Source organism: Microplitis demolitor, chromosome 4 (genome assembly GCF_026212275.2).
Source record: "Microplitis demolitor isolate Queensland-Clemson2020A chromosome 4, iyMicDemo2.1a, whole genome shotgun sequence".
Classification (NCBI taxonomy): Eukaryota; Metazoa; Arthropoda; class Insecta; order Hymenoptera; family Braconidae; genus Microplitis; species Microplitis demolitor.
Window position 1 is genome coordinate 15,032,560 of NC_068548.1, and position 72,089 is coordinate 15,104,648.

General features: G+C 32.0%; 3 protein-coding genes across 3 annotated transcripts; 2 read left to right on the forward strand and 1 right to left on the reverse strand.

Moving 5' to 3' along the window:
• The first annotated feature begins 13,508 nt into the window (after positions 1-13,508).
• On the forward strand, positions 13,509-37,041 carry LOC103571377 (phospholipid-transporting ATPase ABCA1). Its single transcript, XM_014441506.2, has 10 exons — positions 13,509-13,727; positions 16,071-16,486; positions 23,553-23,851; positions 23,931-24,089; positions 25,579-25,819; positions 25,894-26,061; positions 26,150-26,337; positions 27,774-29,700; positions 31,180-31,305; positions 31,374-37,041. Exons 2-10 carry the CDS (start codon positions 16,171-16,173, stop codon positions 32,915-32,917), a joined length of 4,968 nt encoding a protein of 1,655 aa, XP_014296992.1. The 5' UTR covers positions 13,509-13,727; positions 16,071-16,170; the 3' UTR covers positions 32,918-37,041.
• A 7,896-nt stretch (positions 37,042-44,937) lies between these two features.
• LOC103571378 (DNA primase large subunit) lies at positions 44,938-53,040 on the reverse strand. Its single transcript, XM_008549521.3, has 7 exons — positions 52,577-53,040; positions 49,622-49,959; positions 49,098-49,325; positions 48,023-48,160; positions 47,574-47,952; positions 45,865-46,032; positions 44,938-45,786 (listed from the first exon to the last, which is right to left on the reverse strand). The coding sequence occupies exons 1-7, from the start codon at positions 52,737-52,739 to the stop codon at positions 45,620-45,622; spliced, it is 1,581 nt and encodes a 526-aa protein (XP_008547743.1). The 5' UTR covers positions 52,740-53,040; the 3' UTR covers positions 44,938-45,619.
• A 7,018-nt stretch (positions 53,041-60,058) lies between these two features.
• LOC103571379 (poly [ADP-ribose] polymerase) lies at positions 60,059-67,401 on the forward strand. Its single transcript, XM_008549522.3, has 3 exons — positions 60,059-60,394; positions 60,550-60,697; positions 64,322-67,401. Exons 1-3 carry the CDS (start codon positions 60,284-60,286, stop codon positions 67,042-67,044), a joined length of 2,982 nt encoding a protein of 993 aa, XP_008547744.1. The 5' UTR covers positions 60,059-60,283; the 3' UTR covers positions 67,045-67,401.
• The last annotated feature ends 4,688 nt before the right edge of the window (positions 67,402-72,089 follow it).

The following is a 72,089-nucleotide window of genomic DNA, read 5'->3' on the forward strand; positions in this document are numbered from 1 at the left end:
TCCCACGGGAGTCCGAAACAAGTTCAAAGCCCGCCGAAAAATCCTTTCGAGGTCGCGCACCAGTCAACGTCGCGACAGTCGTAATTAATTTAAGGAAAACCGAGGTACCGGCAATTTTGGTCAAAAGCGATGATATAAAAAATTATGTAACGATCATGCTTGATTCGGGTTCGGAGGTAAATATTATAAAAATTGGCGCGTTAAATAAACCGCAAGGCATCGACGAAGAACATAAATTAGCGCTATTGGGCATAAATAAAGACCCAGTATATACGGTTGGTAGAATCCACGTAGAATTATTCGGCTACAGTATTGAATTCAATGTGGTGGAAGACGACTTTCCCACAGTTCATCCCGCTATTTTGGGTGCGAAATTCTTTAACGAATATGGCGCTAGATTCTTCTTCGATCGCAAATTATTTACGTTTTACGATGTCGAAATCCCGTTCTTTGAAACGGAAATAGAAAAATTGCCTCCAAGGTCTGTTACCGTGATTGAAATTAAAACCACTCCCGATTCATCTGACTATGGCTATGTACCTCGAATATACTGTGCATCCGAACTCGAAATCGGAGGCACATTTGAAACTAATAATAACGGTAGTACGCTCTTACGGGCTTACAATAATTCTGATACTGAAATTTCGATTCCCAGGCCTGTGATCGATTTACAATCTTCTTTGTGGCGGAATGAAAGCGATATTTCAATGAATTTAAAATCAGTAAATGTAATTGATGATTTTTCATGCGAACCTCAATCAACTGCTATTGATGCAGACTATGTGGAGCCTATCAGGGCTATTCGTAACTCACGATTATCCAAAGACATTGGGTCGGGAATCGGGGAGGAATTAAGAGGTTCAGGGGTCGTAGAGTCAAGGGTATTTACGATCTTTGAAAATAATAAAACGCCGGAGCGGGCACAAGAAGTGACCAACTCCGTGCACGTTACCGAAGATTTATCGGATCGGCAGCGCATGGAAATCAAAAATCTGATTTTTGAGAATCAAGATTTATTTTATTTATCTGGAGAGAATCTCGGATCTACAAACGAGATTTTACATCGTATAATAACTACGGATGACCATCCAGTATTTAAGAAACAATATCGCTTTCCTCCCATACATAAAGAGGAGATCTCGAGACAGGTCAGAGAATTAGAAGAAAAGGGTATTATTAGACCCTCAGAATCGGGTTATTGTTCCCCGATTTGGATCGTTCCTAAAAAGGAAGATTCTTTCGGTAATAAGAAATGGCGTATGGTAATCGACTTTCGTGATTTAAACGAAAAAACTTTTACAGTTGTTTACCCTACTCCAAATATTGTTGAAATAATCGACCAGATAGGCGATGCAGAGTACTTTTCAACCTTTGATCTAGCGAGTGGTTTCCACCAAATCAAAATTCACCCGGACGATATACATAAGACAGCTTTCTCTACGCCAAACCAGCATTATGAATTTGTTAGAATGCCGTTTGGGCTGAAAAATGCCCCTCCGACATTTCAAAGATTAATGAACAAGGTTTTGGTGGGACTGCTTGGCAGAGGTGTCTTTGTGTATATGGATGACATTGTCGTCTACTCTAAAACATTTGAGGACCACGTCGCAAAAATTAAAGAGTTGTTTATTTGTCTACGTAAAGCGAGTTTGCAATTGCAACCCGATAAATGTAATTTATTTTTAAAAGAAATTAATTATTTGGGACATATAATATCGGGAAATGGCGTTAAACCGGACCCTAAGAAAACCGACGCGGTCGAAAAATTCGCGATACCTACGAATGTTAAAAAGGTTCGGGAATTTTTGGGTCTGACCGGGTATTATAGAAGATTCATTGACAACTACGCGAAAATAAGCAAGCCACTAACCTCCCTGCTACAAAAAGACGTAGTATTCAAATGGGGTCAGGGTCAATCGGAAGCGTTCGAGACGCTGAAAAAGAAACTTGTAGAGACGCCGATTTTACAATTTCCGGATTTCTCGCGAGAGTTTATCATCACAACTGATGCTTGCGATTACGGAATCGGGGCGTGTTTAAGCCAAGGAGAAATAAATAAAGATAAACCTGTGTCTTACGCGTCTCGCTTGTTAAATTCAGCCGAACGTAACTATTCGACCATTGAAAAAGAAATGCTCGCGATAGTCTACGCGGTGAATAAATTCCGGCCGTACATCTACGGAAGTCAATTCACGTTAGTTACTGACCATATACCCCTCACATGGGTTAATTCGGTATCATCACCAAACTCGCGAATAGTGAGGTGGCGATTAAGCATGGAAGACTACATGTATAAGGTAGTTTACAAGCCGGGTCGCGTAAATTCAAACGTGGATTCTCTCTCTCGAAATCCGGTTGATGAACCAGAGGTAGTTATTCCTGAAACACGGGTCGGCCCGATACGGAAATTTGATCCAGATAAAACGGCAACGACGCCCGACGAAACGAGCGAAGATGACTCTACCCCCGGGGTAAAACGGACGAGGAAGCAGTACGATCTTAGACGCAAAGTACGCGTTCTTAACGATCCGGAAAACAATGATACCGAGCCTGAGCAGGTGACCCCTCCAGTCCGATTCGTATTTAGACCCCGCGAATGGCCCTCAGCCCCACCTGTGCCAGAACCAGATCAATCGCTCGCAAATGATCATCAATCTGCGAACGATTCTAGCGACGATGATGAGGTGGTGGTTTCGGATAACGAAGATCGAAGTCGTCACCAGATTATTTCCGAGTCGGACGACGAACCAATGATGAAAGACGTGGACGCGAACGACGAAGCTAACGGTAGTGAAGATGATATCGGAGAGGAGCGTCTCCAAACCGATGGAGAAACGTCGGAATCGGAAGACGATAACGTCCAAGGTCGCAAAGACGTGGATCAAGAAGACAGCGATGAAGGGGAGTATGCCCCGGTTCGTCCACGAGCCAGGCGAAAGCATACTACTCCCATGACGCGAGAAATAGCTCCGAACGTTCGCGAAACGCGTGATCGGTTGTCAATGCAATCAGATAATGTACTAATATTCACTAATGTAAAAGGGAAACCTCGTGACGAAGGAAGCAAGGAACTTGCTGACGTCTTAGAAATTCCCGCACAACTAACTTTCTGTCGAGCTACTGTAATAACCTACAAGGGAAATAAACGCTGTATAGTAGCAGCGCCTAAATACAGAGATACTGACCTCGTATCGGTCGAGGATATCCGAGAGACATTGGCTTCTGTATATAATATAGTAATGGAACTAGATCTAGAGTCATTTAGTGTGGCAAAAACTAGTAAAATAGATGATATAAATTGGCTGACAATCCAGGAGGAATTAATTGATGCATTTACGGATACCGAGGTTAAAATAACTATTTGTCTTAACCTCGTGCGTATCCCAAATGAGGATGAAAAATTAGAAATTTTGGAGGAATACCACGGTTCAGCCGTGGGAGGTCACAAGGGAATGACCAAAACGTATAAAAGAATACGACAAAATTTTTTCTGGCCTAAAATTAAACAAGATGTTATCAATTATATTCAAAAATGCTTGGATTGTCAACTGAAAAAGTTAATTAGAGTTAAGACAAAGCAGCCAATGGTCCTCACGGATACCCCTGATGCTGGGTTCGACAAAATCGGCTTAGACATTATGTACCCAACGCATACTTCTGCGTCTGGAAATAAGTACATATTAACCATACAGGATCTCCTGACTAAGTTCTCGATGACAATCGCTTTAGAGCAAGCAACAGCCGTAGACGTAGCACAAGCCTTAGTAAATCGTTGGTTTTGCTACTTCGGGCCTCCCAAGGCCATACTTACTGATCAAGGAACAAACTTCCTTTCGAGTCTACTTAAAAATATTGCAAAAAAATATAAAATCAAACAGTATCATACATCTGCATATAGACCTCAGAGTAATGGGTCGGTGGAACGATCTCACCACGTATTACAAGAATACTTGAAAAATTATATAGGCGAGAATGAAGACTGGGACGAATGCCTAGACATAGCCTCATTTTCATATAATGTAAGTGAACATGAGGGTACAGGATTCACTCCATATCAACTAGTATTCGGGAAATTACCCCGTCTTCCTTCTCGCATACAAACTATTGAAGAACCTAATGAGACGTATGCAGGTTATTTAGAGCAATTGTTTAGACGGATAAGACAAGCAGAAGTGATTGCCAATGAGAACTTACATCAGGCTAAAGCTAGATCAAAATTTTATTATGATAGGAAGATAAACCCACACCAGTTTAAACCTGGAACTAGGGTATTTGTACTACGGGAACCAAGGAAAAGTAAAGGAGACCCGCAGTACACCGGTCCTCATGATGTAATCGCGATCGGTCGAAACGAGACGGCCGAAGTAGATATAGGTGGGGTGGTGAAAATGGTTCACCTCAACAAGCTAAGAATATCTCGTATATAATTTTCAGATGACCGGATTGGTGATACTGCTGGGACTCCTTCCCTTTTCCTTGGGCCTGGTTGGATATGACTGCAGCGGGTCGTCAATGAATATGACTACGCTATCACTGTTAGATGTAGGGGAGTGCAATTTCCCCGCAAAGAAAGCTGAAACTGAAAAGGTAATCGTAAGCCTATTACAACCGGTTGAAATAATTCACGTTCACGTGATCGAGTGTAAGATATTGATAAATAGAGTAGTGCAGCGTTGCGGAATGCACTCCCATACATCCTCCGTGTTAAACGGACGTAGGGAATACTATTTAGATATGGATTATACTAGATGTAAGAAAATGCATGAAACAGGTGCAATCTGGCTTTACGATCGAGTCCACATGATCGACTTGAAAATGAACACTACAAACTTTAGACAGGCGATATTAGCCGGCGATCATCATATGGACGGTACGTGTGCGGAAGGTGTCTTTAGTGATTCGTGGGGTACTTGGGAAAAAGTCGTAGCCGATGGGTTATTTGAAATATCTCTTTCCGATTATGAAACAACGCTGAACACTAAAACTAATCAAGTGATTTTAAGATCGGGAACGCGATGTGACGCGCAGAAACTTTCTTGCGTTACCAGTGAAGGTATGACAGCGTTCTGGAGGGAAACTCCAAAAGACTCGTGCCTTATGAAATACGCGTTGCTCTACCACGGATCGGCTACGAGAATCATCGGGGAAGAGGGACATCCAGATGTCTACTCACTCACCACAGAAGATATCACCTTCGCGCTGGCTCAGCGAGGTGAGGTAGAAGTGTGCGGGCATAACGTTATCAAAACGGAGCACCCGAAGCTTTTCATAGTGGTCCTTAAAACCACGGACTACACCATGCAGATAGAAGCGATTAAGACCGAGGATATGGATATTTTCGCGTATGTGAATAGCAAGTTTATATACGTCGAGAAATTTATAAGGCAGCAAATACAAAACCTCTACCATGACGTCCTCGTTAGACGTTGTGAGTTAGAGCGTTCGTTATTGATGAATGCATTGGCCTTGTCATCACTGGCCCCAGACGAGTTCGGTTATGCACTTATGAAAAGCCCAGGGTACTACACCACCGTTGCGGGTGAACTAGTGCACATTACAAAGTGCCTACCTGTGCCCGTGCGCGTACGTCAGGACGAACATTGTTATCAAGAACTTCCGGTAACGTACAATAATCAAAGTTATTTCCTAGCTCCAAAGTCAAGGATACTCCTGAAAAGAGGGACTATCATCGAGTGCAACGCTATCTTACCCACAGGGTACTTCATTGATGGAGCGTGGTACCATTTGACGCCTCAAGGTATTCGGGCACCGACACCACAACAACTACAACCACTGACGGTCCCGACTTGGAACTATGAAAACCCAGAGCATCTGGCAACATCAGGAATCTACTCTCCGAAAGATTTGGAGAAGTTACGAAACCGGATAATGTTTCCGGCTGAGAGACCAGCACTGCTCAATTCCATAGCCATGGGAGCAGCTGGAAGAGACATACCTGCAGGAAGTATCAACGTGCTGGGATTATTCGACGAAGAAGCGCTAGAAAAATTAGCGCTCACCACAGGGCAGAGAATCTGGCGAAGTTTAATTGACTTCGGATCCGTTACCGCGGGCATATTGTCAATTATGTTGGTATTGCGACTTCTAAAGTTCATTTTCGACACGATATTTCATGCAAACGCATTGTATGGCATATGGGGCTGCAGCTTAGTCTTAGTAACAGCAATATGGGACACATTGGCGAATCTCATACTGCACCACCATCACCGCAGAAGGTACGACTTGGATGTAGAGAGTCAGAGAAGCAAGGCTCCCATATCTCGCCCGAGGTCAAGTATATCAATTATCAATGAAGAACCTGAACCTCATAAGTCTGCGCCACCTCAAGAAATATCATATGCAGAGCTGAATCGACAACTTGAAGATCAACCACTGAGGTCCAATATCCATGAGTGTACAAACAGTGAGATGTTAGCTCGTTTGAGAAACCGTGCGGAAAACCGCGAGTGAACATTGTGAGTGAAAATCGCAAGTGAACGCGAAAGCCAGATTGTGCCAATTTCATATAAACATTTTAGAAATTTAAGGGAACTGTCTTGAATACAATAAATTAATTTTTAAGGACCTGTTATTAATTACCTGTTATTATCAGGAAAATTTTATATTTGTCAATAACTATACGCAGTATATTAGTACCAGATAACTAAAAATGTTTACAAACATGAATTTAGGTTTAATTACTTTGTTTATTATAAATACAGATAAATATAGGAGTTGCTAACTGACTTAAGTCGGGAGGTAGCTACCTCATTATTCAGTATGAATTACGACTTAAGCAGTTACTTCTCGAGTAACTTAAAAATTACCGCAAGGCGGACGTATATCAATACAAATTTAGATTAATCATCTCAATAATACCAAACGACCGAGTCGGGAGGTAATTAAATTCCTAGATACTAACGTTTAGTTTCATACTACTAAGTTTAAGTAACTTTATAAACATTGTGTCTCAGGTATAGGTTTAAATTCTACAGCCAAGAACTCCTCTTTACAGTATTCAAAATTGATTTTAACTTTTGGTTTATATAGAGTCAGTCACATCATCAATTTAAATTTATATCGAGCCACTTTATTTATAATAGAAGTCGCACCGATTTTATTAAAGCGCCGCGACTTACTTAAGTCGGGAGGTGTTACGTTCTGGCTCTAATTAAATTTAAATAAAATTTTTTTGGAAATTTTTTTTTTGAAGTCTCGAATTATTTATTCGCCACGGTGGGCGAATAAACGGTTCGACACTTCTTAGAATTATAATTAAATAATAAATTAATAAATCGTTACATTGTTGGCGATATTATTTTATTCATCACCAACAATGTAACGGAAATCTCTTGCGATAAGAGAGTCGCCGTGGCTCGCGGATAGTCTAAACAGATGACGACGCATGAGACCCGGGCCACGACGATTCTCTCATAGGAAACCTGAGATGCAACGTTAACACTTTTGATAATGTATAATACCAAGGAGGGACAGAATCAAGGCAGTCGATCACAAGATCTAATAGAGCTAAGAACTCTACATAAAACTGCTGGCTTGATCCTGTCACTCGGACTTTAAGGCAAAAATATATATCCGTACTTTACCAAATACGCACTCCTTATTGTAACTTTGGGCGCTGTCACCGGCAGCCTAATAATCTCATACCTCATATTGGGCGCTGCTACCGGCAGCCTAATACTCTCATCTGTTTTGGGCGCTGATACCGGCAGCCTAAGCACTTCCCTTCCGCATCCCAAAAATTCATGCCGAGAAGCCGAAGGTCAGGCAAAAAGGCCCAGTTCCGCCGGATCATTCGAACGATTCACGAGGATCTCGGTCGTTCAGTTCACCAACGTTCCCGCCTAGAGATCGTTGCCGAGGAAGTCCTCCTCGATCCGGTAACGTTGGTCATTCCAAAACCGGCTAATAAGTTACCAAGTTCTGGTATCGCGTCGAGTGAAGTTCGTGACCCGTCGGGTTCTGGTGGTATTATTCAGCAGCTGGAGTCACTCGCCCTTAAAGAGGAACCGGGCCCTTCAGGCTCGTCTTGTCCAGAGGAAGCATCAAGGGAGGACACAGTCTTCTGGACTGGTATCAGTGAGGGTTGGCAGCTGATTCCAGTGGACGTTCCATCCACCCGTCCGCCTAGTGGGAGCATCCCTTTCCACGACCCTCGTTACGGGTATTATTCTGAGGCCTATTTCAAGGCCACCGGCAAGGACGAGTACGCACCGGCGGAGGAGAAAAAACTACGTAAGAAAGGGATTATTTGGGCCGACTTATGGGGCCCATAATCTCCACCATGGTAAGTCATCAAAACATTTTCGCATAAAATAAAGAAAGGTCAACAGCTGACGCGCCTGGGGTCTATTGACACCCTAACGACGTCAACCTGGTCAATTTAAAATTATTCTGTCTAATTCATAGATAAGCCAGAATGTAACATTAGTATTCACTTAATATTAATTAGTATAATCTCACAAATTTAAGAATACTTCACTGACTAATTAATTGCATTTGGATTTTATGAGTGGCGCTTTCAATTATTCTTAATCCAATTTTTGAATCAGTATATTTTATGTGTTAAATTTTCAGCACTCAAAAAAAATATTAGTTTTAATGTGCAAAGACGAAAAAGTTGTTGTGCTACTTTGATTGCATGTTTATAAGTTTTGCAATTTTTATAAAAAAAATTAATATTACTTTGTAGACTGATCTTAGTTAGTAGTCATAGATGAAAAACTTCAATTAATCAATAGTAACATTAGAGAACAAAATATGGGTAAATATTTATTTATTTTTGGATTTTAGTTCCAAGGTAACGAATCGCACTACTTATTAAATAATATGCAAATAAAATACGAAAAAAGAAGTAAATTTTCCAAGTGCCCATTCTACCTTGAGGTAGTCAGAAAAATAAATTTAATGTAAATTGTAAGAAAAGAAAATTACTTTCTATTGAATTGAAAACTAAAATTGGAACGAAATTTTGAAATTTCCACAGTCTACTAGTAATAATTAATGAATATAATTCAAATTACATGATTATATACATATTCTGTAGCTCAAAGATCATCTCGACTACTACTATTACAAAAATTATTCAGGGAAACATTAATATTAAACATTAATTTCATAATGTTATACAGGAGACCCCTATATTACTACACACAAAGCAGCAAAAAACCCGTCTCTTAAATGCTTCGTTGCGAATATAATGATTCTGAAATAAGTTTCTTACCAGGGACACCAAAAGTGGTGGGCGCGATCTAGAGGCGAGCACCAAACTACTCCTGCTATTGTTGTCTAGCACTATAACTTTTCAAATCACTAATCAGTCGGTTTTAATATATATTTATTAACATCACACAAAAATATATATTTTTTCTAAATGAATATATTTTTTTGTGTCTAAGTAATATTTATTAGAGTTAACATAATGATTTTTTGCTTTAATATTTGAGTTTGTTGACACTACAAAATAGTTTAGTTGTCTATCAAATAAATATTTTCTTAACGTTACCAAATGATTTTATTATCGTAACAAGAGAAATATTAGCGTCAACCAAATAGAGTCTATTAAATCATCTGTTAAAAATGACAAAATAGATTATGTTGACGTAATAAAATTTAGTTGTTCCAATTAAATATTAGTTTAAAAGAATTTAACAAAACCAATTTAATTGTCCGAAGAGAAATTTTATCTCAGTGCATAAACTATTCAGCTGACCTCTCCTACAAATTCGAATATTCAAAACTCCCGCGCTTTTTATTTTCCAATAGATTTTCTATTATTTAATAAAGTTTTTTTCATTAATCGACAGAAAAAATGATTAAGTTTGGAAGGTGAACGAGACATGGAGTGCACGAGGCCGATATGGTAACCCTGATTAAAAATACTCATTGAAAAGTATTGAAAAAGATAAGAATTAAATCCTTTTAAATACTTTCTATACCTCAAGGTTTTCATCTGGACATAAATTTAATACTTTTCAATCATATTGAATCCAAAAATAATATAAGAATTTCTAAACTTCCGAGGAATTGAAAAAGATCCCAAAGAATTGATATTTTCAATCTTTCTCAATCTTTTTCAATACCAAAATAGTTCCATATTTCGGGTTAAGACTTGGATTGAAAAAGATTCAAATGAATTGACAATTTTCACTTTTTCAATCTTTCTCAATACCAAAATAGTTCCATATTTCAGGTTGAGAGTAGGATTGAAAAAGATTCAAATGGATTGAAATTTTCAATCTTTCTGAATACTTTTCAATAACAAAATAATTTCACATTTCGGGTCACGTGTGGAATTGAAAAAGATTCAAATGAATTGACATTTTTGAATCTTTTTGAATCCTTCTCAAAACCTAAATAGTTTGATATTTCGGATCGAGTGTAGGATTGAAAAGAAGCAAAATGAATTGACATATTCGAATCTTTCTGAATCCTTCTTGATACTTAAATAGTTCGATATTTCGGATCGAGTAAAGAATTAAAATGAATTGACATTTTTGAATCTTTCTGAAACCGTCTCAATACCAAAATAATTCCATATTGGAAGGTACTGAAATGATGAAAGATTGAATTCCTTTTAATACTTTCGAATTCCATTTTAAGAATTACAAAGTATTCAAATAATCAAAATTTCAATTTTATTCAATACTTTTCAAAACCTCCGTGTGAATTGAAAAGAATTGAAATAATTTTCAATCCTTTTCAATGAGTACTTTTTAATCAGGGAAGGCGTTTATGTTGAATTATTTAAATTACGAGATCAACCTCCTACTTGAACTTGTTTATTAACCATATGTATATGGATGATGTATTAAAATTCTCCTTCAGTAAAGATTTTGATATTATGAAGTATGAAAAATTTTCAACGATGTATTCCGAATACAAGCAATTATTGATTTAACGTATTGCTTATTGTGCAGCAAAAAGCGACATAATATTGAGTTATTAAACTTTTAGTTTTAAATATAAATTAGGTTTAAATATATATTTTTTAACCTCGAACAAATGTATATATTTATTCTAAATGTAAATTCAGCTTTAAAATAGCATTTATATACTTGTTGATAAATTAAGAAAAATTATAAAGCAAGTAAAAAAAAAAAAATAATAACTTGGAGTTAAGAGGATTCGAACCTTGACTAAAATTGGGGTGCGCAGTAGTGCGTTGCACAGCGCTATGTTATAACTAGAGTAAATTGTTTCTTAAACTAAATTATAAGCTACTCTAATACCACAGTTTGCTTAAGTAAAAGTTTATCGTACAAAAGTTTCGTTGAATTTTTCATCAAATTTCCGTCAACTTCAGACTTTTCCATTTTTTACGACAATTTGTATGCAACTTGCTATTGAATTCGAAGTAAATTTACTGCCCAAATTAGAATGCAAATTCACTTCAAAAGTTGTCGTCAATTTTCACGCAAATTTTATATCAATTTATTGTTAATTTGACTTCAAAAATTGTAAAGTATATTTTTACCCTCAAATTGTGGACAATTTCATGCATAAATTTTCTGACCTTCTAAAATGGTAAAAATAAACATTACCGATTTGTTTTTTTGTAAAAATTTGCCTTCAAATTGAAGAAAAATTAACCGCAAATTTGTATTTTCAACTTTTACTGTAAAATTGTCCGCGAATTCGGGCAGCAGATTTCAGATAATTTCAACATCAAATTACCGTCAATTTCAAGTAAAAGTGGTTATTAGGAATACGGTCAAATTTGACATACAAAATTATACAGTAATGTTTTTAAAAAAAAAGTTGACACTAGGTAACTTGCCTTGATTGAACAAAACAATTTACTCAGTAATGAATATATATCTATGTAGTACTTATTACAATTGTATCGTATTGAATTGTTTTGAATCATTTATTATCGTTTTTTAATTAGAGTAGGTTACGTTATGGTAACGTTATGGTAACATTAATATAACTTATAAAAGTTGAATTTTTTATAATTTGATTAGTCATCATTTTAGTAACGTTCAGGAATCGAAAAGTTGACTTCGGGCGGGCATCTAAATGTTAACAAAAAGCGAGCCTGGTTTGCTGGAATGCGCGCCAATTATATACTATTTTGAGTGCACCATGTCATTTACAGGTGGAGCCATCTGAGATATCTCAAGTCTCAAGTTGGCAGCAGTTAGTCGACGAACAAGTGAAGGAGACTCTAATAGCTATTTTAGCTTAAAATTGACGGTAATTTGATGTTGGAATTATCTGAAATTTGCTGCTCGAATCTGCTGACAATTTGACAGCAAAAGTCGAAAATGAAAATTTTTGGTTTATTTTTCTTCAATTTAATGGTAACTTTTTACTAGAAAAAAAAGTCGGTAATGTTTATTCTTACCATTTCAGAACGTAAACAAATTTATACACAAAATTGTTTACAATTTGACGGTAAAAAAATACTTTTCAATTTTTAAAGTCAAATTATCAATAAATTGACATAAAACTTGCCTGAAAATTGACCACAACTTTTTTCTAGTCGACTTTTGAAGTGAATTTGCATTTTAATTTGGGCAGTAAATTGACGTCAAATTCAATAGCATCGTATACAAATTGTCGTAAAAATTAAAAAGTCCGGTTGACGGAAATTTGACGAAAATTTCAAGGAAACTTTTGTAAAGTAAACTTTTGCTAAAACAAACTGTCCTATTAGGGTAGCCAAGAGATTGTTCAGCAACAATGATTTCAATTTTACCGTCCAATCCGGTCACAGAATTTGATGTCAAGTTGACTGCAAAAAGTTTCGTATTTATAAGTTGACACCAACTTACTGTCGTGTTTTTCAATGGGGTTCCGTTTTTGTCAAACTAGGCCCAGGGGGCAGCATCATAGCTCATTCAATGACGCGCAAAAATTTAACGTTAAAAATAATGTCTTAACTTATCTAACAACATGGATACAAATAATAATAAATATCTCACATGGAATGATGCACAGTTACAAGAAGATATCTCAACTTTTTATTTACCTGTGTAATAACTTTCATTTTTTTCAACAATAACATCCTTCGCGAAATGGTTAGGACATAACCTCGACGACTTCGAAGACCGAAAATTTACATTTATAGTCTTTTCCTAAAGGGCCCGAAGTTTTCCATCATTGGGAAAAGTGAAAGTTGCTTTCCTTTTACAAAAAGGAGTACATCACTTACCAATATTCTGTATAATTTTTTAATTTCTTTCATATCGAATATATATGATGATTATGCGACACTAGTAGCTCCTCCAAAATACATATTTAACTGACAAATATACTGCATATTTATTATGGTCAGACATTTATATTATTTATCGAAAACATCATATAATTGATTGTAAAATTGAAAATTTCTTGGGTTTTTTTTTTTTCCTAAATCACTCTAGAACATATTTTTTCTTTTTAAATTTGACATTTAAAAATTTGCGCTCGACCAAATTCGCTATTATGCTGCTCTCAAGCGGAGGAGTTTGGCAAAACGGAGCCCCATTAGGGATATATTTCAGTGTCACGCCTCACACCAGTCTCTTACTGCCTCTCGAGCCTTAATACTTATAATTAAACATAAATTTGTATATTACGGACACATACGGCTAAAACGGCATGATAGTTCTTAGATTAAAATATTTTAAATTCATCATGGCCATCCGAACAAAAGAAAATATTATAAACACGAATGAAACATATCTGCTGAGATAAGAATTACTGGCAACAAAAAACAATGAGTAAGTCACTGTTTATTACTTTTGTAAGCTACTTTCTATCAGTAGTTGTCAAAAATTTTAAACAATAATTATCTATCATTTTTAATTTCCAAGTATGCGAATTCAAATTCCAATTTTATTTTCTACCTTCGTACTAATAAGTATTTAATTTTTTTTTTATCAATTTCGATTACTAAAATTGTTTTTAATTCCTTAATGGATTGGAGTTTAATTTGTTTTATCATTAGTCGATATAAATACAATCAGCTGTTTCTATAGAAACGATATTCAAACTTTAAAGTTATGTGTTTTATTTTTTAAACTTATAAATTATAAATTGAAATAAATGAGTGAATGTTGCCGACGATTGGCAATTTTTAAAAATTTAAACAAAATTAATAAAATGTAAAGAAAATTAAAAAATTTATTTAGATAAATGAAAAATCAGTCTACTAATTTTTTTAATTTAATTATTCTAATTAACTAATTTATTTATTTATTAAAAATTTTAAAAATATTTCCTCTCTGCTACATTCATACTCTTTTAAAATAGTACAATTATTTGCTTGTAAATATTCATAACTTTTAATATGAAATTAGCCGTCTAGTAATTTTTGAATTTATTTAAAAACGATAAATCATTCAAAAAAAATTATTTAAAAAAATTGCACATATAGTTTTTTAATGTTTTACATGTGTATTTTTTTTTTAATTGATAGTTGAAAAAAAATCCGGAAGTTTTTAATTATCTGCTATGATCCTGAAGCTAATAAGTAATTAGTAATTTTCGAATTTTTTTTTGCAACAAAAATCTATAATAATTAAAAAAAGGCCATTCGGCAGCCGAAATAGAAGTAGATTTTTCATTCTTTATTTAATTATTAAAATCCGTAAGATCAATTATATTTATGCTTGTCAATTTTTAAAAACTACTTTATGCATACTTTAATGTTGAGATTTTAAAAGTGTTACACGGCAGTAATCAAAATTGGAACAGTTACATGAATTTATTAAAAAGTGGAGAAACGAATGCAACAGCTAAATTTCAATAAATAAATAGCTAATTTCCGTTGAATATAAAAAAATAGCACTGAAATATGAAGCTCATTAGATAAGCTACATAAAAATATTAACAAGATTCAACTATGATGTATTACTTGAAAGTTATTAAATGAGAAAGTCAAAAAAAATGTTTTTTTCTATTTTTCTGAAAATTTTGAAATTCTTCAAAGTATTAGAAAAAATTATCTAAAGAGTAAGCAACATAGCTTAAATTTAACCAAATCGAATGACCGTAAAGATTCAATCACCAAAAATAGATTATCTCTTTAGGATCGAAAGTTATTTAAAGATAAATCAAGAAAAGTTGAATTTTTTGAAAAATTAAAAAACCTTCAAAAGACTATAACTTCTAAAGTTTCTGGCCGATTTAGCTCATTTTCAAACTGAACCGAGCTCTTTAGCTAAAGAATATGCAAAAAAATTTCAGCAAGATCGGTATAGAATTGTGGACGCTATCGTGGGAAAACCGCGCGTTATATCGTATTTATATAAATATATAAATTTTTTCACGAATAGAATTTTTGGAACCTCCTTGACTAAAATAGATAGAAAATTTTTGTAAGTTTGCGTCATAAGGACAAACACAACAGTTAGATTTTTATAAAATCTACCAAAAAAAAAAAAATATGCACATGTAGAAAATTTAAAGAAAAACCACAGGTGTAATTCTTTCAAATTTTTTTTTCTTTTAAACACTGTCTAAAAGAAAATCTAAAAATTATTAGATGACTAACTTCAATATCAAAATTAATAGACGGCTAAATAACTTCAGGATTATAAATTATATCCGACATGTAGCCATCTATATTTTTGAACGTATTTATGTATTAGAAAATGACTGCATTCTTTCGAATATACCAATGAGTCACTAATTGCTTAATATACATTTATCTATTCCGTTTTGGATTAGACAAAAATTGTTTCCATCATAGGTAATATTAATGACAAACTTTAAACCAACGTATAAACAAATTATCTATAAAACGTCATGGATGCTTATTGTTATCGTTTAAAATAATAATCAATACATTTTATCACCTACGTTGATAACGATAGGGAAATATAAAAAAGAAAAACCTTGAATCATTATTTATACTAAACATCATCTATTATTTGATTAGTTTTTTTTACTCTACAATATTAACCGCGAGGTATCTTGTCTTGGTATTAAATTCGACGTTAACGCAAAACTATAATTTAAAAATTTGTTTTTTATTACTCTTGTCTTAAAGAAAATGTGAAATAATTTGTTAGTTTTAAAAATTTCTATAATAAGTTTTGAATAATTTATTTTTTTTCCAGCGATTTCAACATCATTTGGACTGTGAGTGATTATAATACTTTGTTGGACATTTTTTAAATACTACAATTGATACATACGAAGAAGAAAAAAAACTAAATAATGGGTGAAAAATCGAAGATTTTTTTGTTGTTACTTAAAAAAAATTTTCTAGTCCGGAAAAAACATTGGGCCCAATCTGTTATTGCCCAGATTGTAATTCCTATTGTATTATTTTTAATTGGAGAAAATATTCAGTTGATGATCGATAGTACTCCTACACGTGTCTCTCATAATACATACTATGAAATTCGAACTCAATCTCAGCTATTATCTGATGTTTCAATGTCTGGAACGTACATAAAATATACACCCCAGAACAACTTTACTGATAAACTTATGAAGTCTACAAGAGAGTGTCTTAAGTTAAAAGCTACAGGTACCGAAAAATTGCTTTTTTATAATAATCTATTTCAATAATTGGCTTCCTTTGCACGGTTTTCTATTTTTCAGTAGATTTCATAGAAATCTACTTAACTTACGGAAAGAAATCAATCAACACCAGGGTTGCAAATAGCGCATTAAATTTATCACACCAAAAACAGCACAGCTGTAATAGATTGCGCCAAGTACACGTTCAAATTGCAATAATATATTTCCTATTCTACAAAAATATATGAAATCACTAAATAATGACAAGTTAAGATATAACATTCTGCAATAAAACAGTTGATAGATCGGTTCAATTGATATAGATGTACTTAATACAAAAAAGAAATTGGTAAAAAAGACAGAAATCATTAAAATATCAAGTATTTGGAATTTTTTTTAATTAAAAAAGAAAAAAAAAAATTTTTAGAAAATATACAAATGAAAAAAAAAATTAGTTGAACGTACTTGGTGTACGTTACTAAAGCGAAATAAGTATATCATCTGATTGTAAAACATTTACAAGTTATGACATAACAAGTTTTTTGCGTTAACGCACACCAAGTACGTTCAACTAATTTTTTTTTTCATTTGTATATTTTCTAAAAAAATTTTTTTTCTTTTTTAATTAAAAAAAATTCCAAATACTTGATATTTTAATGATTTCCGTCTTTTTTACCAATTTCTTTTTTGTATTAAGTACATCTACATCAATTGAACCGATCTATCAACTGTTTTATTGCAGAATGTTATATCTTAACTTGGCATTATTTAGTGATTTCATATATTTTTGTAGAATAGGAAATATATTATTACAATTTGAACGTGTACTTGGCGCAATCTATTACAGCTGTGCTGTTTTTGGTGTGGTTTCAAATCTTTTTGTAAAGGCATTATATATATATATATATATATATATATATATATATATATATATATACAATCGAGCATTAATGAACATTAATTCGAGTTGGTTTCTCAAGCAAAGTAAGTTTTACTTATCTCAAAAAATAATTTCAAGTTCAATCATTTTTATGCCCAATGAAAGATAATGAAATTCTTTTATTATTTGCAACCGCCAAATTTAAGGTTATCAATAAATTTCGAAACTCAGAAATCGACTCGAAGTAATGTCCCCGATTGTAGGTGTATGCGATGTCAATTTTATAATTATAAGAAGGCGAACAATTATAAGCACTGCCTCAATTTTTCGCTAGATAGCACCTAGTTTAAATCGAAGACAGTGCTTGTTTATTCTTATAGGGTAAACGCCAATTTTTTAAGGCCAGTTTTTTAATCCAAGATTCTTAATCTGCGACTTAATTATTGCTAGTATACTTGTATATTTTCATATGAATGTACGAGCAATAATAATCCAATCACGTATTAATAAAATTTCGTATTGAGAAATTACCCTTGAGTAAACGTGATTATATGTATAGATCGAATTATTGATATTACATTTCGGATCAGTTTTTCAAACCAAGTTTATTATTAATCCGGGTTTAAATTATTATTACTGGCATGTCTATACATTATTAATACCAGCACTTTAATTCAAACTCGGATTAAAACGAACCCAGTTTGAAAAAACTGGTCCTTAATAAAGTCTGCTTAACAAATGCTAAGAACAAATTAATTATACATATATTCTAAAATATGTATTGATGAAAATATACACAATTCATCAAAAATTAGAGATTTATAAATTTAATAAAATTATCGAAAACGGCGCAAGCAAAAATTTAGAAATTTAAAAATGATAACCCAAATATTAAGCTCAAAGATTTTTCATGAAATTAGTAGAGAATGATGAAAGATTAATAAAGAAATAGGTAAATAACAGATATAATTTATATTTATCTATTATTAGTCAATTTAAATAAGAGAGAGGTTAAACAGACATAAGACACCGGTATAGAGACACGGTCGACTCGCGCCGCCACGTTCGCACATATGTATATATGTGTTTGAACGTGTACTTGGCGCGAGACACAACCGTGTCTCCGGATAATTGCATTAGTGTTTCAATTAAATTTTTTTCTATATTTCATAATCCAAAAACAACAAATTAAAAATGATTTTTTAATTTTTGATCCAATATCTGTGAATTAAAAATAATTTTTTAATTTTTAATCCTACATTTTTTAATTAAAAATTAAATTTCAAATTTTTAATTCGTGAAGTAGCGTTAAAATATAATGGCTTAGTTTAAGGGGATTAAAAAATTACATTCCGTTTTTTAATTTTCTATTTTCGTATCAAAAATTAAATAAAAAGTTTTAAATTCCGAACATCGGATTAGTGTTGTTTTAATTTTAAATTCTCTGTTTACACTAAAAATTATTCAAAAAATTTAATTCTTAAATGTCTCAACTATGAATAATATTTTTATTCCAAATTCTATTATATCTGACGATCAAGAGTAAGTTTAAATATATTTAAACTTGGTGAAGTAAAACAGTATTCTTTCCTGTTATAAGTGCCGTCAATTTTTTTTGTCTTGATTACTTATCTGATTGCGATTTCCCATGTCTCTGGATTAAAATTAATTTTTTAATATTTAATCTCACGTTTCTGAATTAAAATTAATTTTTCAATTCAAGTTGATGAATTAAAAATTAATTTCGTAATTTTAATCAATGTAATTTATATTACGTATTAAAAAATTAATTTTTAATTGCAAATATTCGTATTAAAGAATTCGCAACCCTGGTTGAGTCTATGTTAGCGGAGGCTAAAATCTCCTTGTCAGCAGCTGATGAAGCTGTCTTACTGCGTTTTCATAAGTGTTGAATCAACACTTATGAAAACTACTGAAAATTCATTTGTGCTAATAAGTGTTTATAAGTATTCCGACTAGTGAATCATGCAATACTATTGGAAATGATTAGTGTTTTATTAATCATTATTAATAATCCGATTAGTGAGTCTGCAGCACTCCCTAATTAAAAACTCCGATTGAATTCGATTAGAAAATTCTAATCGGGTTTAATCAGAAATTTCTTATTTCATCCAGTTTTAATAGCAAGGTTTTAATGAATCCGATTGAATGTTGACAGGAAATCGGAAAAACAAAATTATGATTTTCCGATCGAATTGGATTAAAATATTTCAATCGGAAAATAATTGAAAAAAAAATATTATTTTTCGATTAAACCTGAAATGAAATTCAATCGAAAACATGGAACGCTCCCGAGCAATTCCAGTTAAATGTTTATTTTCGAGTGAACCTGATAGAAATTCGATGGAGTTTCAATCGGATTTAATCAGAGTTTTTAATCAGTACTATTAAAAGTGATTAGTGTTAATCACGCTTTCAATAATGTTGATAAGTAGTCTGATTAGTGAGTCTACATCACTGTTGAAAGTGATGTCAGTATCCATCATATTTGATTGATAAAATTCTAAAGTTACAGTTTTATATTTGATCTCTATATTGATACAGTAAAAATTTATAAATTACTTGATCATCACAATTAATATCATTTGCATTGTTAAGATTATATATATGGGATATACTGACCAAATTTTTTATCGATCACAATGAAATTTAATATACTTATTCTTTTGGCGCTTAATATGTTTAGAAATAGGAAGTGTTAAAAATTTTTGAAATTTTTTTTTTCGATTCATTGGGATGATTCAGAATATGCTAAAACTACAACAACCAAAAAAATCCAATAAAAAAGTGCTTAGCAAATGTGTTTTTTTACATCAAAATGGTCAAAATTTCGGTTTAACGCAAATATTTAACAAGCTATAGCACATGGATAAAAAAACCTTAATAAAACTTGAAGAAAAAAAAAATAATGAATAAAATGAGCCCTTATTTAAGTTCCTGCGAGTTGTAATTTGTAAATTATTAAAATGTCAATTAATTTTCTTGTCAACTCGATATTATTTTTTATACGTCAGCTGTTTCGACGCCGAAACGTGACGATACATGACGAAACTGCGCGCGCGCTCGTTCAGGAAATTTAAAATTTGAAAAATTACTTTCAGTTTTCTAGCTAAAAGACATTTGTATATTATTTAACAAAAAAATTAAATAGTAATTAAATTTTTATACCTATAAAAAATAATTAAATGGATCAATTCTTAGCTTAAATGTTTTTAAACAATATTAAAAATGTTAAATATGTTCTTTTCCGTAATTTATTTTATTTTTTATTAAAATCGATTGTCTTATTATTATAATATCCTAAAATTATAAATAAAAGTTAGCTTATAATTAAATATATATCTCACACTTCACAGCAAAATTTTAAATATTTCCATAAAATTATTTGTTCCAACAAAAGTATTAATGTAGTATAATTTGGCATGAAAAGACGCTTGTGCGTAAGCTGAAAATAATTTATTTTGAATTACTCAAATTTAAATTACTAAAATTTCTATTGTTAGAGCATAGACAAATTAAAAAACATTACAATTAGTAACCATTATTTTTATTATTATTTTCATTCCAGTTAATGGTTACTTATATATAAGAGAGTTATAAAAATTAATAAATAAATAGTTGCAATGAAAATATATCAATATTTTTTAATTTTAAATTTTAGGATATTATAATAATAAGACAATCAATTTTAATAAAAAATAAAATAAATTACGGAAAAGAATATATTTAAAATTTTTAATATTGTTAAAAAACATTTAAGCTAAGAAATGATCCATTTAATTATTTTTTATAGGAATAAAAATTTAATTACTATTTAATTTTATTTTTCTCGTTTCTGACAATCGTTGTATTTTGCTATATTTAGTGCTATATATATATATATATATATATATATATATATATATATATATATATATATATATATATATATATATATATATATATATATATATATATATATATATATATATATATATATATATATATATATATATATATATATATATGAAATAGATAGAACGTACGGGACCGATTTGTTTCAAAGTTTAATCGAATCTGATTCTCAACAAGCTCTTTCGATTGCCGTAGAGGACGTGCTAATCGGTCGGTTTTATTCTCAAGATATCGTTGGACAAAAATTACTTTTTTTCAGCGAAATGCATGTTTTTTCACTCCAATCGTTTTTTGACCTCGCGAGGCTCAATAGTTTACTCATGATAACGTTTTCAAGCTCTGAGCTCGACAACAGCGATAAGTTTAAGGGCGGGTCCACAGAGTCAATCGTTTTGTAGATTTTTAACTTCCCGCTAAGAAAATCGATTATTTTCAAAAATTTCGGGAAATTATTGTTTTCACCCCGATTTGCGAAAATCGAAATTCCAACAGATGATGACGTTTTGAGGTTCTAGGAAGCTATTCTGACTAAATTCAAGATAATGTCCGAGTGTATGTGTGTATGTATGTACGTATGTAAATATTTTGTAACATTTGAACGGATGAACCGATTTTGATCGTTGATGTGTCATTCGACGCGGCTTGTTATTTACTATAAGCACTGAAAATTTGAGTTTAATCGTTAGGGTACGTTCGGAGACATTTCAAAAATAAAATTTTTTCAAAAATGTTTTTTTCAAACAACTTTTAATTCGCTTAATGGATTGATTCCAAAATCTAATCAGCTCTAAAACTTTGTAAGCCGCGTCAAATGCCACCTCAACCATCAAAATCGGTTCATTCGTTCAAGAGAAACCGTTAACGAAAGAATTAAAAAAATAAAATTTTTTCAGTATTTTGAAAATTTCTCAAAAACGACTCGATAAATCAATTTCAAAATTTGATCAGTTGTAACACTCAATAAAACGCGTCGATTGCCACCTTGAACGTCTCAATCGGTTTATTCGTTCGAGAGATATCGTTTGAAAAAAAATGGTAAAAAACGTTTTTTTTTTCGAAAACAAAGGTATACAAAATAAAGTATTAAATGACAAAAATGAAGCAGTGGCCACAAATGATGAACTGCTTCAAAATTGTAAAGTTTTCTTTTGAAATATTTTGAAAATTACAATTGATATTTTATATTAATATCTAAATGTTTGATTCATGCACACTTAGATTTTCAAAACTATTAATTATTTATCTTTTTTCATGAAAACATACCGCATGGAAAAAAACAGAATATTATAAATTAATAAATAATAGTAAAAAGTGGAATCTGTTATCGATAATTAGTACTATTATGTGCTTAATGCAAAGTAGTTTACTAATTTTTGCAGATTCCTAAAAACTACTATCAATTATTTCAAAACGTAAATAAATATTATTACTTTTAGGTATAATACATTACTTATTAGTGAAAGTTAGTTAATTTATAGCATAATCTATTAAAAAGTAATGATTGGTCAAATTAAGAATCGGTATCTTAGATACTGATTTTTTCAGCCAACAAATTGCAAAAGTTATTAACTTTTATTTTATAAATTCGATGTTACTGATCAATTATTAGCTTAAAATATCATTTGTTTATCATTATAAATTAATTTAAAATGTACACAAATCGAATAAGTAGTAAATAATAAAATGAAAAATTAGTATACTAGATACTGATTTTTTGTTCATAAAAATACCGAAAATTTTTAACTCTTATTTTATAAATTCTATCCCACTGACTAATAATTAATATGAAATGTTATTTATTCGTTATTATAAATTAATTTATTATATACATAAATCGAATAAGTGGTCAATAATAAAATGAAAAATTCGTATACTAGATCTTTATATATTAATATGTACGTTTCCTAATTTTTTGGTTCCTCATTTTTAAAATTTTTCTACGTTTATTTGAATAGTAAAAACTGTAGATACCAATTTATAGATTCTTTTTCATATTAAATTTAATACACGAAATTACAAATTTTGCTCTTCTACGTGTATCAAATTTGAATATAAATAATAGCCATTTTGTAATATGTATAATAATACTGGTTTGATATTATTATCGAATATACTAATTTTAAGTCGAAAATAAACTACAAACTATTAAAATTTTGAACATCATTTTTTCCGTGTACGTTCAACTCATTCGTTGTTCATACATTTTTTATTTGAATCATAAATGATATCATAATTTCCAAATGACTATTCACAAGTAATCACTGATATTTTTTTGTAGATGTCATTGGGTCAAAAGATGAGGATACTCTGATCGCCGAACTTCAACGTGATTTTTCAACATCAGAATATCCACCAGAATGTGTTGGCATTATTTTCGAATCTTCTGGAAATAGTACACTTCTAAAATATAAGCTACGAGTATCTTCATTGATGCCATCAGAGTTATTCGATTCCGAAGAAAACAGTATTCAAGCTAATTTTCAATTTTTGAAAGTACCATTGGTTCAAGTACAGATGTGTCTAGACCAATCTTATATTAATTTGACTGTACCGGAACCTAAATTCCATATTCCAGAGGTAATTTACATCTCTATTTAATTTAAGTAATGAAGAAAAATAATGACTGACTCGAAAAATTAAAAAAATTTTTTTATAGATAACAATACAACAAATGCCATATCCTCCATATATTAAAGTTGATAAAGACGCTGTTATAACTGGGGATACATTTGCAGAACTAGCTCGACTGGTATTTCTCATAATATTGTGTGTAGAAATATCATTCCCAGCAAATGAAAAATTTATTGGTATTAATGTAAGTGTAATTAAAATTCATGTTATAATTCAAACTTTATTTACTTGAGAGCATTTTCAGACAGTGCCACCCACTTTTTAAAATACGCACCGACTTTCAACTGTCGTAACCGTATTAAAATTTCATTAATTAATTAAAATTAAATTAAAACCTTAATTGAAAAAAAGACAATATCGTTGTAATTTCGTGGAGATATGAATTAAAAAAAATTTTTACTTGCTATCAATTAGGAGTTAAACGAAATTCATTGAATAGATTTTAGCCTAAAAAATTTAAAAATTCGAATTATAAAATTGACATGACTTCTGAAGGCCATTCTCAGGCAGTGTCCCCTACTTTTTTATTATATTCAATCATAATGACCTATTAAAGAGTCGCTTATGAAAATTCGTTGGCTTACAATGTTTTAAGAAGCCTCTCTAAAAATCAGCTCTATAAAAAATTTTCAAGAGGTCGCTCACGAATTTTGAAAATATCGAAAATCATCGAAATTTGAATTTTTATTTTAAATTTTTTTCTTTCTCGTGGCAACAATCGTTTATATTTGTGAAATCATGACTACGCTGAAAATATAAGCCCAAAATTTAAATATTTAAACCTCGCTCAAGAATTTTTAATGTTTCCGAGTGCTTTCTTTTGAACGTTTTCGAGCGACCCTTGCAGATTAAAAATAAAGCTTTTCGATTTTTTCATCATCAATTTGCATCACAATGAATAGAAATATCACCCGAGAAATTGAAATAATAAGTTATTTTCATACATTTTTATTTTTTAATTCAATTTTTAGGTTTTTTCGCTTATTCAAAACTTAGCAAATTTTATTGTTCAAGACTCTCCTGTATATTTTTGGTTATGCAAAAGTTATAACTTAGTGAAACGATAATAATTGAGTTATAAAAAAATACAAAAACTAATTCAAAGTATCAGTCACATATTATCAGTTAATATTCAAAATTCTTAAGCGCCGTTTAAATATTTAAAATTTGGGCTGAAATTTTCATAATAGACATGATTTTACAAATATAAACTATTGCTACCACGAGTAAGAAAAAATTTAGAAGTCAAAAATCCGAATTTCAGTCATTTTTGATATTTTCAAAATTCATGAGCGACCTCTTGAAAATTTTTTATCGAGCTGATTTTTGGAGAGGCTACTTAAAACATCGTAAGCTTATGAATTTTCATAAAAGACTTGAAAAAAAAATAGTCAGTTTTTTTGGGCCACCGTAATCTGAACATTAATTGCTAGATTTATCTTTAACTTGTTTATAATTCGGCATAAATATTTTAAACTTGAAATGCATTTTTTGAAAATTGTATTTTTTCAAGTGGCCTCTAAAAAAATTAATCACTGAATTTCGACATGGGCCCAGTCCTGTTACTTTTTTTATTCAAACTCGTATAATTTTAACTGTTACAAAGGAAATATTTAAGTTTTTATCGAATCAAAATAAAAATTTTTACAGACTGATTTTTCAAATATTTTCAGATTCTTATGTCCGTAAATGGCTTAAAAACTCGCATGAATTTGTTAAGTTGGTTAGTAAGTGGTGCAATATATAGTACAACTTATTTATTACCAATAGTTTTACTGCTAAAACATTTTATGCCACCCAAAGTAAGGCCATTTTTACTGTATGGAGATGCATTCATTGTATGGATCGCGTTGTTTATACATGCTTGTCATGTCATTACTTTTGGATACCACATTTCATCCTATTTTTGGAAACGTATGTCTGGCAACATGCCAAATTTTTTTTTTTTAATTACAAAACACATTGATTCACTTCTAATTATATTATAGCATCACACGGGATATTCGTGACTTTTATGGTCACAACTCTTATGAATATCTTGGCAATTTTCGTGCGTGGATATACAGTTGAACGAATTTTCTTGTACGCTGGAATTTTTTCTCCTAATTTCATATTGAAAAAAATTTTTGCAGAACTTACGGACTATGAAAGTAAATGTATGTATATTTAGATTGATAAATTTTAATTCAGTTGTAGTCTTTTTAGTATCATTTTCAGTAATTATTATTATTTTTTTTTTTTTAGTAACTGGTATTCATTGGTCAAATTTATTTACGACTGGTTCGAATACGGGAGCACCTGAAGGAAGTATCGGAGTCCTAATGATTTTTTCGATACTTGGCATTATTTTTCATTTTTTCATGACAATTTATGTATATAACGTCCTACCTGGAAAATATGGAATTCGGCGTAGTCCATTTTACTTTTTTCAGGTATGCAATTATTTATTTATATAAATACGGGACATTTCATGCCAAATTGTATGGTTTTTTATCTTTAGATTTTGAATTTGGTAGTTGTATACTGCTGTGCTCAGAAAAATTTTACTTACTGCATTTCTATCTTACCAATATTAATTTAATATTAGTTAAATAGAAAATCAGTAAGTGAAGTTACTGCCCTTTTCCTAAGCACGGACGTATAAAGAGAAGCTCCATACATTTTTCAAAGTTTCAAATGCTCAAACAGTACACGTAAAAAATGTATAGTTCAATTTACTACAAATGGAGTTCCATCTACTACACTGAATAATAGTATATTGGATAACTACAAGTTAAGTAACAGTTACTAGTATACTGTGATACACAACCTGTAGTACCATTTATTATAGCGAGTAGTAATAAGAACTTGCATTAAATAACCCCTGTGGTTCTTTTTACTCCACAACATACTTGAATACATTTTATCCCTAATGTATTAATTAAATATCTGTTAGTTAACGATCATTAGTTTTTATGATATTGAAAAAGTTATAAAAATAGAAATATATATCTTACATTTTTCGGACTTACAGTTTATTAAATTAAAATGATATAAAAATGAATTTATTAATGAATAACTTAAAATAATAAGGACTCAAGTTTTAAAAGCCAACTTTTTATCAATGCCTGATAAGGAAAATTTTAAAAATATATTTATAATCTATGAATTCTCGTATAAGCATAAACTTTGAATAATTAAGTATTAATTTTTATTAATAGAAAATATCAAAAACATCGTTTTAAAAGTTATAATTCCCATAAATAGCAAATACTCAATAAGCAATGATTTTAAAAATTGCGTTTATTTATAACAAATATATCACTCATTCTTAATTATATATATTATTATTTATAATATTTTATATTATTTTATAATATTATTTATAATATCAAATGCACTGACACGAGTCGAGGTTTACCCACAGAATGGAGTTAAAAAGTTGTAGGTGGAGCTGTTATTTTCTTCTTTCGGTCATTTTACCACAAATTGGAGTAGATTGTACAAGTAATATGGTATACTCCAAAAATAGTTACAGATATCAATCTATATAGAATTGTGTGGTTCTAAAAAACCACAAAATAAGTATTTCATAGTACATTGAGTAGTTGTGGAGCCTACAAATCTTTACCACATTACAGTAGTAAGCAGAACTCCTATAGTATAAAAATATCATGCACTCTGTGACCTATGTTACTATAATTGTCAATGCGGCGACCACAAAACGTAGTTCAATTTTTACTAGTCAGGTGTGGTAAATTCAACTCCAGTATTTTTTTTACGTGTACGCACAATCTGTCCAATTTAGCACGGAACGCCTTATCAAATATGTACTTATTTATTGCTCATAAATTCCTAAATGATGTAACTAATTTCTTAATATTTTCAGCAAAGAAAATCTAATAAAGTAGACATCAATGAAAATGAAATAATTTTTGAAAACATTCATGCGAACAAAAAAGAATTCGAAGTAGTACCCGAAGGTAGTCTTGAACCAGGAATAAGAATTCGAAGATTAAAGAAAATATATACAACAGATTGGTTCCGAAATACAAAAGTTTATGCACTAAAGGGTGTGTCATTAGATTTTTATAAAAGTCAAATAACTGCATTACTTGGTCACAATGGCGCTGGTAAAACTACAATGATGTCAATTTTGTCTGGACTGACCGATTTGACCGAAGGCGTTATATTTATTGACGGGAAAAATATTCTCACAAACCCAGATGTAATTAGTAGTAATATCGGTTTATGTCCTCAAGAAAATATGGTATTTCCAGACTTGAACATTCATCAGCAACTGATGTTTTTCGGTACATTGAAGGGAAAGACAAAAACAAAATTGCAGCTTGAACAAGAAATAGATTCATTATTATCCAAAGTTAATTTATCTGAAAAAAAATACGCGTTCCCTAATCAACTTTCCGGAGGTCAAAAAAGACGATTATGTCTAGCGATGGCTGTCGTTGGAGATGCCAGTGTATTAATTTTAGATGAACCGACATCTGGAATGGATGCTGAAAGTAAACGAGAAGTTTGGGATATTATACTAAAAATGCGAGGTGAGAAAACAATAATAATCAGTACCCACGACATGGAAGAAGCCGACATATTGGGGGACCGAATATCTATTATGCATTCCGGTAAAACAAAATGCTACGGGACATCGATGTTTTTAAAAAAATTGTATGGAAATGGTAACGTAGAAATAACTTTGTCTACTGAAGATTGGTTTGACGTGACAAATATTTCTCATGAAATAGGAGTTACAGTACAAGTTGTAAATCAAAACGATGGAAAAACAGTATTAATTATTCCACATATTGACAATTTACCCCAGGCATTAGATAAATTAGAATTGTCAAAAAAACAATTAGGAATAACGGGAATAAGCGTATCAATGATAACGTTGGAACAGGTATTTTTACAAGTCACTCGCGAAAATAATGATTTGGTAGACTCGAGTGATCCAATAAGATCTTTTGATAAAAATAAAGGATTTGCTTACTATGCCCAGACGTTCAAAGGGTTTTTATTTAAAAAAATAATATTTGCCCGTAAAAATCCATGGAATTTTTTGATAAGTTTGTTACTTCCATGTTTTGCAGCAGTATTAATTTTGCTAGATCATGGAGTATCTTCTGGGTCTAATAAATCAACGCCTTTAACTTTGGATAATTATTACCGTTCAACTGCACTAGTTTACACGGAAAATAATATTTTCGGCAGCAAATACAGAGACACTGTTGAGTATTTTAAAAGTACTGCGAATATAGTCTCATCAAATTTGAGTCTTACTGATAGTCTATTAAGGATCGCAACCAATGATCTGAGTACTTATCGAAATAAGTTGATAGTGTCTGCGGAATTTAATGGAACCAATGATAACATTAAAGCTAATGGTTTTTACTCGGGCAGTGCTCTTCTCAGTGTACCGATTACTATTAATTGCGTTACTAATACACTGATAAAGGCGCTTACGAACAACAGCAATTACAGAATCGAAGCATCTGCGCAATCACTTCCGGATATAGATAAATTGAAACAAGCGCCAATGCTTAATACTGATGTTACTCTTTCTATGATTGTATTTTTAGCCCCGGCGATTGCTATGTATGTTACTCAGCCTTTAACGGAATCGTTATCAGGAATAAAACAACTACAAATTATGACTGGTGCTCCGACATTGATGTATTGGGGAGCGACATTTTTATTTGACATAATACAATATATTGTTTCCGTCCTATTACTTCTAGTAACGTTTATTTCTATTGACAAAACATTGGGGACTGAGTATTATCAACTGGAAGAAATATGTAAGTTTATATTTGAATTTAATTTCTGAAATTTTTTTTCATCTTAAAAAAAATTAGCGAAATTCAAAAGGCTGTGATAAGTAATTTGAGTTAAAAAGTCGTGTCCAATTAAAGTAGTTGTCGGGTGATGGACATAGTGTCAGAAAGTTCGAAAATTTTTATACCTATTAAGAGTATTAAGATACAATTACCATTAAAATTTGAAGTTGCAAGCAATAAGAAGTATGCGTTTCAAGTCGCGTTTGTGATTCTACACGGAGAAGAAAATATAGTAAATTTTACTAAAAAGTATGAGAATAATTACTAAATTTGGATGGTAATGTTGAAAAGCGTATGATTTATATGAAAAATTCATAAATAGATAAGCATATTTTTCAAGTCGTTTAGTAATTTTTCATATACCGGTTATGGAAAATCTCCTATATTGCATATTCATTTTTAGTTATATTTAGTAAATTTTACTATCCCTGTTTAGTAAATTTTACTATCCCGTTTAGTGAATTTTACTATATTAGAATGGAAAAGAATAAAATTAAATTTTTATGAGTTTTTAACTTTTTATTATTATTGCCATCATTTTAATTATTATTGTTATTTATGTCATCTGTATTGGTGTTGGTGTCGATTTTTGTTTTTTTAAAAAATCACTTGTTTCAATCGAGATTCGAACCCTGATCTCCCGCGCGCGTCCTTTCCTATGTCTAATTGCCCGATGTCTTCTTTGGACAAAAATTTCAGAACTTGTAATACATATTTGCATATGCTATCCCCATCAACTTTTAATTTTATCTATACATAGTAGAATTTACTATACAGATAGTAAAAAAATATAATCGTGTTAGCAAAAAAAAACATTGCGTATAGTAATTTTTAATATTTTGTATAGTAACAAATCCTATATTGTATTAGAAAATTTACTTTCTTAAATTTGTATTTATTAATAGTACTTATAGTAAAATTTACTATACAAATAGTAAAAATTATAATCGTCTTAGCAAAAAATACATTATGCATAGTAATTTTGAATATCTTATGTAATTATTACTAACTAGTAAATTTTACTAATCGTTTAGTAATAATTACAATACAGAATGTATTTGTTCATATTTGTTAGTAAATTTTACTATAGTATTGTAATTTTTACTATACTTTTTTCTCCGTGTAATAAAAAAACTAACAGTCAGAAACTTATGAAAAACTAACATACGCACATACACGCATCCATATACTCAGACATCATTTTGAAATTAGTCAGAATAGCTTCTTAGAACCTCAAAACGTCAAGATCTAATAAAAATTTGATTTTCGAAAATCGAACCGAAAACAATAACTTCATTTTTTTTTTTAAATTTTTAATAATAATAATATTAAACATCATTTTTATAACTTTATGTTTTTTTTGCGAAAATTCAAGTTAAAACTTTTTATATATAATATTTTTAAAAATTAATGTATATATAAATGTATTAATTTTTTTAGTGATTTTCATTGGGTTGCTAATTTTGTTTGGAATAAGCGTTCTACCCTTCGTTTATCTCACAAGTTTTTTGAAAAAAACATTAAATTCAACAATTATTGCTTTATGCGTCGCACCATTAGTATTAAGTAAGTAGTTAAAAATTTTTATAGTATTAAATAAGAAAAAGTATTAATAATAATAAACTTAATTTCAGCTGCAATTGAATTGATTTTATTCGCTTTTTCAATGGAATTGAAACACGACGCGTTCAAGATTTTCCGTAAAATTCAAAGTAATCTATTCTTGCTTATTCCTCACGTGAGTTTCATTTACGGACATCTTTCATTCCACAATGCTTTGGTTCAAAATGCACGATGCCGACGAATGCCTAATAAATTATTAGAAGTATCTTGTATAAGTGGTATGGATCCATGTTGTGGCATGGATTGTTTTAACGGTGTATGTAAGAAACCTTTATCTTACTTCGATGAATTACATGATATCCTCCCCAGCCTTCGTAAAAGTATGATATATCTTAGCTGTTTACCAATAATTTTCTTCACGATCATTTCGTTGCTAGAATTGAAATTATTCGCTGAATTGTTAGCAATTTGCAGAAGACGAAAAGTAGATAAAAATATTGTTGGAATAGACGAAATGGTGTTGAAGGAAAAATTCATCGTTAACGACGAAATTTCAAGGCTTGTGAAAAACGTTGAAAATAATTTATACCAAAGTGAGAACATATTTCTCGTTCAAGAATTAGAAAAATATTACGGTAGATTCCATGCTGTTAAAGGAATTACTTTTAGAGTTAGAGAAGGTGAATGTTTCGGTCTGCTCGGAGTTAATGGAGCAGGAAAAAGTACGACATTCCGGATGTTAACAGGCGATTCAATCCAAAGTAACGGCACAATGTATTTAAAAGATAGCAACATTTCAACTGACCGCGTAAAATATCTTATGCAGATGGGCTATTGCCCACAGCAAGACGCGCTGATTGATACTTTCAATTCATGGGACCACTTGAATCTATTTGCTAGACTCCGAGGAATACCAGATTCCCAAATTGACTTGACTGTACAGAAGTGGATTTCAAAGCTTAATTTAACAGCTTGTGCTATTCAGCCTAGTGGAACTTACAGCGGAGGGAATAAACGTCGGTTAAATATCGCAATCGCACTTATCGGTAACCCTCCGCTTGTGCTGATGGACGAACCGACAACGGGTGTAGATCCAGCAGCCAGAAGATCTTTGTGGAATACACTCAAGGCATGCCAAAGTAGTGGGCAGTCGATAATTCTAACATCGCACAGCATGGAAGAATGTGAAGTCCTTTGCAACCGCTTAGTAATTATGGTAGGAGGGCAATTAGTTTGTGTCGGAGCTAGTCAAGAGTTGAAACAACGATTTGGAGCTGGTTATAATATTCATATAAAACTTTCGCCAGATCACAATAACTCACATATTGATCTAATAAAAATTAAGATTGAGTCCAATTTTGCCTGCAAGCTTACCGATGAAAACACGGGATTTATCGGTTATCACATAACCGACCCGAAGGTAACCTGGACTGCTATGTACACAGTAATGAATGAATTGAAGAATGATTTTAACTGCATTGAAGACTTTGTTGTACTATCCTCAACATTAGAACAATTATTTATACAATTTGCTCGGGCACCTACTGAAACTACCCAATTAAGCGGTGTTGTAACGGAATCATGGAAAATACAAACGAATGAATCAGGGCTTTAATAGTGTCTTACACATCTTGTGGAATCGGTATTATACTCTAGATTTGTGACATGCAAACGAGCGAAACTAATGTTGCCAACATACGAGAGCATAATTCTTGATGCCACTAGATGTATTCAATAATTTATGTGATGTGCACGAAAAAAACGCCGTTTAATTTTTGAAGTTAGGGTCAACATAGCATAATTCTTTCGATTACAGTAAATTACGGTAACTACCGTAGGTCGAATCCGCCAATTTTTTATAGAATTTAAGTGACGTATTGTTTTACGCATGCGTGTGCGGATAAATTAAATGCGCATGTACAGTATAAAGATTTTGGTTATGTTAATAAGGCAGCTGAATTAAGTAACGTCATAAAAGGAGGAAATAATAGATTCGTTAATAATTTAAATCATTGAGTATAGATATGAGTTAAGGTAGTTTCAGCATGAAATCACTTTTCTACAAATTCGGCTGAAATTTTTTTCACAAGTTTAGAATAGCTTTATTTATAAATTCCTAAAATTTCATAATTTTTGACCGTTTAGATCGCGAGATATTTGAAGGCAAAGTTCGCGATTTCGAGGGTCATGCCCCATTTAAAGAATACAAAATGTCCGGTCCCTCCAACAATTTTTTATTATATTAAAAAATTCTCTCGACAGAATTGGAAAAAAAAGTAGGATAGTGTTGAAAAATGTTTTTAGAATAAGTTAAAAAAATAAAAGTAGCATCTCACCGTTTTGTTATCGAGATATAATAATTTAAAAAAATAATTTTCGATCCATTTCCAACCTGCTCGCTTAATAAATTATAGTGATCTGGCAACGCCGTGCGCAACGCTCTCTGAAATAGTGTAGAATAAAAAGCGGGAAATTTAAATCTTTCACGGTTTTAATAAAATTCAGCTGCGTAACTAAATTATTAAAATCACTATTTAAATTAGTTATAAATAAAAAAACGATTAAATAAATAAATAAATATGATACTTTTTTAAAAGACAATTTTTCAGATAAATTTTCGTTTTTTATAAATTGACCTTTGTGCCGTAATTGCTTGGGCATCATTTAATTAAATAATAGGTATTATTATTAGAAAGCGCAATACTATTTGTGTATACTGAGATCATAAACAAAAATACATAAACAGTCAGAGCAACGTTGTCAGATCATTGAAACTAACAATATGTAATTGTATGTGTGAACGTTTGTGTGCCGAGGCTTCTAAATTTTTGTCTATAGTAAATACTCTGACTATAGTATACCACGTTGGAACTACCTTAATATAAAAATTAGTGATTTAATATAGATTAAGTGACACTTTCGACCAATCAGAAATGATTATATTTTATTATAAAATTTTATGAGACTGACTTTAGCAAGCTAGCGGCGTATTCTTCGGGCATAAGTTACCTAAAATTAATTTTCCATGAGAATGATTAGAATTCATAATTTTAAAATCAACTGTTTTGTAAATGCTGTTTAACTTATTGAGCACTTAAGAAAAGATAGTTAGTAATTTGTGAGATTTTATTCTTATATTTTTTATTTATTTCATCCTATAAGTGCACAGTGAGTATATAGATCAATTAATGCAATTATTATGAAATAATACACGGTACAATTATTGTCACAAAGTTGACTCTACATTAGAACGTGATCAAAATGGAACTAAAAATATATATAACAAAACAATACTTAATCGATTGAAATCAAAGCCTGAACATATTAATCATTAATTTAAATTATGATTCTATATTTAGTTAAAAATTTAAACAATATAGTGAATTTTTTTATTTTATTTTATTTTTTTTTTTTTTTTAATTAAATTCGAATGTTGCAGTATATTTTGTTATTATTGTTTTACCAGTTCGTTTAATTAAAGATTACTTTTATAATTTAATAATCTAACCAAAATTAAACATATTCTTCATTGTATTGACAAATGTATGCTATAAATAGGGACCGTGCATGCAATATAGAGGCAGCACTACTGCCGAAGTTCGTGCTCTGTAATAAATTTTTTGAAATAATCGGGAAAAACATGCGTAATGAATATTAAAGGAAAATTTTGAAAAATGGAAAAAATAATAAAAAAATATGGGTTTAGGCCTGTTGTTGAAAATTGTGTTAATGGTCCAAATGTATTTAAATCAGACCGCGTATTTAATGTCATATAGATAGTAGATTTAAATGGCCAAGTGGTAATCTGTAAGGCTTTTTTTTCCACAGGACACTAAGTGTGCTCTTTGGAAAACTATAAAATTTAAGAGATAAATCAAATGCACGTTTTCAACTTGAGGTATTTGTACATTTTCGGATGCAACAAACTTTTTTTTTATGAAACTATGAAAATAGCAGATCCGAGTTACGATAAATAACCTATTTCGCCGCGAATTGCCGCATTTTACGGTAACTTGTGGTAAATTATGGTAGAATAAGGCAAATCGAGGTAAAATACCACATGAACAACGCAAATTTACAGTGGATTATTATACTTTTATCGCAAAATACCGTATTCCACCGTAATTTACGGTAATTTAGATCCGCTATAGTAAATAATAAATCCACAGTAGTGTGGCCCAAAAAAACCGACTATTTTTTTTTTCGAGTCTCTTATGAATATTTGTTGGTTTACGATGCTTTAAGAAGCCTCTCCAAAAATCAGCTTAATAAAAAATTTTCAAGAGGTCGCTCACGAATTTTGAAAATATCAAAAATGTATTTTTATTTCAAATTTTTTTCTTTCTCGTGGCAGCAATAGATTATATTTGTGAAATCATGAATACGCTGAAAATATAAGCCCAAAATTTAAATATTTAAACCTCGCTCAAGAATTTTTAATGTTTCCGAGTGCTGTCTTTTGAACGTTTTCGAGCGACCTTTGAATATTGATAATAAAGCTTCTTGATTTTTTCATCATCAGTTAGTATCACAATGAATGGAAATATAACCCGAGAAACTGAAATAATGTTATTTACATACTTTTTTATTTTTTAATTTAATTTTTAGGTTTTTTCGCTTATTCAAAACTTACCAAATTTTATTGTATAAGACTGTCCTGTATATTTTTGATTATGCAAAAGTTATATTTTAGTGACATTGCAATAATTGAGTTATAAAAAAATACAAAAACTAATTCAAAGTATTAGTCATATATTATTAGTTAATATTCAAAATTCTTAAGCGCCGTTCAAATATTTAAATTTTGGGCTGAAATTTTCAGCCTGGACATGATTTCGTAAATATAAACTTTTGCTGCTCCAAGAAAGAAAAATTTAGAAGTAAAAAATCCGAATTTCAATCATTTTTGATATTTTCAAAATTCATGAGCGACCTCTTGAAAATTTTTTATCGAGCTGATTTTTGGAGAGGCTTCTTAAAACATCGTAAGCCGATAAATTTACACAAGAGACTCGAAAAAAAAAAATAGTCGGCTTTTTTGGGCCACCCTAATGCACAGTATAAAAGCTTGGTAATCCTTATTAAAAAAAATAATTGAAAACGATTAGAAAAAAAAAATTTAATCATACTTTTTAATGGTTTCGAATACTTTTGAATTGCCCTTCTTATGGGAATTTAACATTGCAAATCGTTTCGAATTGTTTTTTTTTAATCAGGGAAATATTCCCGATTACTAAATACTTTTATCACTAGTTAGCGTTCGATTCATCATGCACGGTCCCTAAAAGATTACGTTGTCTTTGCTTGTAAAAAACATGAGGTCTGTTCTTCGAATATTAGTTTTATAATCGCATATCGCGAACAGTATTTTTATGAATTTGTATTATATTATCTAACTATTAATTGTAACATAATTGAGTTAAAATCAATTTTTTTATGCGTCAAAATTAAGGAATAAAGACTTGATAGTGATATGGTATTTAAAATTAATTTAGTAAAATATTATATATACAGTTTTTGAACTGTAAATTTCATAGATCAACGACTTTTTACGACCAATTTTATAATTTTATTTTAACTTACATTGTTCGGTAATTAATTGTAAAATTATATGACACTGAAGCACATGTAATATGCATGTTTTAATTAGAAGAAATTAATATTTTACATTATAATGAAGAAACATTTTTCAAAATATATTAATATTTTTATAAATTTTCAGAATTGTATTTACAAAGACATACACTAATTCACTGCATAAAAAATGTAAATTATGTATGAAACATTTATAATTAAATATTGTAAATGTTCTATTGTTTGTTAACAAATATAAAGTGGAATTTAATATGATGCTTTGTTATGATCAAATAAATTAACAGCTTATTTTAAACTTATAAGTGAACTTAATATTTTACAGGTTGGATTTTTTTTAAATATTCTAATGTCATTACTATCAATCAATGAATATACGTACATGGAAAAAATTCATAGCAATGGTTACTATTCTGCACAGCAATTGACGAAAAATATTGGAAAGTATACAGTTTAACATGACTGATTCATATTAGAACAGAAGTGAGCCATTGCTTAACTCTTAAATTACTGTTATTTTTCAAACAGTAACCAACCAGTGTTGTGCTACGCCGTACATGAAACATATAGTCCAAGATCTCAGAGCCGCCAGACGTTACTTATTTTCTGAGTAATAAAATATGTCGTATAGATTAGTATTAGTATTAGTATATAAGGTATATACTGTGAAGGTATAACGGCTAGCTTGGGCCGGCGGCAAATTTACAGGTAAGGGAGAGGTGCTGCAGTTGTAACAAAAAATTTTATTTTTTCGATTCCATTTGTTTTTTTTTTTTAAGATAGTAAAAAAAAAAGTTTAAAAAAGTTTTTCCGCGTATTTTCAACAATTCTCAATATTTTAATATCGGAACAAGATTAATAACTAAAACTTTGATCTAATCAATAATTTACTATTTTTAACAAGTTAAAAAAAGAATAATAATAATTTTTAGTTTTTTATTGAGTGTTACAACTGCCCCTTGTTACAACTGCAGCACCTCTCCTACCGGGTGCTATAAGTACATAAAAACATTAGTCTCTAATGTCAAGAATAGTAAAGACACATATTAATTAAGTAACAGTTCATGTCAGAATAGGACTGAATACTAATCTGGATGTTAATGCAATTTACGAGATCTAAGTAACTATGAATAACCATTCCGATCGCTGTATACATAATAAGTGTTTGCATTCTATACAGCAACAACAGCTGGGCTGAGAGGTTTGTATACTCTTCTGAACGGCGACTATTTTAACAGTAAACAGTCATATGTTTCATGTAGCATAATACTGGTTGGTTACTATTTAAAAAGTATTAGTACATGTTAAGCAATGACTCCTTCCTGTTCTAATATGAATCAGTCATGTTGAAATGTATTTTTTCCTATATTTACCGTCGATTACCGCGCAGAATAGTAATCAGTAATATAAACCGTTTTCTACCCCAAAGGGAGGAAAACGATTATTTCAGGTCTTGCCAAAGGCTTGACCTGTCGGAGATTACCTACCCTATCTTTCGCTCATACTCATCCAAAGTTGCTCTCTTTTGGCCCCTCTTTAGGCCTGATTGGAGGGGGTCCTTACCCTTTCCACCCTCAATCTGCTGGTGCCGGGTAGCACGCGTCGTCAAGACTCGTGAATCCTCAGTACCTACTCCGAAAAGCCGGCAAGGACTTGCTCAGGTCAAGCCTTTGGCAAGACCTGAAATAATCGTTTTCCTCCCTTTGGGGTAGAAAACGGTTTATATTTCAGTTCTGTGCCTTTGGCTTGACCTGTCGGAGAGATGTTTGGCTTCTGCCGGCACCACTAACAGCGTACTGTGACCTGAAAATCACTTAATCTACCCTAACTACTTGTAAACAAGAAACTGTATAATATAAACGACTTTTATTTATTTATTATTTCTTAAAAGCATTCAAACAAATGATCATAATTTATTTAAACTTGAATATATTCAAACATATATTAAACAAATAATTTTAAAAAACAAAATATATACTCTGATAAGAATAACACTTAAACCAGTACTATCCTGTAATCAGTCAGTATTCTAGCTTGAACTTGAATCATTAATTGAATCTAATAATACTTTCAATTTAAATAATATTTTAAGCGATCATACCGGATTGAAGATACTTAATTCTGATGCTTGACTCTGCCTCGACCTAGGCCTCTGAACTTCCTTACAATAAAATTTAAAGAAATTCACTTTTCCCTGTCAGTTTCCCCGTTCTAGGATCTGATCTAGCTCCATTCCTTGTTCAAATCTGTGTGAGGCCACCGCCGACCTTATCGACCCAGGACCCACGTCGATTTTTAATTCTTTAAAGACCGTCTTTATCCATCCGGCTATAATGGCTCTCGATGCTTCCTTGACCTTTGCTCTAGTTGTAATAAATAATTGATTCAAGCCTGGCCTTGCTTTGCGTCTTTCAGCTGAGATTTCTATCAAGCGCTTCACCCAGAATACTACGTCGAACACCTGCTGTTTTGCTCTCGACAATTTCCATCCCGATTGCCTGTGTCGAACACTGTCCGTCTTTGAGCCGAATTTCGGCCAGAACGTAATTGAGTTACGATCCGATTCATATCCTTTCGTATCAATGGACAGAAGGGTCAAATCGTGGATCCGTCTCCCTGACGCCAACAGCAGCAGGAGTGCAACGTGTCTGGAGACCTGGAAAATACTATCCTGCTCCGGTGGGTGTTTTTTTAACCATTCAATCAGCTCCTGAATGTTCCACACACTTGATTTTGGCGTAGTTTTTGACGCCTCTCTTATTCCAATCGCTTTGAGCATCGATCTAACCAGTGGGTGTGCGCTCAATCGCAATTTTCCACTCGGGTCAGCTAAAGAACTAATTATTGATTTTTTCATCAGAATTGTTCGATAGCTCAGCTTCTTCTCGTTGGCTAAAAATCCCAGATAAGATGCCAGTTGCTGTCCCGCTGGCTGGCTTGGCACAACCTGCTTCTCCGCACACCACTGTGTCCACTGCTTCCACGCTGAGCTATATGTTTTCCAGGTTGAGCCCCTCCACGCGGACGATACAAGATCCACATCAGCGTCACATAGTCCAGACACTAGATTTGACCACCCCGTATCCGCCAGACCTCTAAACACATCTCTTTCACGCTCTGCGGCGGTCTCCCCGTCGCTAGATCCACTAACGAGTCCTCCAGATCTCGTAACTCGAATGGCGCTGCCGTGGCCCGACTCTTCAGCTCGCTCCTCCAGAAGGTTTTCTTCCAACGAGGTGCTATGACGAGGAATATTCCGTGTGCCCGGCTCAGGTGGCTTAAAACTTGCGGGATTAATGGCGGTGGAGGAAAAACCCACGCCAAACTCACCTTCCAGTCTCTGCTGAAAGCGTTGATAAACTCCGCTCTCTGATCGTTCGCCTCTAGCGTCACATATCTCGGGACCACCTTCGACCGGCTTGTGGCAAACAGATCTATCTGCGGGGTTCCCCACTTTCTGAACACTTGCTGTGTCAGGTTCTTCTTCAGATGCCAATCGGTTAATGGCAAACCCCGTGACAGTCTGTCCGCCCAACAATTGTAAATTCCCGGAAGGTAGAATGGGATCAACTGGATCCGTGACTGGTAACACAGAGATAATAGTTCTCTCACCATCTGCTGCAATACTCTGGACCGAGTCCCACCTTGCTTCTTGATATACGCAACAACGGTCTTGTTGTCCGATTGCAGCATGATCGCCCTGCCTTGAAGGGTCGTCGTGAATTCCCTGATGGCAATCAGGACTGTGTAGAGTTCTTTCCGATTCACGTGCCAATGGATTTGTTCCCGCGTCCACTGACCCGCTCTCACTTGACTGTTCAGATGGAATCCCCATCCTTCCTGTGACGCATCGGTCGTCAGAAAGATCGAAGGCTGTTCTCTGAATATTGGGCTCGTCCGATGTATGTTCTTCCTCCACCATGCACAGTCTTCCAGTGCCGATTGCGGAATTCCAATTTTCTGCTTTGGCCTGACCTCCGGGAGTTCCAAGCTCGCTTTCTGCAACTCTCTCGAAAATAACCGACCCAGTGGAACTGCCAATGCTGCGAAATTTAGCTGGCCCAGCAACGAAGTCCCGCAATTCCAGTCCCATTCTCGTTTCCTCTCTATCCGACTGACTGCTGTCAGGATTCGGTCCTTCTTGTCTTCTGACAAAATCATTTGATTCTTCTCGGTATCCCAAATAATCCCCAGGAATTCCAAGTTCCTTGCTGGTGTGATCACCGATTTTTTGAGGTTCACCTGCCAGCCCAGATACCGAAGATAGTTCATTACCAGATCTACTTGACTCCGCAGAGCTAGAGGGTCTTGGTTCACTATAAGAAAATCGTCTAGATAAACTAAGATTCTTATTCCAAAATCTCGAAAGAAGTTCGCCAGCCAATTGCTGATCTTGGAGAACGCCTGTGGAGCACTCGCAAGACCAAACAGCAGACACGTCATGTTGTATACTTGGCCTTTGTATGTTAAACATAAAAATCTCTGATGACGTAGAATGACTGGAATGTGGAAGTAAGCTTGGGAGATGTCCAATTTCACCATGTAATCTCGCCATCTCAAGAAACCTGCAACCTGTCGCTGGTGTATCAAGCGAAATTTGAACGGATTTAGGTACTGGTTCAATTTCTTTAAATTGAAGATGGGCCTTGCTGATCCGTCCTGTTTTGGAACTAGGAACATCGTGGAAATGAATCCCGTTGTCCACTCGGCTTTTTTCAATACCCCTTCTTTTAACAATCTCTCTATTTCCTGAGTCATTTGCCAAGACTCTTTTGTCCCAAATCGCTGTAAATTCCTTCTTGATAGCGGTACCGCAGTTGGTTTCTTTACAAATAGAATTCTGTAGCCTTCCAACATGTCCAAAATGTACTTCGGAGCTCCCATCTGATGCCATCGACCGACGAACCTCTTTAACTGACCCCCCTGGAATGGACAGTCATAATCTTTTAGAACGATCTTTTTTGCTGGAACTAAATCTTTTCGTGGATTTTCTTGCGTCTTTGGAATTGGGCTTCCGAAAGGACGATGATGGCGCTGATGATGGTCTGAACGATGATTTACTCCTCTGGTCCCGAGAGTATCTTAGACTCACTGATGAGCGACTAGGTTTAGGCCTTATTGGCTGATACTCCCCTTCCCTGGGGTTCTTTTGACCGAAGAAGGCAACCTTCTGAGCACCCCCTCGCTGATCAAGGAACTTCGAAAGAGCTTCGTCATCAAATAAATGAGACTCAGAGGGCGGAATCTCCGCTAACCTAGCCGCCAGGTGTTGGTCCTTTGGTTTAAATACCTTTCTTCTGAACTCAATTAATTCTGCGCGCCTGGCACAAGTGAAATGGAGCAAGTCGTCCGATATCTCCTTAAACGCCGATTCTCCCAAGAAGTTATCCCTGATTTCGTTGTAGACGTCTGGGTATTTTTGCGCTATTTTCTGCATACCCTCCGTTAACTTCTGTCTTTGTTTCAGCAAGCCGTGAGTGATCGTTCCAGCCATCTCCTCCGCTCTCTCCAGCATCGAACTAACAAACGATTTTGGAGCTAAGCCTTCCAACTGGCTATTTACCTTCAGAGCATCAAACACCGGTGAAGCTTGGAGTTTCTTCTGAACCTCCTTGTAGCGGATCTTATTCCAATTTTCCGTACCTAATTTTTGGCACGCTATTCCCTGCGCTTTGATCTCCGGCGCCGGCGGTGGTACTGACGGAGCACTCTCCTTGACCACTGGGACCAATGCCAACGCCTCTAAATTCAACTGTTGTTTCTCAACGACAGGTAATAGAACCGGTGCTTCCCATGGTGACGATTCATTCACCATGCTCTCATCTAACTCCTCCTGGTCAACCGATTCGTCTGACTCTAACTCACTCGAATCATCCTGTATATGTTTGCTCTCAATCTTATCTAGTAGAACCTGGAACATATTTTCCATTCTCTCCTCTAGAATTGAAATCTTTGACCGCTTCGGCGCTCGTTCTTCTGGTGTTGGCGCTTTTCTCTTGCCTCCTGGAACTTCGTTTTCATCTACTTCTGAAGCTTCCTCATCCCCTCTTAGCAGTTCTGCTGCTTGCTTACGAGAGATGAAGTGTTCTTTCAAAGATTTCAGAGCATGAAGAAATAATTCCGCCTGGGCTGCTGAACCTCTAATTTTGTTAACTACTGCTGGTGGGCTCATGATCAAGGCCCGACAGAAAGCCCAGTTTAACATTTCGACCTTATAGTCTCGATAGAGTTTCTCCGGTAAATCCCGTATGACTGGATTAAATGCTCTCGCAATTTCCGTCGTGGGGAGAGCAAACCGGACTTTATTGAGGACCTGAGGGTCTATCTCGTCCCCAAAAACTTCTTCTTTTGATAGACTCACGACTTTCCAGTTCCTCCATCCCTCTGGTAACCATTCCTCCGCCGTAAGCTGCAGCCTGTCCAGTATTTTATCAAGCTCCTCCGTCGCCGCGGACTCCTCCAACAGCTCCTCCATCGTAACAAAAGCCCCTGAGGGGACATTCATCTGGAAAATTCAAATGCATTTATTTTAGAAAGTGCATTTTTGCTTCTTTTAGCTTGAGATAGTGTATCTGCAAGCAAGCGATCTATTTTAGATCTGATGACTTAGCAACTAGGTGCAAGATCATCTTTATTATTTTACCCGGCAACAGTCCGGAGACAGCTTGTCTTAGCGCCCAGAGGCCGCAGAGACATTTTCGAGCCGATGAGGCTGCCGGGACACTCCTCGAGCCGTTGCGGCTGCTTTATCAGAGTATTGTCCCCTTTTTGGCCGGCTGCCCTGAGCCGCTACGGCTCCTCGAGCACTTTAACTCGAGCCATTACGCCTGCGGCTGCGTCTCCTCAGCCTATACGCCTGCGTCTGCGTCTTCTCAGCCTATACGCTTGCGGCTCCGTGGCTGGTATCAAGAGTTTATCTGTAACACATAATATTTCTAACCAGACTTACCTTATTGTTTACAAGTATGGGTTGAAACACACTCTTCACTCGAACGTTACAACAACGTTTGGACTCAAATGCACTACTCGAAAAGTAATAGCGTACTGAGGATTCACGAGTCTTGACGACGCGTGCTACCCGGCACCAGCAGATTGAGGGTGGAAAGGGTAAGGACCCCCTCCAATCAGGCCTAAAGAGGGGCCAAAAGAGAGCAACTTTGGATGAGTATGAGCGAAAGATAGGGTAGGTAATCTCCGACAGGTCAAGCCAAAGGCACAGAACTGAAATATCTATTTTTTCCATGTATATATCGCCATGTATTGTAGCTGATCTAGAGCAGGATTCCAAGCAGAAAAACGAAGACGAAATGCATGGCAAATAAATGTGATCAAAGCAGCAAGCTCAAAACTTACCTTTTTTTTTTTAGCCTAATTACCTCCCTTGATGGATAATGTACTAAAAATTTTTCTTCTATAAAATAGTGCATTACACACCGAAAGAGTAAAGTAGGACGTTTCAACCTGTATGCATAGTTGCCTACCCGAGTCGAAAGCGGGGTGGCAAACACGAGGATTAGCACGTCATTTTCTTCCGTGGATTGTATATATAGTTTGATTAGCAAGACTTTGCGCTTCGGTTTTTTACCCCCACCATCAAGGCGCAATGTCTTAGGTATTAAATTTAGATGGTGGGGGTAAAAACCGAAAATATCCGAAACGCAAACTCTCGCTAATCCATCTATAATTTTTCACCAAATCGGTACCTAAAAGTTTAAATGTTTTTCTCTGTTTACGTGAAGATGGCGCATGTGCTGGTTTTTATCATTTGTTTTCTCGTAAGAGAATAGAACGATTTTTCTTCTTTTGAACATGGTAGAAATTTAAACTTCCCGTGCAGATATTGTGAAAAAACAATTTTTTAACGGCTAAATCGCATTAGTCTAAAACGGGGTTCCGTTTTTATTAAACTAGGTCCAAGGGGCAGCATCATCGCTCATTCGATGACGCGCAAAAATTTAACGTTAAAAATAAATTCTTAACTTATCTGACAATCTGGATACAAATAATAATAAATATCTCACATGGAATGTTGCACAGTTACAAGAAGATATCTCAACTATTTATTTACCTGTGTAATAACTTTCATTTTTTCAACAATAACATCCTTCGCGAAATGGTTAGGACATAACCTCGACGATTTCGAAGACCGAAAATTTACATTTATTGTCTTTTCCCAAAGGGCCCGAAGTTTTCCATCATTGGGAAAAGTGAAAGTTGCTTTTCTTTTACAAAAAGGAGCACATCACTTACCCATATTCTGTATAATTTTTTAATTTCTCTGATATCGAATATATATGATGATTATGCGACACTAGTAGCTCCTCCAAAACACGTATTTAACTGACAAATAAACTGTATATTTATTATGGTCTGACATTTATATTATTTATCGAAAACATCATATAATTGATTGTAAAATTGAAAATTTCTCGAATTTTTTTTCCTAAATCACTCTAGAACATATTTTTTGTCTTTTTAAATTTGACATTTAAAAATTTGCGCTTGACCGAATTCGCTATTATGCTGCTCTCAAGTGGAGGAGTCTGGCAAAACAAAACCCCATTGGGTTGTTTCAATTGACTACACAGGCATAAAAACTTGGTCTAAATGCAGATGTTATGAAAAATTTATAAAAATATACACCCTATGACAGAAAATAACAGCTTTACTCGACAATTATTCTTAGTGTCGGTTAAAATGATAACTTATTATCTTTTATAACTATTTAATCCATTTCATCTTCATTTAACAATTTTTCAATATCCATAAGTTTAACTTCAATATTTCTTTTAGCTAAAGGTTTATCTGGTGTTCTTATTGGTGTAAACTTTTCAGACTTTATTTTCAACTTTTGTTTTGGTGTATCGCCTCCTGTCGGATTTTCGTGAGAATCTAAAAAATAATATATTTACATTAGGTAGAAAATAAAAAATACAGTAATATTAATCGTGTTTAATTTTAGTTACGTACCGACAGTATTGCTAGAAAGTTTCTCAATAATATTACGACTGTCTGAGTAATAAGCATTCGGGTGCATCACAGGGTGTTCTGGTGGAACTTTATGAGTTATTTCGTAATACTTGGCACATGCCAATTGATAATGATGATCTTTAGCTAAGGCAGCAATCTCAGCAGCATCTATAATTTATTTTTAAGTGTCATTATATTATTATTTCTTTATACACAATTGGAAATTTTGTGTTAAATTTTATTTTCCGAATTTCGGTTAACCCCGTATTGATAACAACTGTGAGTATTTTTTTTTTAAATCTATATCAAGGCAAAATTATAACCGTTATTTATTATTATTTTTTTTTTTTCAATTAATGATTTAATTTTTTTGAAATTAATTAATGAAATTTTAATACTATTATGATAGTTATACAGGGTTGCAAATAGCGCATTAAATTTATAATTGCTTTAGTGGTTCAATTAAATTTTTTTTATATTTTATAATCCAAAAACAACAAATTAAAAATGATTTTTTAATTTTTAATCCAATATTTTTGGATTAAGAATAATTTTTTAATTTTTAATCCTACATTTTAGAACTAAAAATTAAATTTCAAATTTTTAATTCGTTAAGTAGCGTTAAAATGTAATGGCTTAGTTTTTAAATCTAAGTTTTAAAATAAAATATTAAATGAACAATTTCAATTCGGAAAACCAGATTCAAAAATTTCTTTCTAATCTCAAATTCCATATTTAATAATTGAAAAGTAAATCAAAAATTTTAATTAGCCATAGCTAAAAAGGATTAAAAAATTACGATCCGTTTTTTAATTTTCTATTTTCGTATCCAAAATTAAATAAAAAATTTTAAATTCCGAACATCGGATTAGTGTTGTTTTAATTATAAATTCTCTGTTTACACTGAAAATTATTCAAAAAATTTAATTCTTAAATGTTTCAACTATGAATGATCTTTTTATTTCAAATTCTATGATATTTGACTATCAGGAGTAAGTTTAAAAATATTTAAACTTGGTCAAGTAAAACAGTACTCCTTCCTGTAATAAGTGCTGTCAAATTTTTAGTCATGATTACTTATCTGATTGCGTACCGTATCTAAATTAAAAAGTAATTTTCAATTTTCGATCCCACGTGTTTGAATTAACAAGTAATTCTTCAATTTTTAATCCCGCGTTTCTGAATAAGAATTAATTTTTGAAATCTTAAACCCACGTATCAATTTAGAAACTAATTTTTTAATTTTTAATTTCACTTGTCTGATTAAAAATTAGTTTTTCGATTTTAAATCCCACGTGTTTACATTTAAATTAATTTTTCAATTTTGAATCTTATGTGCCGGATTAAATATCAATTTTTAAATTTTGAATCCCACGTCTCTGGATTAAAATTAATTTTTTAATATTTAATCTCACGTTTCTGAATTAAAATTAATTTTTCAACTTTTCAATTCAAGTTGTTGAATTAAAAATTAATTTCGTAATTTCAATCAATATAATTTCAATTACGGATTAAAAATTTAATTTTTGATTGTAAATACTCTCATTAAAGAATTCGCAACCCTGCAGTTATATTTTCAAAAAGTAGGTGGGAACTGTTTGAGAATGCCCTTAAGTTATTAACCCAAAAATTTAACTAGTTATTTTTTATACAGATACACAAAAATTCCAATTGCGCATACAATATATAAAAGGCATTTGCTCATTTACCTGAGGCTGACAACCCGTAAGCAATCAACTTTTTTTTCAGAGTATCACTGTCCATTAATCTATATGGGCAACCATGATACTCTCCTGCACCTGCAATGTTGCTAATAATTTTAGAACACCCCATCGGGGTATATTTTTTTTGGCTTCCTACTGTTCCATAGATAAATTTAATTGTATAAGCATATTCTTTTTCAAATTTATCTGCCTCTATTTTTTTCGTGAACTCTGCTCGCCACATTCTCATCGCATCGTCTACTTTAACTCCAATGCCTTTTAAAAAGAGACCATATTGTACTCGCCCAGAATTTTTTAGGTGATGGTTCATTCTCAATGCTTCATGCAATGTTCTCATGCATAATGGATAAGAAATTTTCGCAATCTAAATTTAAAATAAAAAAATTGTTAAAAATAACAAAAAATAAATAAATTGTAAAAATGATAACATTTACATCATCAAGTGCTTCAATTGGAGTTTCTGTACTTGACCAAATAGTTCGATCAAAGTCAGGAAAATAGTTTGGTAAATTCTTGAGATAATCAAACACCCTTTCATCGTCTTGTAATTCATAAAAACACGGCGCTGCAATCTATACAACGAAATATTTAAAAGCATGATAGGGGAGAGGTGCTGCAGTTGTAACAAGGAGCAGTTGTAACACTCAATGAAAAACTATTAAAAAAACTAAAAATCATTATTCTTTCTTTAACTTGTTAAAAATAGTAAATTATTGATTAGATCAAAGTTTTAGTTATTAATCTTGTTCCGGTATTCAAATATTAAGAATTGTTGAAAATACTCGGAAAAACTTTTTTTTGTACGCTACACAATTTTTTTAATAACAACTTTGTTTTCTAATGTTTGATGTGAGACTTGCATTCATACTTAAAGGGACATATCAAGAGTATTGTATAATTGAATTTTATATCAATTTACTGATTGTTGTTATTGTCATTAGATTTTTATTAACAATTCTGCGTGAGGGTCAGTTGTAACACTTGAACGAGTAGCAATTGTAACACTCGGAGGTGTATATGGGATCTGCGCAAACTGGATGCGCCACAAATCTACTCTGGGATAGTGTAGTTTTAATATTTATAAATGTTTAATAATTTATATTAAAGATACAAATATATGTGCTACTTTAAGTTCAAATACTTGACTCTAAAAGTTAATTAAGTATAATCGTATGTATTAAGACTGAATAATAAAAGCAATTTGGTGAAAAATATCCATTTCGTTCCGTGTTACAATTGCCCCTGTACTGTATTATACCTGCAGCCCACGCGCGTCGCCATCTTGGCCCCTGACTTCAGTTAACTAAATTGATTTTTTAATAAGTTGACATTGACTTCTTACTAATTAACCAAGTCACTCACACAAAAGATACTATCAGCTAACTTTCTGACAGTTTTTAAGTTTACTATCTTAAAAAAAAACCAAATGGAATCGAAAAAATAAAATTTGTTGTTACAACTGCAGCACCTCTCCCCTACATAATGTCGATGGGTCAATAGAAAGATTACCTCAACGGCTTTTGTCAAATGCCGTCTGTACTGTGATATAAATAGAGAAGAAAGTTCAAATTGTGGAGTGTATGCAATTCCTTTCTTTAGATAAACTCTTCTGGTTTTAACTAAATCAAGAACTTTGGAAAAAGGCACTTTGTAGAAATCAATATTGTCTATTACCAATGATTTAGATATTGAACAACTAAGCTCTTCTCGTAACGTTTCTTTTTCTTCTTGAGAAATCTATAATAAAATTGGATATATATATAGAGATATTATTTTATCATGATTTATGTTAAGATCGCCTCACTAATTTCAAAAGAACAAATTTTTATACGCCCTTTTAGTGCCAATTTAGTGTTTTAATCCCAACACGAATAATCTGTGTTTCAAAATAACACAAATATTCTGAGGACCGTTTTTAACACACAGATCATGTTGATTTTAACACAATATTGTTTACAGTGTGAATATTTCCAAGCCATATATGAAGAGAAGTCATTCACTATCAATTCTACATAAATAATAATGAAACTTACAGGTTTATAAGTGAAATTATTGATAGCTAATAATTTAGCCATCCCTTCGTTGTTCAATGACGTAATCCTCATCTTCATATATTCAACTTCCATTGCCACAAACCACTTTCTCAATTCCGGATTTTGAGAATATGCAAGTCTTAGAATAAAGTGGGATAAAACATCTCGTTTTCTTGCCTCTATCTCTGCATCTGTATGAGACGCACATCCTAATCCAGTCAACAGTTTAGCAGCATGAGTGTATCCATCTTTTTTCAAAGCGTTTTTTAAAGCTATTTTTCGATCTTCAATCGTTTTGAGATCCGATCTGTTCAATATTAATTCGATCAATTTAAGAACTGCAAATAAAATTCAAGTTTAATTTAATTATAATCAACCAAACTATCAGAGTATTTATAGCCGGTCGAAGTACAATTGTCCGTTCTTTAAATTTATAATCAAATATCATATCAATTTTTATTTTTATCTAAGCGATTGGATGGAAGACTCGAATTCAAGTCATTTGACTTAGTTTAAAAAAAAAAATTATTAGCTATTTTGAAAACAAACAATTTTAGCCTGACAGATCAAAGCTAAATAGAATGTAAGATTAATAATTATAATTTATTTAAGTCTTCTATTATCGGTAATTAATTAATTTTAAATAATATCAGTCAAGACCAGCCGATATTCATAGACTGTTTTTTGTATTTTATTTCAATGTTATAATACGATTTCGTCTACAGTAAGCCTGTGGCATCTTCAAGTTCAAAATTCTATAAGTGTGAATGTAGCAGACATCAGACAAATTAAAAGTTATAAATAAATACAGTAAATAATAGATAAAATAAAATTTAAAAAATATAAGCAATTAAAAAATTTTTAAATTAATAGGTGCATTTTTCAAAAATATTATTTTTTGAATTATTTGCTCTATTTATTTATAATTCTAAATTTGTCTGATGTCTGCTACATTCACACTCATAAAATTCCCGCTAGTCGATTACATTAACGCTCATCTATTTTTTACATATAATTTTTTGTACCCGGGAAATAAAATTTTAAACTCAGTTATATAAATAGTATCACACATCTAGGGAAGTAAAGTAAGAAATGTCTCAGATCACATGTAATTGTTGGCCGAGGCGAAGCTAATGTCAACAAACATGTGATAATTAATGTAACGGGACCGTTAGGTCCACCTCCGTTTGACGGGAGGCCGATACCTCGCCCTTTTGGGCATACTCGCGCTGCGTAACCCTATTTGTATATTATGACTCCACCATATATTATAAAAGCGAAATATGAGCATATGCTCACATTAGCTTACTCATTAGGCATGCAGTGCATGTGGGTGCCTCACGCACAGCCACTACGAATCCGACCTCACATGGACCCAAACACTCCTCCCATCTCAGGAAATGAGGAGACTCTGGTCGAAGTGGGGCTTGGAATGGGTCCTCCATGGTACCAGACTTCAGCTCTGGTCAACTGCTTGCGTAAAATGAAGTGGTGGGACGCAAGTTCTTCCCAACCCATAAGGGTTACCTCCACTTATAATCACTAAGGATTTGAGACAAGCCAATATATACATTCGCCATCATTTGTCATCTAGTGTTCACTTATCTACGAGCTTTTTGGGGACGCCATTAGTGTTTTAAGTCATAAAAATGGTGGCGATAGTTCCACTCGGGGACAAACATGTGATCTGAGGCTGTCTTATTTACTTCCTGTGGTGTGTATACTATTTTTCTCCTCGACGGAAGCGGAAAGCGTCAACTTCGTTTCACACAGCGGGAAAAAAGTTGACGCTTTTCGCCCGGAGGGGAGAAAAAAAAATTTTGTTGATGTACTACATTCGGACCTCATGATAAGACTATTTGCTGTTTTTTTTTGTGCCTAAAGATGCCACAGGCTTACTGTAGGCGGAACGTCATATCATGATTTATTAAAATAAAATAAAAAAGGCCATTGTGCAGCCGACATAGAAGTAAATTTTTCGTTATTTATTTAATTATTTAAATCCGTAAGGTAGACGGTGGCGTTTAAAGGTTCATCTAAAGCTTATAAGGTCAATTATATTTATGCTTGTCAATTTTTAAAAACTACTTTATGCATACTTTAATGTTGAGATTTTAAAAGTGTTACACGGCAGGAATCACAATTGGAACAGTTACATGAATTTATTAAAAAGTGGAAGAACGAATACAACAGCTAAATTTCAATAAACAAATAGCTAATTTTCGTTAAATATAAAAAAATAGCACTGAAATATGAAGCTCATTAGATAAGCTACATAAAAGTATTATCAAGATTCAACTCTTATGTATTACTTGAAAGTTATTAAATGAGAAAGTCAAAAAAAATATTTTTTTCTATTTTTCTGAAAATTTTGAAATTCATCAAAGTATTAGAAAAAATTATGAAAAGAGTAAGCAACATAGCTTAAATTAAAGCAAATCGAATGAACATAAAGATTCAATCACCAAAAATAGAGTATCTCTTGAGGATCAAAAGTTATTTGAAGATAAATCAAGAAAAGTTGAATTTTTTGAAAAATTAAAAAATCTTTAAACGACTATAACTTTTAAACTTTTTGGCCGATTTAGCTCATCTTCGAACTTAACCGATCTCTTTAGCTAAAGAATATGTAAAAAAAATTTCATCAAGATCGGTATAGAATTGTGGACGCTGTCGTGGGAGAACCGCGCGTTACATCGTATATATATATATATATATACACATATATAAATTTGTTCACCAATAGAATTTTTGGAACCTACTTGACTCAAATAGATAGAAAATGATAAAATTTTTGTAAAGTTGCGTCATGAGGACAAATACAGCAGTTAGATTTTTATAAAATCTACAAAAAACCAGTCTACGAATATCGGTTGGATTTGATTAATATTATTTATAATAAATAATGAAATTTTGTAATTATCTATAGATTATTGTTGATAATTCGAAACTTACTTTGTCTTCTTTCATAACCCAACTCATAAAATCGATCAAGTTGGACTATTTGCTTTGGATACTGAGTATACATCTGAATATCATGAGTATACTGGTCTCGTAGATCACCTTCTTCTTCGATTCTACAGTACTTTCGTTTCTTAATACCATATTTAGACTCCATAATTAAATTTAAAATTTAATTAACGACACGGCGCATAAAAATATAAAAAAGTTTGACAGGATTTGAGTTGTTATTGAAATTTACTATTAATATTCACATAAGTAGTCCAATAAACTTATCATAGCGTTTAGAAACTTATTTTAAGAAACAGATCATTTAATTGACCCGAATTTTTTTTATATTTGATAATACATTGATTTGTTTAAATAAATTAAATGATTTTCAAAAATTATTATACACAAGTACTGATAACCACAAAAGTATTTTTTTTATTGTTTACAACTGCAGCCGGCTTTCGAGAGTAAACTTTTCCGCCAAAAATGATCTGAGTTATGGATTCACATGGTAGATGGCATTATTGCCTTATTTCTACGTACGCAGCGTACCCAGATAACTAGAGTTACAGCGCCATTTTTGAGCTGAAACTTTTGTCGTTTCAGAGACGTACGGTTCACATAAAAAATTTCAATGTCAACTTTTGAACTCTCTTTGACGTCAAATTTCACATAAATTTGACGTAAGTTTAAAACTACTATTTGACGTCTGTGAGACATCAAAATTTGAGACGCAACAAATGATGTCATCAGAAGACGTCAATAAGACGTCAACTAGAAAGATATTTTTTACTTTTTGATTTTTGAATTTACTTTGTTGAATAGTTGCTTGATGTCACGAGTTGACTGTTTTTCAATATACATATATCAAACAGTAAAATCGAATCTGAACAATTTAGGTCAATTTGAGCTACTTCTGCAGTCAAATTTTGATACTTAATTTTTGATGTCTCGAGTACGTTAAATAACAGCTTTGATTTGACATTAGATTTACGTGCAATTTAGCTGTTGGTTGAGTTCAACTGGCTATCAGGGTAGCCATCTTAACCACAAGTTAACTTCAAGCTACCCTAATAGCCACTTTAGCTTGAAATTGACAGTAATTTGACATTGAAATTGCCTGAAATTTGCTGCCTGAATTTGTCGATAACTTAACAGCAAAAGTTGAAAAGGAAAATTTACCTTTGATAGCCACACTCCCTGATAGTCAGTTGAGCTCAACCAACAGTCAAATTGCGCGTAAATTTGACATCAGATTAAAGCCGCTATTTGATGTACTCAAGTATCAAAATTTGATTGCAGTAGTAGCTCAAGTTGACCTCAATTGTTTAAATTCGATTTTACCGTTTGATACATATTGAAGAAAAGTCAGCTCATGACATTTAGCAACTATTCAACAAAGTAAATTCAAAAATCAAAAAGTAAAAAATACTTCTCTAGTTGAGGTCTTGTTGATGTCATTTGTTGCGCCTCAAATTTTGATATTTCACAGACGTCAAATAGCATTTTTCACCTTACGTCAAATTTATGTGAAATTTGATGTCAAAGAGAACTCCAAAGTTGATATTGAAATTTTTTATGTGTACCGTACGTCACTGAGAGGACAAAAGTTTTAGCTCAAAAATTGCGCTGAAACTCTAGTTATCTGGGTTGTAGGTAACAATTACAAAAGCTGAAAGTTGTTGACAAATTTCTCAGAAAGTTGTGATTAACTTATGGAAATCCCCACTGCGGCAAATTTGGCGGCAGGTTGCGGTCAACTTAGTTATCAGAGTATATATGTAATACTTTTGTATGATCAGTCGGTATAGGAAAAAATGTGTTAACATCGTGATGACATCCTGATCTTAACATCCAAATACAGCTGTAGATTTACGATAAGTTGGAACTTCCGTTCGACGTAAACTTACAGTCAGAGTGGCTATCAGGTCCCAGGTATAAACCGCCAATGATGACAATCTGGCCAGTGTTGCTGGCACTTTTATAGTCCATTTTTACAAAAAATTTTAATAAGTAAAAAACAAAAGATTAATTGTCGTTCATGTTGAACATATTTTTTTTAACTCATTTGAAAACTTCTCGTTTTTTCAAAAAATCACGACTGCCCTTAATAAAAGGAACGATTTAAAACAATTAGAAAAAAAAAATTTTAATATTTTTTAATGCTTTTGAATACTTGAATATTTTTGAATTGCCCTTTTTATGGGCATTTAACATTGCAAATCGTTTTGAATAATTTCTTTTAATCAGGGTGAGTTTTCATGCAATAACCTTTGAATTAGAAAGAAGTATACTATTTATGTCAAGTTCATCTTGAAATTTATTTAACAAGCTTCAATTTCCGTTATTAATCTTGCGGTTTTGATCTTTTTTTTTTTTTAATTTTCTAACTTGAAAAATTGTAAAAAAAGTTTATAATGTGACTTCAACTCTGGATAACTTATAAATCGACAATAATATATGCAAAATCTAACTTATTTATCTTTTAGCTTCTTAAATAAGCTTTAATTTCGGCTGCTATAACATTACTCAATGATGTGCCTTTAATTTTTACCGCAGAGTTTGAACCATATCTGTATAATTTGGATAATACACTGTAAAAAATTCACAGAGCAAATATTTATTGCAGAAGGTCTTATATTGGAAATTTTAGAAAATTTTGCCATACATTGAGAAAACAATTTATTTGAGCCAACACGGGAAAAAAGAGTTTCGTCTTCATAATAAAAGACGGGACAAGGAAAAATTTTGTTAGTGACAAACATGATTAGCTTACGGTCAAATCAATTTGTTATGATAACAAACGAAATTGTGTCGTAATTAAGAACTCGATTCCTTATTAAAACACATGCAGGCATTCAAAGCTGCTATTCGTTACCCTAAGTAATTTTAGCTGGTGAGTACAAAAATTTTGTCAGTGTCATAAATTCACTTCGTCATTTTAACAAATCAATTTTTTTTTTGATGTAACAAAACAGTTTTGTTACAGTTACAAATGATTGCTAGGCGCAACAAATAATTTTCTAGCGTTACAAAAATATTGTAATCATAACGAATGTTTCGTTATACTTGATGACACACCCTGATTAAACAAAACGATTTGTGACGATTAAACCTGTTTTAATCGTTTTAAATCGTCATAAATCGTTAATTAATGATTAAAAACGATTACATTTTTCGAATGAGGATTAAAGACGATTCGAAATTTTAATCGTCATTACTCGTTTTTAATCGTAAAATAATAAATCGTCTTTTTTAATGATGATTTAATTTTTAATCTTTTTTAATCATCACAAATCGTTATGTTTAATCAGGGAAAGTAATAATTTTTAAACAAACAATTATTGTCCTCAATTTACAGATTAATTCCAGTATAGTTAAAACAAATATTTTTAATTTTTTAAGTCAGATTAAATTCATGAAAAAATCATAAAAGTACAAATCACATATCGAAGAAAATATTATTTTTATTGGAAATTTTGCATTATTCAACGACTCACGTGTATATTTCAGAAACGTTTTCTTTTTTTTAATTAACGGCCACGGAGGCTAGATATAAGGAGGACGCTCGCCCTGTATTGCAAGCGTCCAAAAATGAAAGGACAGATCCTTTTTCGCACTCTGTCACTAGAGCGCGTTCGTGTTGCTAATGTCTCGTTTTTTTAAATTTTTGCGCGAAATGCGATTTCATATGACTGTCACTGTATCAAATGTTAATAATTTTTTTGAATGATAAATTATAGAAAAAAAAAAAAAAAAATTGGAAATGAATGATTACTTAAAAAATAAAAAAAATACACATTTTTAAAGTGAAAATAGAATTGCAAAATAAAATTAACTCCGTTAATAGTCAAATATAATTCATTAACTCAATGTTTTATATTTTATAAGATTAAAAACATAGAATTAGAATATAAAATTTATAGTGATAATAAATAATATAAATAAATAAATTATTAAATATATATATTAAATTATTTATAATATTTTAAGATAATTTTGAATGTTTGCGGTGTTTTTTCGTCATTAATTTTCGCTCATTAAAGGTGCGATTAATTAAATTAACTAAGAAGTTCCCGCGCATTACAATAAAGTTGTTCAGAATTTTAGCCATAAGCTCTTTTCTGTGTTCTTCACAACCTAAAATCGGTAAACTTTTTGCATTAGCCACTTTCTCTAAAATTTGGTGCATAGTATTAATTTTGATGGTTTTAGTACCAACCACTTGTAATACAATTTTCTCCAGTCTTTTAAACAATTTAAATAAATTTTCACTGGGAAAAATTAAATCACCATTACTCATAAGTTCAATGACTTTGTCGCGTTCAGAAGGATTTGTAGAACGTAATGTGTCGATACAATCACAGCACGAAGTTAATCGGTGAAATTTTCGTGCAACGTATCCGGCAATATAAGCTACTACATTGTCACTCGTCGAAACCACATCATAATCATGGTGATAGTGTGGATCGTCACAGAAACCATAATTTTCTTCGCCTTCATCTTCATTGAGATAAGTGTTTTCTTCTTCTTTATCTTGACCGGATACAGTATTGCCATTTAAATCTTCAGCAGCATATGAATTTTCAAATGGATAATAATTATCATGACATAAATGTTTGTCCTCATCTATATCATCGTCACTGTCTTCATTTAAAATATTTTCAAATGGTTCTCTAATGAAAGAATGAACATCGGATGCTGTTTCTTCATCACTGTCATCGTCCAACAAACTCTCAAAAGGTATTTTAGCAACAGAAACATTTCCATCCATATCTTGATGAGGTGAATTGTCATTATTTACAATACCATTTTCAACAATAGCGTCTATGTCATCAAGCCAATTTTTTTTTAAAGCAGTGGCTGCAGTCAATGATTCTTTTGATTGCATTAAAGATTGGAGAAGCTCACCGGCAGTGACATTGGACCCTTTCGGTGGAGTGACTAAGGAATAGGAGCATAATAACCGGAAAACTTGCCCAAAAAGAATTGTATCAGGATGGTCATTACACCGACAGACATTTCGCATTATACCGAAAAATTTCTGAGAAAGATTTGAAATTAAAACATTAAAATATTCACAAAATATTCCACTCACACATTCATTAACTACGCAGTGATTGACCATTTTTCAATAATTATCACGATGTATAATTATTAAACAACTATTTAACTGATAACGAATAACGAATCCAACGAATAAATAATTATATAGCACTACAATAAATAAATAGACGCCATTTACATGACATTAGCGAACGCAGCGTCGCCCTAGCGGCATACTTACGAAAATGATCTGTCCTCAGTTTATCAGACACACTTACTATACAAAAACCCATAGCGAGCGTCCTCCTTATATCTAGCCTCCGTGGCTTTGAGTATTTGTTAAAAATTAGAGAGAAGTCGGTAAGTCGACGAATTAAAATGATGATAAATTTTGTCACAAGATGGCTCGTTAAGTTACTTCGATATTTTTTGGTCGTTTGCTATCGCACATGTAACCAAAAAATATTTTTTGATCTGATGATGACGTCACTTTTAGAACGATTAGGTATCTTTTTTACCAGCTGTATCTTATCTAATATTTTTAGCTGCCGGCTATAGGCGCTAAATGTCGTAGATTTCAAGTATCTGTCACAAAAAATTTTATTGTATACCCTCGCGGTTTTTAATCACCCTGGAAAAACCCTGGAAACACGATAAAGTCACGGTGGATCCACGGCGGTTACACGGTGGGTTTTTATCATGTTATCACCATGATTTCACGGTGGTTACACAGTGTACCCACCGTGATTCCACGTACACCACGTAATCACCGTGGAATCTCGGTGAATAAACCGTGGAATCACGGTAAGTACACCGTGCATCCATCGTGGAAACACCGTTTAACCACCATGTATACACGGCGATAAAATGGCACAAACCCACCTTGTAACCACCCTGAATCCACCATGATTCCACCGTGTTTCCACTCCCAGGCTGTTTCCAGGCTGATTCAAAACCGCGAGGGTACTCATGAAATTTTCTTTTTGATAATGATCTCATTTATTATCTCTCTGCAATCGAATTTATTGTTATAAAATAAAATTCATAGTTATTATCTATACACGGAGAAAAAAGTATTGTAAAAATTACAATACTATAGTAAAATTTACTAGTTAGTAATAATTACATAATAAGATATTCAAAATTATTATGCATAATGTATTTTTTGCTAAGACGATTATATTTTTGACTATTTGTATAGTAAATTTTACTATAAGTACTATTAATAAATATAAATTTAAGAAAGTTAATTTTCTAATACAATATAAGATTTGTTACTATGCAAAATATTAAAAAATTTCTATACGCCATGTATTTTTTGCTAACACGATTATATTTTTTTACTATCTGTATAGTAAATTCTACTATGCATAGATAAAATTGAAAGTTGGTGGAGGTAGCATATACAAATATGTATTACAAGTTCTGAATCTTTTGTCCAAAGAAGACATCGGGCAGTCAGACATAGGAAAGGACTCGCGCGCGGGAGATCAGGGTTCGAATCTCGGTTGAAAGAAGTGATTTTTTAAAAAACAAAAATCGACACCAACACCAGTACAGACGACATAAATAACAATAATAATCAAAATGATAGCAATAATAATAAAAAGTTAAAAGCTAATAAAAATTTTATTTCATTTTTTTTTTCATTCTAATAAAGTAAAATTTACTAAACGGGATAGTAAAATTTATTAAACAGGGATAGTAAAATTGACTAAATATAACTAAAAATTAATATGCAATATAGGAGATTTTCCATAATCAGTGTATGAGAAATTACTAAACGACTTGTAAAATATGGTTATTTGTTTATTAATTTTTCATATAAATCAGAAGCGTTTCAAGATTACTATCCCTGATTAAAGAAAACGATTTGTGACGATTAAAACCGTTTTAATCGTTTCAAATCGTCATAAATCGTTAATTGATGACTCAAAACGATCAAAATTTTTCGAATGAAGATTAAAGACGATTCGAAATTTTAATCGTTTTTAATCGTAAAATAATAAATCGTCTTTTGATGATTTGGGACGATTAAATCTGAAAATCCATGACGATGAAAGACGATTAATGACGATTTAATTTTCAATCGTTTTTAATCGTCACAAATTGTTTTGTTTAATCAGGGATCCAAATTTAGTAATTATTCTCATATTTTTTAGTAAAATTTACTATATTTTTTTCTCCCTAATCAATATTTATTAATATGTAATAGAGTTTCTAAAGAAATTCTAATACGCGTTTTTATTCCTGGCGAATAAATTTGCTTCTCAGTGTAAGTTGAAAAAAAATTCATATTAAAAGAAAAATAAATTAATATTATAAAATAAAAGTAATGATTAGCGCTAGTATTGTTATTCAAATATAAAAACTTTGAATTGATTGGTCGACAACTTTTAACGACATTTCTTTTTTTTTTTTTTTTTTTTTGTACTGAAGACAGAAACGAACTTGGAACTTTGGGTGACTCACTATTGGAGTGAAGATAGCAAATACAAGTGAATTCAATGGCGTCTTACTCGCAGTAATCATTATATACTTTTATTTATTCACATCACAATGGGCCAACTTTTTTATAATTATCCAACTGTTTAATTTAAATTTTATACTAATTATTGATCTTCATCTTCTGTTGAGACAAGATTACTAATTGATTATAAAAAAATGTCAGATCCATTGAACAAAGTCGAGTATGCCAAGACAGGACAGTCTGTCTGTTGTAAATGTTATGAAAAGATAAAAAAAAATGAACTACGAATCGGAAAAATTAAAAAGGTATAACTACATTTTTTAAATTATTTCACTTGGTTAATTATTTTACACATCCGTTGAACGCAAATGCATTTTCCTAACCATGTTTGAGATTAACCTTCAATTCATTGCAATTAATGGTTTTGTAACAAATGTATTTACATTTATTTATTTACCAGAGTTCTCTAAGTTCAGCTGGGACTAAAACTGTATCGTGGTTTCATGGTCAATGTTTCTTTGATGAAAATTATCCGAAGTCAATTACTGATATAGATAATTTTGACAACATTAAATGGGAAGATCAAGAATTTATTAAAAAAAAAATTGGTAAGATGAAATTGTTATTAATTAAAACTTTGATTATTAAACTGTTTAAGGATGAGGGTCATTTTTTATTGGTGTATTTTATTTTTCATCGTAAATTCAAATTTTGTATATTTTCAATAGTGATTTAGCATCTAGTTGCTATAGTCCTGAGTTATTTTGCTATAATTACTTATACGGAGAAAAAAATATAGTAAATTTTACTAAAAAATATGAGAATAATTACTAAATTTAGATTGAAATCTTGAAACGCTTATGATTTATATGAAAAATTAATAATCTGATGAGCATATTTTACAAGTCGTTTAGTAATTTCCCATATACTGATTATGGAAAATCTCCTCTATTGCATATTAATTTTTAGTTATATTTAGTCAATTTTACTATCCCTGTTTAATAAATTTTACTATCCCGTTTAGTAAATTTTACTATATTAGAATGAAAACAAAAATGAAATAAAATTTTTATTAGCTTTCAACTTTTTATTATTATTGCTATCATTTTGATTATTATTGTTATTTATGTCGTCTGTACTGGTGTTGGTGTCGATTTTTGTTTTTTAAAAAATCACTTGTTTCAACCGAGATTCGAACCCTGATCTCCCGCGCGCGAGTCCTTTCTTATGTCTGACGGCTTTTTTTTTTTTTTTTTTTAAAAAGTTTATTTGCAAATTATAAATATACATAGCTCATACATAATATTTTATTTTATTTGTATTGATTAGGCCGCAAATAACTTAAAAAAAAAAAGCCTTTATTATTATTTTGATTTAAGAAGATGGTTGTCCCATTGCCTTGGGCAGCTCACATCCATTGGTTCTCGTGCTGATCCTTGTACTCCTTACTTGTTGTTGGTTAGATTATTTATTTATTTATTTATTGTTTTTTGTTCTCTTTCTAGTAGCCATGATGTAAAATTTTTAAAACTTCATCTAGCTTTTTGTCTATTTCTATGTCTGACGGCCCAATGTCTCCTTTGGACAAAAGTTTCAGAACTTGTAATACATATTTGTATATGCTACCTTCACCAACTTTCAATTTTATCTATACATAGTAGAATTTACTATACAGATAGTAAAAAAATATAGTCGTGTTAGCAAAAAATACATTTCGTATAGTAATTTTTAATATCTTATTATGTAATTATTACTAACTAGTAAACTTTACTAAACGTTTAGTAATAATTACAATACAGAATGTATTTTTTCATATCTGAGTAAATTTTATTATACCATTGTAATTTTTACTATTACTTTTTTCTCCGTGTAGATGATTAAAGAAACATTGACCTATATAACAATTTTATAATCTTATCCAAGCCTGGTCACCAGCACAGTAGTTGTCTATATCTTTATACAACTATGGATCTTACAGACAATGGTACAAAGTTTTAAATTGCAATGCTCGTCCAAGACTTGAAAAAAACCTTGGTGTTAGGTTCTATTTGAAAAATTGTGCAAAAATATTGAAGATATTTTGCTCAAAGTGCATTAGTACAGTGACTTGGGTTAATCTTACATCAGAAATTACTTACAGACACAAACGTATATCTTGCGGCAGGTTTGCTTAAGAAGTATCACACTATCTATCTCACTTCTGTCTGCCACTTTATCCCCTCCATTGGCATACTATATAAGATGCTGGGGTAAAGTGACAGAGATAGAAGTTATACATATACATTAGGGTGGCCCAAAAAAACCGACTATTTTTTTTCGAGTCTCTTGTGAAAATTGGTTGGTTTACAATATTTTAAGAAGCTTCTCCGAAAATCAGCTCGATGAAAAATATTCAAGAGGTCGCTCGCGAATTTTGAAAAAATAAAAAATGATCGAAATTTGAATTTTTATTTCAAATTTTTTTTCTTTCTCGTGACAGCAATAGTTTATATTTGTGCAATCATGACTACGCCGAAAATATAAGCCCCAAATTTAAATATTTAAACCTCGCTCAAGAATTTTGAATGTTTCCGAGTGCTGTCTTTTGGACGTTTTCGAGCGACCCTTGAATATTAATAATAAAGTTTCTCGATTTTTTCACCATCAATTTGCATCACAAAGAATGGAAATATAACCCGAGAAATAGAAATAATAAATTATTTACATGCTTTTTTATTTTTTAATTCAATTTTTAGGTTTTTTTCGCTTATTCAAAACTTACCAAATTTTATTGTATAAGACTGTCCTGTATATTTTTGATTATGCAAAAGTTATATTTTAGTGACATTACAATAATTGAGTTATAAAAAAATACAAAAACTAATTCAAAGTATTAGTCATATATTATCAGTTAATATTCAAAATTCTTAAGCGCCGTTCAAATATTTAAATTTTGGGCTGAAATTTTCATAATAGACATGATTTTACAAATATAAACTATTGTTACCACGAGAAAGAAAAAATTTAGAAGTAACAAATCCGAATTTCAATCATTTTTGATATTTTCAAAATTCATGACCGACCTCTTGAAAATTTTTTATCGAGCTGATTTTTGGAGAGGCTTCTCAAAACATCGTAAGCCGATAAATTGTCATAAGAGACTCGAAAAAAAAAAAAATAGTTGGTTTTGTGGGCCACCCTAATATATATATTAGGGTAGTCCGTTTAAAACGACTATTTTCGTTTTATTCCCACTTCAAAATATTTTTGTAGACATCGAAAAAAATTTCCCGACAAGTTTTAGCCCTTAATTTTAATTTTAAATACTTTACATTCGATTAGGAAGTTTTTCCATTTAAAATACATAGGAAAGTTATGATTTTTTTTCGATTCTGTATAGCTCAGCCGCATTTCACGTTGTCGGATCGCCGTGTGCGGCATTTTGTAGGTAATTCAATACTCTTCAAAAGGCTTGTTAATAATTTTACTCAGACCTTCATTGTTTTTCCCGTATTGGTTCTGAAAATCATTTTTTTTTTTTTTTATAATCCGGGATTTTCTTTGATAATGACTGAATAATGAAATTTACAGTAAAAATACAGATAACGATTTTTTTGGAAGTTTGATTCTTTAACAAAAAGGTCCTCTTAGTTAAGTGGCTCAAGTAATGTAGAAGACAGGGAACGTGGTATTGGGACTATAAATTTGTCGTAACATCTCTAAGCGAGACCCTTCTACTAGAGTAGCCTTTAGCGGAGGCGATTATTTTAAATGTCATTTCTGTCACTTAGGCCTTAGTACCCGCGGGTACTTTAGTGTAATACCACACTTCTTGTGCAGATTTGGCGCAAGGTATGCATTAGTGTCTGCAAGTAATTTCTGGTGTAACACTCTTTCAAGATACTCGCAAGTAACTTTACTAACACATCTTGAACAAGTCATCTTCAATGTTCTTTTGTCCAATATCATGTGCAAGTCATACATCAATCTTGTCTTAGAATCTTGCATTAATATTTTGTGATAGATTGATAGCTCTATAAAGTTGTAGATATCTAATGGTTAACAATAGTACAAGACTACTCCAAGATTGGCTTGTGTACGTCATCTTGAGCAAGTCCATATGTTGTCTATCGAAAGATTCTTATGATCAGTTTCTTGGCCAGCAGCTTTTAATCGGAATTGTTACATGGGGAGATGTTGATAATTATTTTGACATTAATTTAATTGTTAGTTATTTTTTTTTTATTTACAAGAAAGTGGAACGGCCTCCGATACGAATAAAGAAATTAAACTTCCGGAAACTGATGATAATAAAAAAAAATCGTATATAGTTGAATATGCTCTATCAAACAAGTCAATCTGCGCTGGATGTGAAGTTTACATTTTAAAAAATAATGTGCGTGTCCAAGTACTAGAGAAAAGTTCCTACCATTGGTATCACTTTGATTGCTTTTCTAAGCTACGGTGCGAGTTAGATTTCTTTAAGGAAGGAAGCAATCTTCGTGGTTACAGCAAATTACAGAAAAAGGATCGAGACCTCATTAAAAAGACTTTACCGGACATTAAAGAAAATCAGCCCCCGAGAAGGAAGAGAGTGACAGCTCCTGTCAAAACTAACACCGTGGTAAATAAAGATATTGAATGTCCTGAAGAAATCAAGATACAGAATGAAGAATTTTTTGAGGTTCTCGATGAGGTGAAGATGATGAAGGCAAATGATGTCACGGAATTGTTGAAATTCAATAATCAATTTATTCCCACTGATAGAACTGAACTGTTTGAAGCTTTGGCCGATCGTCTAGCCTTTGGAGCTCTGCTTCCGTGTTCTATTTGTACGGGACAATTCACATTCAAGCCTGGGTTAGGCTATAAATGTTTGGGTGATATCAGCGAATGGACCAAGTGCGTTAATGTCACGGTCGACCCGAAAAGACGTAAATTTTCAATCCCTGAGGTTTATGAGGACAAATATTATTTTTTACTCGAGTATATACCTAAAGTAGATCGTCGTATTTTACGTGCAATCGCCCCACCAACTTTGCCTGTTCCAGTAAGAGTGCCCGTTAAAAAAGAACAGAAAGCTGATGGTCCTAAAGTTAATCGAGGTCCTATGCCGCTCAGAGGAATGCAGTTTGTTCTGGTCGGAAAAACTAAAAAGACCAAAGACACACTGAAGACTGAAATATTGCAACTCGGTGGTTCCTGTGTCACTAAAGTTACTGTTAATGTAACAGCGGTAATTTCCAGTGAAGATACAGTTAAAAAAGCTGGTAAAGCTATAGAAGATGCCAAGAAATTAAATATTCAGGTTATCTCTGAGGACTTTGTTGAAGAAGCCAAAGTCTATAAAACTTCAGCGGTCCCGTTGATTGTCACGAAAAACATCTGTACTTGGGGAAGTGATCCCACTCCTCGAGTAAACGCTTGTATTAAAAAATTAACAACTGTCGTGCGAGGTCCACAGGTTGAGAAACAACCAGTGACTGGAACAATAAAACTACAAGTAAAAGGCGGTGGAGTCGTAGATCCCAACTTTGGGCTCCGGAATTCTACGCACGTTTACCAATGTGGTGACGAAAAATTCAGCGTTACACTCGGAATCACTGACATCCAAATTAAGAAAAATGACTTCTTTAGAATGCAGATATTGGAGAGTGATACTACAAGTTCATATGTTAATTACTGGTTTTATTACACCTGGGGGCGCATTGGCGAGACTGTAGATAGAACTAAAAATACCAAAACCTGCTGGTTATCTCTAGAAGGTTGTATCTTAAAATTTAAAGAATTGTTTAAAGAAAAAACAGGCAACTTATGGGATGAACGTAACAAGTTCGTAAAACAGCCGGGAATGTATTATATGATTGATACCGAAGAAATTAATGGTTCAGAATTAAATTTTGAGTCAGCGATACCAAGTGCTCTCCGAAAACCAGTTCAAGAGCTGATGCGACTTATTTTTAATGTCACCCGTATGAAAGAGACGATGAAAGAGTTCGAGCTCGATATTGATAGATTGCCTTTGGGAGCACTATCTAAAAATCAACTCGAAAAAGCTTATGTTGTGCTAAATAAATTGCTCTCAATCGTCAAGAGTGATGCAAAAAATTCTGTAGTACTCATTGATCTTTCGAATCAATTTTACACATTGGTTCCTCATTCTTTTGGAGTAAACGATCCCCCGGTTCTGGACTCACTAAAACTGCTAAAAGCGAAATGTGATATGGTTAATTCATTACTGGAGATGGAGATAACGTACAAGCTGATAAATATACAACAGGATGCCAACATAAATCCTCTGGATTCATATTATTTTCAACTCAATACAGAGATTGATGTTTTAGATAAAAATAGTTCTGAGTTTAATTTGATAAATTCGTACGTGAATAATACACATGCACGTTCGCATAATTCTTATAAATTGAAAATACAGCAAATCTTCGTCATTAAGCGCAAGGACGAGGAGCAGAGATACCAACCTTTTGCGAAGCTGCATAATAGAAGACTACTCTGGCACGGATCGCGTACTACAAACTTTGCTGGTATTCTGTCTCAAGGGTTGCGCGTCGCACCACCAGAAGCTCCAGCTCAGGGTTACATGTTTGGAAAAGGAATTTACTTTGCTGACATGGTCTCAAAATCTGCTAATTATTGTCAAACTTCCAATCAAAATCCTACTGGACTTTTACTACTCTGCGAAGTCGCTCTCGGAACCATGTATGAGAAATGTCAAGCCGAGTATATTGTGCAACTTCCAGAGAACTATCATTCAACTTTCGGTAAAGGTAGAATTGGTCCAGATCCCAGAAATACTTTTACAACTCCTGATGGAGTGATAGTTCGATACGGGCGCGCAGTTTACCAAACAAAACCTCCGGAGATAACTCAATTAAGATACAATGAGTACATTGTCTATAACCCAGCTCAAGTAAAAACTAAATATCTTCTGCACGTTGATTTTGAATACGAGCCCTAACACACAATTATTTTAACAATTAATATTTATTCTATTTATTAATAAGTGTTAATTAGCGCTTATTTTTTACTTAGTATTTTTTTTTTATTTATCGATTTGTCCGCTGGCGGATTCGATTCTATCATATTGCACTTGATATTCTCTAATTTTTCTAAGAATTTATTTAAATATTTTTTAAAAATTAATTATGTTATTGATGTTTTTCTTATTTATTTTTATATTTTGTCGGGTGACTATAAAATAGTTCACGCACTCGATAACTCATACATTATATACCATTTATAAACATTAAAAATTATTAGAACTTAAGTAAGCCATCATTATTTTTTATTAGTATTTAACAAATTTGTATTTGAAATCAACCAAATACTGATTGATAATAGATACAAATTAATTATAATTTCTTTGTATTTAAAAAAAAAAATCTGTAAGCATATTGTCAATGTCTACAGTTGTTTCGAAATTAAGAATAAAAGATTTAATTTCTCTCATTGTTATTAAGGTTTATTTTTTTTTTTTAACTTAATTCAATTATTTGATAAAATAATGGCGGGTATTTTTGAACTATAAAAATTATAAAAGATGCAATACTTAATTACTCAAAAACACATTTTGAATTTCGCGCTCCTGCACGGAAAGATTAGAACCCGAGTGGTTACTGTTCTGCACCCGACTCAGTACGGTTCTAGAAAAAAATGAAAGAAAATTGAGTTAGCACCAGACTGAGTGATGTGCGCACACGACTCAGTCAGGTTCTGCACAGTAACCAGTGTGGTGCTGCACCACAATCGGAGCACAGTAACCAGTTTGGTGCCGCACATGAATGGCTCGGGTGCAGCACACGAATAAGTAATGTCTTGAGAATTCTCAGCCGAAGATTTTCGAGCACACTACTGACTAATGTGTGGCACACGAATAGTTACGGTTCCGCACCGTAACCATTCGGGTGCTGCACGCGAGTCAGTATGGTCTGAGATTGTAAAATTTCTTTCAGATGCTTAGCAAGTGTGTGTGAAAAGAATACGTAAATTTAGTCGTCTTAATTATTATTTAATATTTATCTACATTCAGTGTTCAATACCGATTGGATTTATAAATATTTAGGTAAGTATATACATATTACAAATGTTGTTAATAGTCGTTTATGTATGGTATGCTGTGTTGACTTTGTGAGGTTAAGTATTAAGTATTTCACGAACACAAAATTATTTCACTTTAATATAATCTCAAAAAATAGAACCGAACATATTTTAATTTATGATCTTTTAAATAGTTTAAACAATCGTTGATTATTTTGTTTCATTTAGTTTTAATTTATGTTATTAATCTTAAGAACAATATAATTCCAATACCAATTTTTTTTTTGGTAATTAAATTGGCTGCAAATTATTTTACATTTTTTAATTACTTTTTTCTTTATTTCCCTTTTTTTTTTTTTTTTTTTTAATGCGTTCTAGATACTATGAGTGAAGTTGTTGAAGTTGATGAATTATTTATTCCGAAACGCTGGGTGTGAATTTGACATTTAAAAAGAAAAATAATATGATTTATTGTTTGCTTGTTAATAAAAAAATTAAACTATTTTTTAATAAAAACACAATTACATTTAATTATTCTCCTTTCTTTACTTCATCCGTCAATCTATTTCTAACCTTTATCCAAAAAAGTGCACGCCTCACAACGCTCATTTAATTTAAAAAAAAAAAAATGTCGTATTACGGGCTTCTCACATTAAAGCCCTTATATCTGTAATATTTGCATTATATGAAGAACTCAACGAAATAGATTAAGTATTTCGAGGTATTTTCATTTAAGGTAACAAAAATACGGTGCAAGCTTATTAAAGACAAGTTAATTTTTTATTTATGTATGCAGAACACTACTCATTCGTGTGCGCACACGTGCCATTCGTGTGCGCACACGAGCCATTCATGTGCGCATCCGAGCCATTCATGTGCGGCACCAGACTGGTTACTGTGCTCCGATTGGGGTGCAGCTGCAGCACCACACTGGTTACTGTGCAGAACCTGACTGAGTCGTGTGCGCCCATCACTCAGTCGGGTGCTAACTCAATTTTCTTTAATTTTTTTCTAGAACCGTACTGAGTCGGGTGCAGAACAGTAACCACTCGGGTTCTAATCTTTCCGTGTATGGTAGAATTTTCAAGAAATAAAACCATAATCTATCATAATTTTTTGAATAGGATCCGAAATATCATTGGTCCGAAAGTTTGAATATATGCATACGTATCTTTAAATAACTTCAAATCGAAACCCATAGTGCATTAGCATTAAAAATATTTTTGAAGCGCATTCAGTAAGCTTCAATTTTTGGCATTACACTTAAAATTTTTACAATTTTTTTGTTTTATTATCTTGAGAATTTCCAAGAAATCTACTTCAATTTTGGCTGCCAAAAGGCCTTTTTTTATTTATATACGTGTATCAATAGACGATAGACATAGAAATCCACATATCCCAGATTCTATAGAAATTATTTATGCAAAAACACAGATTTTTGTATTAATTTTTCACAAAAAAACTCCATATATCCGAGTTCCTATCTTAAAATCCACACATGCCACAATTTTCTATATGGATTTCCCATATGGAAATCCAAAAACCCATAATTCTCTACGTGGATTATTATATAAATTCATACCCTCCCCTATTAATTCTTAAGGTTTCTTGCATACAGTCGTACTGTCCTATATGGATCCCAATGGGTTCTCACAATTTTAAATGGATTTTTTGAGAAGGTACCTATACACTACCCAGTTAATTTATCTGAATCAGTAGATTATTATTCTAAAAAAAAATTTTATTTAAAAATGGTTATGTTTATTATACATAAGCTTATTTTTATACAAAAGTATCGAATTGAACCCTTCGAGGAACTTGAGAGTGTCATGAAAAGTATCATATGTCTTTTTCTATGACAAAAATATCTCTATGCCGAATTTCATTGAAACCCTTTCAGGTGGTTAGGTGTAATTGACCGACAAACATACAAACATTCTCATTTATAATATTATAAGGATATCAGGATGTGTTTATTTTCATTATATTTCGGATATACATCGAATAATATGTTTGAGAAGACAACATTTCTACTTCTTGAAGATAACAAAAAGATCTAGATAAAGCTATACTTCCCCTCTTTAGCACATATGGCACCAGACAACAAATATGACATGATATGAAATATTACAAAATACAAAAATTAGCATCATAAATAACCCAGAACATTATATCACGATGAAATTAAAATCCTGATTTATTGCTCGAGATAAGATCAAATCGAGTTCACGTATAGATACACATACATGTATATAATGTTTATATGTATATTAGTATATATACATACGTCAGTGAATCGCAAATAAATGTTATAAAACTTATTGAGAGTAGTAAATAGTATTTTCTCCAATGTAACAAGAGAATCATCACCATGTAGGATAGTGACACAAATAAGTGAATATTCACTTATTTCACTTATTCTTGTTTAGAGAGTAGACGTATTATTTCTTGACATAGTAATTTTCCCCATTTGTAAATGGTAGAGTTATAGCCATGCTCACATATGCGAATGATTCCGATGCTACATTTCCGGGAAAAACTAATCAGATCTGATCATGCTTATTCATGTATGATCAGGCATGAAATTAGACCTGATTATGCCTGTTCATGTATGCTCAGGCCTGAAATCAGGCACGATCAGGCCTGGTCATATCTGCTCATGTCTGTTCATGTCTATTCATGTCTGAAGAGTTAAATATTTTATTATACCTGTCCATGCCTATTCATGCCTGCTCATGTCTGTTCATATCTGTTCGTGTCTGAAGCGTTAAATGCGCTCAAGTCTGATCATATCTGTTCATACCTGTTCATGTCTGATCCAGCCTGATATATGGGATTAAATTAAAAATCTTAGCTATAATTAAATATAACCAACTTAGTTATAATTAGATATAATTAACGTAGTTATATTTATATATAATTTCATATAACTATAAATTAATAATTAATAAATTAGATATAAAATTTTGTTGACCAAGAATCTATCACGTATAAGAATTTTATATTACTTGAAGTTCATACGAAACTTACTTATTAAGTCAATCAGGTCAACGGGTAGCAGGTTAAACTTTCGAGTGCAAGGTCCATGGTTCGAACTCTGCACAAGCCCGAGTTTTTTTTTTATAGAAATAATTATATATAATTGTATATAGCTATACATAATTATATAGGGCCATTTGTTGCCTATAATTTTTTTACCCGGATGGGCATGAACAGACATGAATATACCTGATCATGCCTGACTTGGCCTGGTCAGGCATGATCATGTTCCATGTCTGATCAGGCCTGAATACTCATGGCTGTTCATGTCTGATTAGATCTGATCATTTTTCCCGGGTTAGAATTATTACAATATCAAATAAAGATACTCTCAACCTAACTCAGTAGGATTATTATTAATAAGGGTTTATAATTGAAAATCTAGGTAATTTATTTAATAATAAATCAATTTTGAACTGATTTAAATAATTAATAAGACAAAAATTAACAATTTCGGATATGGAAAAGTTTTATTAATAAAATATCATAATAATTCAATTATTTATTGCAAATATATTTAATTAATAATTAATTATGAGTAAATTTATTAATTATTAATAATGCGAACTTAAAAATAAGGAAATATACGCATTAATAAAATTATTATAGAATTCGATTAAAAAATTTTAATGGTTACATTATATTGTTTTTTTTTTTATTTAAAATTATTAAACACATTAAATTACTCTTTTATTTCTTTTGTATAAAAACAATTACATTGAATATTTTATTTAATAAGTTGATTTTTTTTTCTACATATATTGCAGTTAGATGTCATTTGTTACAATCATAGTTATCTCATATATCCTTTATACCGGCCGTATATACAATTACTACATATAATTATGGCAAATAAATATTACAATTTAAATAACTTTACTTGGATTTGATTTTTTAACATGTAAAATTTTATTACTTTTCAATTAA

Coding starts and splice junctions, on each gene's coding strand:
- LOC103571377 (XM_014441506.2), top strand. CDS start 16,171: ATGGGTGAAAAATCGAAGATTTTTTTGTTGTTACTTAAAAAAAATTTT. Junction 24,090..25,578: donor AAAAATTTATTGGTATTAAT/GTAAGTGTAATT, acceptor AAATATTTTCAG/ATTCTTATGTCCGTAAATGG. Junction 26,338..27,773: donor GTCCATTTTACTTTTTTCAG/GTATGCAATTAT, acceptor TAATATTTTCAG/CAAAGAAAATCTAATAAAGT.
- LOC103571378 (XM_008549521.3), bottom strand. CDS start 52,739: ATGGAGTCTAAATATGGTATTAAGAAACGAAAGTACTGTAGAATCGAA. Junction 49,960..52,576: donor GGGTTATGAAAGAAGACAAA/GTAAGTTTCGAA, acceptor TTTTATTTGCAG/TTCTTAAATTGATCGAATTA. Junction 48,161..49,097: donor ATTTGACAAAAGCCGTTGAG/GTAATCTTTCTA, acceptor TTCGTTGTATAG/ATTGCAGCGCCGTGTTTTTA.
- LOC103571379 (XM_008549522.3), top strand. CDS start 60,284: ATGTCAGATCCATTGAACAAAGTCGAGTATGCCAAGACAGGACAGTCT. Junction 60,395..60,549: donor GAATCGGAAAAATTAAAAAG/GTATAACTACAT, acceptor TTTATTTACCAG/AGTTCTCTAAGTTCAGCTGG. Junction 60,698..64,321: donor ATTTATTAAAAAAAAAATTG/GTAAGATGAAAT, acceptor TTTATTTACAAG/AAAGTGGAACGGCCTCCGAT.